Source organism: Schistosoma haematobium, chromosome ZW (genome assembly GCF_000699445.3).
Source record: "Schistosoma haematobium chromosome ZW, whole genome shotgun sequence".
Lineage (NCBI taxonomy): Eukaryota > Metazoa > Platyhelminthes > Trematoda > Strigeidida > Schistosomatidae > Schistosoma > Schistosoma haematobium.
The window spans coordinates 74,970,292-75,042,380 of record NC_067195.1 but is presented as its reverse complement, the minus strand read 5'-3'; the positions used below and the strand labels follow the sequence as shown (position 1 = coordinate 75,042,380).

The 72,089-nt window shown below is 35.1% G+C and overlaps 2 protein-coding genes across 2 annotated transcripts in view; both read right to left on the bottom strand.

The window, feature by feature from the left end:
* PDE6D (Retinal rod rhodopsin-sensitive cGMP 3',5'-cyclic phosphodiesterase subunit delta) overlaps positions 1 to 16,637 on the bottom strand; it is an 18,036-nt gene extending 1,399 nt beyond the window's left edge. The window contains exons 1-9 of the mRNA XM_051212297.1: positions 16,611 to 16,637; positions 16,545 to 16,574; positions 14,560 to 14,703; positions 14,384 to 14,513; positions 14,288 to 14,350; positions 14,214 to 14,239; positions 14,054 to 14,179; positions 5,234 to 5,339; positions 1 to 4,608 (exon numbers count right to left, since the gene is read on the bottom strand). The exon at positions 1 to 4,608 is cut by the window's left edge and continues 1,399 nt beyond it. Of these exons, the coding sequence (XP_051072469.1) occupies positions 4,527 to 4,608; positions 5,234 to 5,339; positions 14,054 to 14,179; positions 14,214 to 14,239; positions 14,288 to 14,350; positions 14,384 to 14,436 (456 nt within the window). The 5' untranslated portion in view covers positions 14,437 to 14,513; positions 14,560 to 14,703; positions 16,545 to 16,574; positions 16,611 to 16,637 and the 3' untranslated portion in view covers positions 1 to 4,526. The remainder of the gene's footprint in view (positions 4,609 to 5,233; positions 5,340 to 14,053; positions 14,180 to 14,213; positions 14,240 to 14,287; positions 14,351 to 14,383; positions 14,514 to 14,559; positions 14,704 to 16,544; positions 16,575 to 16,610) is intronic.
* Positions 16,638 to 31,783: 15,146 nt separating this feature from the next.
* On the bottom strand, positions 31,784 to 62,957 carry KCNK6 (Potassium channel, sub K, member 6). Its single transcript, XM_035734338.2, has 7 exons — positions 62,858 to 62,957; positions 56,015 to 56,340; positions 54,607 to 54,873; positions 45,496 to 45,895; positions 41,348 to 42,011; positions 37,550 to 37,877; positions 31,784 to 34,856 (listed from the first exon to the last, which is right to left on the bottom strand). Exons 2-7 carry the CDS (start codon positions 56,280 to 56,282, stop codon positions 34,645 to 34,647), a joined length of 2,139 nt encoding a protein of 712 aa, XP_035587868.1. The 5' UTR covers positions 56,283 to 56,340; positions 62,858 to 62,957; the 3' UTR covers positions 31,784 to 34,644.
* Between the last annotated feature and the right edge of the window lie 9,132 nt (positions 62,958 to 72,089).

Below are 72,089 nucleotides of genomic sequence, written 5' to 3'. Positions count from 1 at the left end.
AATGAAAAGAGGTGGTTGTATGCCGTCACTCTGTCTGAGGTGTTTGTATATAGGGCCTTTAAAATGTTAATAAACTTCTCAGGCACACCCTTCTTCGATAGACAATCCCAGAGAACAGTCCTGTCCAACGAATGGAAGGCAGCCCTGATGTCAAGAAACACTGCGATTGTTGGCCCTTAATAAGTAGTAGAGAGTGTACAATTCAGTTCTAATGGGTCTTTTTAGTGTGGCTTTTTTGCGTCCAGTGAGGCGCAAGCAGATGCGTGCCCGTATTTGGGCATGCTCGAAGTCCTAGCAGGTACTCCAGAATGAGCGACAATCATCTACCTACCCTCTCCAACGATGACTGATGGCAATATGGTCTATTTGAATCCATCGTTGGTTTGGTGTAGGGGGTCACCATGTTAGACGATGTCTCTCCTTATGCTTGAAATTTGTGTTTGCTAAAAATAAACGATTGTCTTAGCACAGTTGCAACAGACGATCACCATTATCTGTTTGTTGTGCTGGAATACTAAAATACCCACCTAAATGCCTTTCTGTTTGGTTTAAACTACCTATCTGGGCATTAAAGTCACCTGCTACGATTACTATGTCTGAACGTTTAGCTTTCTGAAGAAGTTCAGATAGCTTTCTGTAAAATTCATCTTTCCCTTCATCTGAGCTGCAGTCGTTGGGAGCGTAGGCAGAAACGACGAAAAGGCAACGACGTGTATCTCTATCCTTCCGAAGCTGTTTAGCCGAACAGCACATAAACGACTGTTAACGGGGATCCACTCTAACATTGCTTGTTCCGCCCTCATGCTTAGTGCTATCCCTACTCCTGCCAGTCCACGAGAGCTGGCCATCGGGTCACCAGATACACGGAGGGTGTATCTCGTTGGCTCTCCGTTTTGCTGAGGTGAGGTCAAGTGAATGACCACACTGGGATCCTGTATGCGTGTTTCAGAGACACAGCACACATCAATGGTACGAGATTCTAGGGTTTTAGCCAGGGAAGTCTGTTGACCGATTTGCGTACGTTGAAGGCTCCAATGTGTAGTTTGAAGCGAGGCTTCAGTAGACCTGGAACAGTGTTTTGCGTACTAGAATTGTTGGCCGTGGTGACACTCTATACAGACTGTTTGCTGATTGGTTAATACTTCTCAAAGTCACTAAGGTTCGTTCAAAGGTCGTCCATAAATTAGAGTCTCGCCTCCACACCTACTTCAGTCTTCAGTAGTAAGGATAGAAGGTAAACCCATTCATGTCAGTCCCTACGACTTGTAGCACTGTGAAGATCCAATCCCGCTTTCTATTAACAAAACGTGCTGATATCACATGTTCTAGTAATTCACTACTTGATGTGAGAAACGCCACTCTAGACGTAAACGATTTGACCTCGGTTTTTGAACTTTCTTCACTGTCCTCTCAGACGATCAGCTCTGGATGGAAGGAAAAGATGAGACATATTAATACCAAGAGTATACAATGAGCCAGTATTAAATCACACCATAACCTGTGGTAAGATAACGGAAATAGGTTCAGGCGTCTCAGTCTGTCTTCATAAGATAGGTCGGCCAGGCCTTTCACTATTCTGGCCCCTTGACGTTGAACTCGATCCAGCGTATCCGTCATCTCCAAAGGGTAAGACAGATGACTTTGGCACAGTTGTTAAGTCGTTTACATACCGTAAAAAAGAGCTGAGGATTATACGTTGGGTAACTCCACTTCTTAATGATTCCCATGTTGATGAAGTCCTATTTACCCGTACCTGTTGTCTCCCATCATTGAGAAAGTCGCTTATCCATTCCAGTCGGTTCGTAACAGATCACAAGACTTTTTATTTTAGGACCTGTATGAGGGACCTTGTCAAAGACTTTACCTAGACCCATGAATATTAAATCTGCCGGAATATATGCAATCGAATCTTGAAAAGCCTTTCCTAAAACTACGTTTTCCGACTAGATTATTCTCTTCCAGATATTTAGAACAACCATCCAACTTATGTATTCCATTAGTTTGACTACACTGGCTAGGCTAACGGGCCGATAATTACTAACTAAATCTATTCTGTGCTTTGTAAACCCGACAGGTAATTGTGTCTTTTGTTAGTGGAGGTTTGTAGCTCAGGTGGATGATTTCGATGGAGTTTTGTTCTCTGAGTTGGATGGTTTGGTGGTGTCTTTTGATCTCATGTCAGTATAAACTGCCACAAAGACATACCAGATAGCATTGCCAGAGTTTCGGCAAGGGGTGCGTACGTTGAAGGCTCCAGTGTGTAGTTTGGAGCGAGGTTTCAGTAGACCTGGGACAGTGTTTTGAGCACTAGAATCGTTGGCTATGATGACATCTGAGGAGGAAGCCGAAAGAGGAAGTTTAAAGGTGAAAGTCGATGTAGGAGGAATAATAAGAATTGAAGAGGGAGGTTGATTATGAATACAGTGGTCTTGAGTCCTTTTAGAGGTATGAGGACAGTTATCACTTCCCGGTTACCCACACCGTGGAAGGGCTCTTCTGTAGGTGCCTGGAAAGAAAATTGGATTAGAGGTGGTCTTAGTGACCTGAGAGTGTGACCGCAGTGACCAAGGAACAACTGCTTGAGGTCGGTCACACACGACCTTTTTATGGGTAGTTTTGTGTTAGCTCCTTACTTGTTGAGACATTACCGCCGGAGACGGATATCCGTGGGATAAGGCAAGGTTTGCACTTTTAGGGTCGACCTTTTCTAACCCCACCCCTCCTTGTAGGAAGGCAACATCGCTGTCATGCTGGTTGTCTGAAGGAAACACCTTACTACTGTCACACCTCTGTGCAGTCAGCAGTATGACTTCGCCTTCGGACCTTGGGTTTGTTGCTTTTAGCCTTACGCTCTTCGACCGACCTGTCTGACATAGTAGGACCTTGAGGAACGGTTGTTCCTGCCAGTATAGCTCGGTCGCTTCATCACGATAGGCAAGCCCGACCACCACGTCAAGGTAGCAACAACGGTCGGGGTTGGTGTATGCACTCTCCGTCTTCTCTCTAACCGCGAGATTAAAATTACTCCACACCTTTCTTTCTACGAACTAATTATTTTTCCATATACTATATTCTTATACGCAATCTTTCTTTTATATATTACTACCGATGAAGTGACTACTTCCATAGATTTGGTGTTCATCGTTTTGTGCTAATGAGGTGTTACAACTTGGACCGATGCACGCATGTACCTGGTCCTGCGTTGACTGGCGAATAGCCCGTCCTCCCTAAAAGCTTATTTTCCTAGGGAATGCCTTTTTAGCCGCGATATTTGTATGTTTTTAGTTTTTCAGGTTTGATGGCTTGTTTGTTATAGTGGGCTTAAGATTTCCTCGTGTCTTGGATTTTGGTTTTGTTACCTCTTCAGGTTTTTTCAGTTTTTCTTGTAAATTTCGTTTCGGTTTCTGGCTTAATGAACTTGGAAGGTCCTTCAGTTTTCTTAATTATTAGGTCTTGAGACTAAACAATAATGCAGAATAACGCATATCTACGTGTACAGTCACTGTGTTTGTCGAGTTACATAACGGTTGTGTTGTAAATAACAGCACTACTTCAGATAATTTTGTTAGCAACCAACCGGTCAGTCACCATATTTAATAGAGCCTTGTTTGTATTAGGACGAAAAGATAATACGAGAGATTGCGTGGTAATCTGTAGTTAATTACATGCTGTTATCTTACGGAGTAGTCCACAAGTCATTCACTAGTTACCGTGAAATCGAAATTCGGTTAGATTTCTTTGCCGATTTTCCAAGTAAGTGATGCATGATTGAAAGTTTGATTTATTTTGAATTCCTGTAGGTCCTAGTTACCATCTCAGAATTTTTTAAATGAAAAAAAATGATGAGCATGTGTTTCATAGTAGATAAGAATGTAAGTTAATTTTACCCAAACGGGAGCAAATCACATAATCTTTAAATTTCGAATCGAGAAGGCCAGTGTTGAGTTACTATACTGTTGATGATATGTAAAAAACCCATCAAAGTTTCATGTTTGAAAAAAAAGACGACCACTTCATAAAATAATTTTTAAAGGTAGATAATTCCTTGATAACAATTGTCAGTTTTCTTTTCATATTTTATTGCTTAGAGATTGTCTTATTGTATCATCGTTCTTGCTGCACAAAAACAATATCACGAATTGTTGGTGTTATAAAAAGAGTTGTAAAGCTTTATCCTGGGAAGCAATTATGATAAATAGAAGAGAAGAGGTAATAAACAATGCGTACAAAAGATGAGGAAAGTTATTCAAGGAGCTATGAGAATGAAATAAAATCATACTTTAGTTACATTAACATGGGTAGTTAGAAATATAGAGCACATATAGACACACAATGTTAATGGTGAAATTGAGCTAAAGGCAAAATAAGCTTTGTATATAGTGAAATGTAAATAGACTGAAAAGTATCTTTCAAAAAATGCTCTAAATGGTTATAAGAGTAATATGTGAATGACAAACAATTGTTTTACACCTGGACTTTTGATTTGTTTAAAGGATGTTTTCAATGTAGAAAAAATGCGTCTTCATCTAAACGTAAAATATTCGCACTTTAGATTTGCTTACTAAAAGGTCACCATCATAGAAATGTGTCACAATAACAACATTACCACTAAAAAGAAAACGAAAGGAGATAACTAAATATCGGTTAACGCCAATAAGTCTTAAAACGTATTTACACTAAACTGAGTGTAAATCTTTCATAAGAGAGAGAATTTTACTATGCGGAGCAATACTACAGATATTTACTGTCAGAAATTGTTTATCAGAGCACCAAGACTGAATTGTTTTTGAGATGGTGGGGATTTATAACTCAGAAAGAAGATTTTGGTAGTTATTTTCTCCGACTTCGATGGGAAATCTATTTCTATATTGTTCAGATGGACAATGCAAGCTTCATGATTAAACCACTTAGCTCAGAGAATGCAAATCGACCAAAAACTAACTTATATATATATATATATATATATATATATATATATATATATGCTTTTTAACATAAACTGGTATGAAATAGCTCATTATTTAGTCAGGATTATCTCCATCTACTATATTTGAAAGTAACTTATTTAATCTTAGATTCAAACTTTTCAAAGGTTTATCAGTGTGACTGAACAGAAAATAGATTGTTTGATATTCAGTAGATGTTCACTAGTTAGGTTTTTGAATGTCTATTTTAAGTACCATTAATCATCAGTACACATATTAAGATCAAAGTTTACTAGTTAAAAATTTACCTTAATACTTTAGCCGGAATCATTCGATCAGCTGAGTCGGACTGTATTAACGACTGCCATGTATTTGTAGAACCTGGTATTACGAAACCAAATTCAAAACTCCAGTCTGCCATTCCATTAGGAGTCAATAAATAAAGATTTTAATACAAAATCTTTTTAATTAGGTTAATGGTGCAAAACTCGGGATTATTAATACTTAATAAACAACATTGACATAAATTCCAGCTTGAGATGAACTCGAAAATTTTGTTAACCTCAAAAACATACCAGTTTCATGTATTTTGACTGATAAGTAATAATAAGTTTGATGATAATTATCTTTAAAGCAATTTATCCATTCAGAAGACTGATAACCATGATTATTAAGATATTTATCAGTTTCAATTATCGTTCAAACAATTTGTCAGAAATGGAAGCTTCATATTTATCCATTCAAACATACAGTTTATCTGTATCTTTAATTGCCTCTATCAGCAATCTTTTTAGCTAGACTGTATTATCATTTCGAAGTGTAAAATACTGTAGCAAAAAGATTAAACCAAGAAAATTGATTCTTTTATCATATTCTATTCTTCCCAATACAATCTATTACATTACATTAAGGATGTAGATAAAATTAACCTGCATATTACATAAAACTAAATGATAAGAATTGTTCTCGAACTCATCTTTAAAACAGTATTGTATTTTAAACATTAATAAGCAAGATACACACAAAATAGGTGGATTCTTGTAAGCCATTGCACTTAAGATATTCTAGCATCCTTTTTAATGTTTTTTAGATTCCAGCCAATAAACATATAGTTGGCCATGCGACTTAAATTAAAAGTTAGTGAGTCACTGAAATGTCTCAGATTTTTATCAAAATATTCTAAACATTTTTATCACTGTAGGCAGGGACTTGTTAAATGTAGTAAATTGATCACATTTATCAGTAATTTTACGAATAAATACGAATTTATTAGGATAAATACTTGTTGATAATTAGCACTCTTTACAGTGCCACATATATCAATTATTTTTCTTAACTAATCAAAGTTTACATGGTTATTTGACTTTTAAAGATTAAGAGTAATTGAACAGTTTAAAAGGATTGATAAGGCTATTCAATGAAAGTAAGTTTTAAATTAAATAATTTTTTTTGTTATTTTATACATCCAATATACTTAAGGAACAAATAAATAATATTCACTAGCTATAAAATAATCTGGTTAGATTTAAAGAAAAATAAGTAGCCTGGTTATGATATAAATTAAGCAAATTTTCCATTTAATTACTGTAAAAAGATTTGTTATCATTAAAAGTATATTAATAGAGATAACATAATGATATAGCTAAATTACATAGCCTAGTATTTTTCAGTCATGAGCAGTAACAACACAAAGCGTCATACAAAAATGCATTGGCACAGTTTTCCGAACCACCCTGAGATAACCAAATGGAACTAACAAAATGAATCTCAGGAGTCGAAACAATTTAATGATAGTACTGAAGAGAAAGAATAAGCACTGCGAATATGGTTTGAAAAGACAATAAGAAAAAGTATGCATGAAGGAACACTGGAACACAAGATCTAAAATAAAATCATGAGTACATCGATCCGTGTTAATTTTACCGATTCTAAACCATAACACTCAATGTCTCCGACTACTGATAGCGGTTATGGCGAGGACTCCACTCAAGTAGTCTGTATTTACTGACATTGTCAAGATCAACAGTAAGTGATTCAATGTAAAGAAAATACCGTTTGTTCTTATCTCAAAATCAAGAAAAAATAGTATGTGTTAATTTTAGAGTCTATTGGGATCTAACTGTATAATAAAAACAAAATCCATGACTACACAAGTATACAATTATAATTAGCTGAGATAAAAACAGGTCAAAGATAAGCATACTTACACTCGAACAGATACTTCTGTCCATAAAAAAATGAATACTAAGTTTTTAGACGCAGTAAGTGATAATTGAACATTATCAACTTAAAATCTGACAAAAATTCACACCAATTCAATTTAACATACTTTAAGGCTGCACAGAAAAACAATTTTTATACAAACAAGAAAGACATACGTTAGAAAAAAATTGATTTTCAAAATTTAGATAGTAAAGTCTGAATGTAGCTATGATATTTTTATCAACAGTTAGGAATTCCGACCACAAATCAACAACCAGTGATATATTTAGTATCGACGATTAATGTGCTTTGAATGTTTTTTTTTTCTTTTTTACACTGATCATATGAAAAGGTAGGCAACTTCATTGGCTAAAGCACTGCTTGGTTTGGTCTCATTCAAATGGATACATTTAATTATGATTTTAGCTTATTCAGCAAAGAAATTTTATTGAAGTACTTTAGACTGTTGAATATTATGAAGCATGATAATCAAACCTTTTTAATATCAAACGATTTAACATCAAGTACACAATATTTAAATCTGAAAAGTACATTATTTATGTAATGGAAGTATAAGTTCTGTTCATCAATACACAAAAATAACTAGATTCTACTTAAATTATAATTCTAATGGAAAATGATTTTGATTGTTTTTGTGTCCATGAATTTATATTAATTTGAAATGAAAGATTTAATCATTAAATAGACAACAATAAACAACTTTATAAATAATTATTTAAAATTAAATATTCAATAAATATTTATTGTATAATTTAATTCATATGAAAATAAAGGTGTATACTAATGGTATGTATATTTATTAACAATCAGTTGTAAAAATAATATTCTCTTGTACTTTTTACATTATATAAATTATACATAATTGTATATTTAAACACAATATATTCAACAAATAAAGAAGATCTAATATCGAAATCATAGGCAGACACATAAAGATATTGAAATTATTCTAAATATTATTGTAAAATATCCTAAGTTATCAAATATAAAGGTTTTGTTAATATATGAGAAAATTCAATAGTTGAATATAATTTATATTGGTGATTGGTTTTTTTATAAAACAAAAAAAAACAACCAAAACTCCAGCTAAAGCATTTCAAGAAATAATAATTCTTTTTTCAGATTAAAACTCTTTGACAGGTTGAAATCATGAGTCAATTGAAGCTAGACCACTATGGAAAACCTGGAAGTTAGACATTAACACCGTTGGATGCCGGCTCAATGGTCTAGTGGTTAAGTGCTCTCGCGCGAAACTAGTAGGTCCTGGGCTCGAGTCCCGCGGGATCGTGGATGCGCACTGTTGAGGAGTCCCATACTAGGACGAAACGGCCGTTCAGTGCTTCCAGGTTCCCCATGGTGGTCTAGCTTCAATTGACTCATGATTTCAACCTGTGAAGTTTCTAAAAATCTCCACAAAACCCATTCTGATAAAATTCTTTGGTTAATTTAATCTATTTTTGACTGAATCGTCTAATATTGTGAGGGATATATTTTCTAAGTTTTCTTTTCAAATTAGTTCATTGATGTATATGTGTAACTTCCTACGTTTAGTCAATTATTCAAGTAGATGAATATTTGCAATTATTTATAATTGTGCAAAATGAGCTATTATTCTTTTTAGCAAGTGAACTGTGAAAAATGAATTATCCTGTGATGGATAAAAGACATGTCTGAAGTGATATTGACATTATTGGAGCCGTTTTGGATAGAAATGGCACATAAATCAGCAAAGTTACTAAAGTCAATCTTGTAAAAACTAAAAGATGAAACTTTAGAAGAAAAGAAAGGCCAAACGTCGCATGAAAAAAACGCTGTTTCGGCTGTGGAAAACACTAAGTTGGAAAAAGTGGGAACCCTCTTCATAAAGGTCAAATAACTATCGAACGCTAGTGTCACATACTGGACTGGGAAAATGTTGTCGTTTTGGTTAGAAGAAATATAAAGCAGAACAGAGGATTTATAGAGGCTTGAAATTCGGGTCTGTCAGAGATCACTAAATACACTGAAATTGATCCACTTTATCAACCAAGAAGAAAAATCATCGGCAAATACAGGATCAAAAACCAAGTCAAATGGGGAGATAGTCACAGAATAAAGGTCAACAATAATCAATCAAGATCAGTGTTAACAGGAAAAACTGGGAGTCATATGTAGAGAAAGTTTAGGAGTGCACTTATATCTGAAGCTTTTGCTGATGATGGTGTTTAGCAGAATAATGGAAACTTCACGCTTAAATCATCAAGCTCAGAGAATGCGACTTCACCAAAGTCATGTATTATAGTCGTAAAATAAAACCGTTCTTTTCATTTTCGAACAAACATTAAAAATTACACAACAGTCATCATACATCTCTGTATCGATTTTTTCTTATTTTAAAAATGGTATTTTATGTTTTGAAGAGAATTTCGAAAAACGTTACTCTGTTAATGAAAGTAAATAACCCAACTGATAAGCCAGAACAAATAAAAAGCACTTTTATAAAATTCCGTGATGTCATTTGATTTCTTAATTAGTTAATTCATTATTATTTCGATAGTTGAAATCATGAATCAATTGAAGCTAGACCTCCATGGAAAACCTGGAAGCACTCGATGGCCGTTTCGTCCTATCGCGGGACTACTCAGCAGTGTGCATCCACGACCCCGCCTCGCGAGATTCGAATCCAGGACCTATCAGTCTCGCGCGCGAGTGCCTAACCTCTAGACCACTGAGCATCCAGTGATGTTAATGTCTGACTCCAACCAATCCACGAAATTGAGCGGCACATCCACCATTGTCTTCAATGAGTTAATATTTGATTATTATTTGTTTAATATTTATATTGAGTGAGAAGTGCTTCATTTAAACGATGCAGTTAACTTATCTGGAAACGTGAAAAATAATGGTCTTACAATGTCCTAAATTAGCTGCAGTTGGAAAAATGGACCGTTTGAATTTCAAATTAGTATTTTAGGGGTAAAGAACTTAGAATGAAGCCTGATGATACTGTTTCAGTATATATAAGTTTTCAGGCATGAACTGTAAAGGAATCTCAAAACAGGACGAAAGTAAAGGAAGATGATGCCTTTTTAACAGCACTATATCATTAATTTACTTTCCAATTAAGTTATCTATTGTTATCGGCAGTAAACGCCCTATTTTGATTTTATGAACAAATGAAATTCTAACCCATAGTTTTTATTTATTCATTGAAATTAATCAATATTATGTAGGGCGATTGCGTTTACTTGATGAATACCATGTATTTCAAACCCTATTTCTTTTTTTAAATTTAATTTTTTATCTGTCTATATACTGAGTTATAGTCGCATATTTGCTTACTTGATTGTTTATAATTTAAGTTATTTGCGTGCCTGAATGTCCCTACACTAACAGATAGAAAAGGGAATATTTATTCTACAAGGTGTATAAACAGGCTTTCTATTGAAAGTACATTTTTTTAAGCAGATGTTAACTAATTGTGAGTTTTGCATGAAGGCAAAAAACATGTAGACTATATGGAATGAAGGTAATAGAGGGAATTCATATGATATTAGCAACAAAGAAAATATGGAGAGTTAAGAATGAGTTGAGGGCCATGTATAAGTAGCAACGATTATCTAGTAGCTACAGAGTGAGGAGATTGATTCGTTGTAATAGATAGTTGATCATTATTTATGGGCAATCTTGGTTCGTTACTGATCACTCTGAAATTCGGATTTATTGTAAACAGAACCAGAGACCAAAATATCTTTAAGCATTAGATGTCTGGAAAACGTCGATAAGAAACCATGAATATGCTTTGCGCTCGTTGGTATTTATTGGCGAGTGTATCTGAAGGCTTGGTGATCTGATTATATGCCAAGATTTTGGACCAAAGTTACTCACTGGATTAGTTGCAGGCTATTTCACACTGCAGATATTTTCCTATGATGAGCATCAAGCTTACAGTCGAGGCTTTCCGGCAACTATCTAATACCAAACCAAGTTTTAAGGTCTATGGAGATTGACTTAAAGATATTTTACATCATAGACTGAATTAAGCTAGGGGTGATGCCTGAAGGTCGTGAGGTGACCAATTAGTATGAAACCAATCTGTGTGCACAAACCGATTTTTGTAAGTAATCCAATTTCCTTTACGAGTGCTCTCTTGAGTAAATGACGTTTGTCTGATTTGATTAGCATTAAAAGTTCAAATGTTTGAGGGGGGGAGTATAAGGACCTTTCAAGATGTGAAAATATTCAATGTATCGGTTTGCATACTCCAAAGTGATGTCTGACCAACAAATAAACGAATTATACGGTCTAATTGTTGGATACAAAGACTGTTTCTTATGTTGGGGCTGACGAAAACCAATATTGATCTCGTAGTGGTAAATAAATCTCCAAAATAAATAGTTCTATAAGCCTTCGACAACTGATGTCGACCTCATTAGTCTTAATGGACAAACCTAGTTGATGGCGTTCGGCTACGAATTTGCACCAGATCATGAGTAGGTACACTGTGCTACGCATCTATTACAACCGTTAGCCAACTTAGACTAAAAGCTTCCAGAGATGTCGCTAGCTTTTCAGATATAAATTCGAACATCTTCAATTTCGACTTGACTGGCCTAAAATACTTTTATTATAAAGGTTTTACGTGTAAAGTCATTTTCGAAACCCGAATACATATGGCATCTTTAATCTGCTGAGATCCCACAAGAACGGTTATGGTTAGCTTTTGGACCCCAATATTATTGTGACTTCACATAACTGAAACCTATTCCTATTGACTATTTTATTTTGGTAAATACGAGATGTACCATCATGTTTGATGATATCATGGTCTTTCTTCAAAACATCTAAGGTCTTGCGAAATTCCATCCTTTTTCCCGTTACTTCAGCTCTTTTTTGATTATTAAAGGGTCATTTTATGTTATTTGCTTGATCTGTCAAATCAGAAAGGTCTGTTTTGTATTCGGATCATGTTCCATCGTCAGTATTTTGAAGCCAAGTGACCACAAATTACGGCGGCAACAACATGTGGTAGCTGTAAAGGTTTCTGAAGATCAACGTTTACGTTTTTTTATATGATAGCTTCTTTTCTGCTAAGACACTTTCAGATGATAATTTTGTTCTACTTTAACCATTAGGTGATTAAAAAACAGAACTAGCTATCATTTAGAGTTTTGTTTTATCATAATTAATGTAAGACAGATAGGCAAAAGACTTTGCATCTTCAACCACTACTAAAATCACGGCTGTCCTCCCAGTTTTGGTCTGGGTTTTTTACTCTTACGAAGTTAATGATTTAAGGATATTCAGTATATAGGTATTGAATAAGGGAATATATGTCTTAGCATTTACAAAAAATGTCACTATTACTGCCGACAAGTACTCAGAAAAATACTCATCTTAGATGCTGCATGTCTGCCACAGTGACAAAGCATTTAAATGAAACAGTAATTGAAACTATGTAATTCCAGCTTGACTCAGTTTGAAATACTGCTTAAGTACTTAAAGAAACGTATAACCAAGTCAAAGATTGAGTAGAACTTGCCATTTTTCAGAAAAACTATACGATGTTACTAAAACAGGTCTTTTTGAGAGAATTGTGACATTCATCGACAAAATATACACTTCAAAGTTTATACTAATGAAGGACTTTTTTAGAAGTAACAAGTAAGATATGAGAAATGAAGTGAATTTATTTTATTTTAAGACTTTGTTTTAGCTGATTGATATTAAAATGTAAGCTTATGTAAATTAATTCTAAAAATTGGTGTTTTATATCGAAAGCTATAGAACCGTTAAATCCAAAGGCGTGCATTGACATTATATTCAGTTGAATGAATGATTCAAAAATAACAAGTGACGAAAATATCACCATTAGCACGTCTGATTCAGAGAATGTGCACTAGTAAACATATCTCATGGTAACGGTGACAAGCGCACCACCGGTTGAACAAAAAACCCAGCAATAGTTTTAAGCTGTGTTTTAAAAAACGATGTCACACTACAATATGGCTGTTGTTAATGTGTTCAGTCTATATGGTCACGTTAGAAAACCTTCAAGTACTTGGACAGGAAAATCCTTAGGTATTTATATTCAAATATAAACAATATATCAATCGGAGCGCTGTCTTATAAGCAAATTTATATATACGCTAAAACGTTTTTGACTTTGTATACAGTGTTCGTACGTCCTAAACTTGAGTACTGCATACAAGCGGATAGCCCATGCTTAAAAAAAGACAGTGAGCTTCTGAAAAAGGTTCAGAGAACGGCAACTAAGCTGATTCCCGGAATAGCGAAGCTTCCGTATGACGCTCGACTGACCAAGCTGAACCTTTTCCCGTTGTCATATCGAAGAACTAGAGGCGACTTGATTAGTTTTAAAATTGCTTAGTGAAAAAATTTGCACCTGATGTGCCCCCTTTTTTCTTGTCTCCCAAAACAGGGAATTTACGAGGACACTCCAAATTATTCACAGACTCGGGATAAATTAATTGTCAGTTGACTATCGACTTTCCCATCGCATCATCAGCAAGTGGAACTCATTACTTCAGCACGTGGTTGAGGCTTCAACCGTCGACTCTTTCAAAAGAAAGTTGGATCGACTGAGAGACCACCATTGCCAGGACTAACACAGGCCATCGGGTTTCCTGTCCTTCCCAAACTGAAAATGAAAACTGAAACTGTGAAATTCAACTAGCAGATAATTCTCATTGCGGAAGGGTGGCAAAACCCGAAAGTTTGTCAGTTTAGTCGAATCATTCAAACCTACTACTTTATTAAAAGATGTATTCATTTGAACTAAGAATTATTCATAACTTGAACAATACATATTTTAGTATTTTATGGAAAGAATATCAAATCAGCTATGAAAAGTTTAGTACATCGTTTGAAAAATAGTGAGCCCCATACAGTCATAAAACACTCACTTTCAATTGATTGGTCTCTAAGAAATACCTCTTGTTCAAGCCAGAAATTTTCCAACTGCTCTTTTGAGGAAAAATTGATTTCGCGAGAAACTGATTTGCATTTGAGAATTTTCCTTGGAACGTGCGCTTTTTAAAATATCTGATTTAATGCCACATTTACCTTCGTGTTCTATGTCAGGAACTGAACTATTTTATTGTAAAAACAAATAAAATTTATAATAATTCCAAACTCACAAATCATCGGTGCTTTGCCACAGAATTTTTCCAGAATCTGCATCGCGCAAGTTCATCCAATTTCTAGAATGGTGATTTCGATTTAAAAATACGTACAGTTTGAAACCTTTCAAGATAGATTCACACTTTTCATGACCCATTTTGTACATTGCGAAATCATGAAAGCGAAAGTGTTAACGAGCGTCAGCTTATTTTAACAAATGTTTCTAAAGGTATAGATACAGAGCTAATAAAAGTTAACTTTATGTGAAGACTGATCAAGACATGCCTACAAGATAAATGTACTCGTAAAAGGGCAAAAAATCCAGTATATGGCTCAAATGGTTCAAATTGTTGTGGACGGAATAGAAGAAACTTTCGCTTAACAGGATTCCGTGTCCAGTAGCAGGGGATCACGAATAAATCCAGGCAGAAACCTAGGAATGTTAACAATAAAACAGGAAAAGAAATTAGTAAATCATAGTGCGATGCTATCCTTAGACCTTAAGAATAGATCAAGTTGCCTCTTAAAGGACTCCTGGGAGGTCGCTTGGACTAGCTCGGCCGGCAGCGAATTCCAGCATTTGACAACTCTTAAGGAGTAGGAGTTGTGTCTACAGTCCATTCTGCTATGTTGTGTCTCCAGTTTTTGGGTGTTTCCTCTTAGTTTAGTGTTGGAACTAAGCTTAAGTAGGTGTTTGAGAGGATGTCCAGAAGTGTTAAGGGTACTATAAGCCATCAGAAGGTCACCTCTAAGACGTCTATATGCTAATGGGTAAAGGTTAAGTGAATGGAGGCGCTCTTCATAAGGTTTAAATTTGAGTCCTCGGACTGATTTCGTGGCTCGCCGTTGTATGCACTCCAGGGTGTCCTTATCCTTTTGAAGTGAGGGTGGAAATACTGTTTCCGTACTCTAAATGGGGACGGATAAAACTATTGAAGATCATGTGGAAAGTTCTTCCGTCAAGCTGGCCAAAAATGCGGTTCGATGTTACCAGTGCAAGGTTTGCTCGGAAGGCATTTTTGTCACAGTTATAACTGTAGTCTGCGACATGTCGCAGATGGAGTACTTATCTCTTTGAAGTGTTAAAGGTAAGTATAATCCGAATTACGTTTTATACCTGATGTAAGTTTAACATATCCCAGACGTTTATTCTCAAGGTTTGTGTTTGTTTTATCTCCATTGTAATGTGAAGGAGAATCTAGTGTTATTGAGCGTACCTTTGGTGGTTATCAATGTTCGAATATATCGATGTCTAGTGAAAGGTCAGTAATATAATTCTTGCAACTGCTTTGCCCCTAACCGATTTACAGTGATGTCTGAGGTTGTGCTCACAAACAATTTAATTTTATCACCTGAATAAGTATCAGAACAATTGTTCATAGTGAGATTCAAATGAACATTTTCGTAAGAAAGGATACTGTCTACGTTCATATTACTTTCAGCTGGGTCTGAATTTCAAGAAATTTGGGAGAGTTTGTCAGTGGTGGCGTATTAGTGAAATCAGAGGCTCTCTCATAATCAAACTTGACTTTATGAAGTCAAGGATAAGGATGATGTAAGGAACTTGACGCTAGCGGGTTGTAAGTAGCTTTTCGTTCTTTTCGCTTACACGGCGTTCAATCTGGAAGAATGTTAACATACTTGGAGGTCTGGTTTTGTCTGATCATATTCGATAAATTCGGAAACTCACTTTGAAATTGAACGATATTGCTGAATGCATATCAAGGTGTCCTCGTTTTATTATTTGCATAAACAAGGTGAACTTGCCTCTTGCATCATGTGATTACTGATCATTTGATTCAAAGTTTGGCGAAACCAAATATTGCAAAGACTTCGTTTATTCTTCTTAAAATTTTACACCACTTAGAATTGCAGCAATATTGGTTATCAGGACGATTGATATATGAAGTCTAAGAGCAGCCTAAAATATATATTTCACTACAAGTTGATTGTTTTACATCAGTTTAATTCACACTGAATAAATATACTTTCCGCTTCAAAATGCATCATTCTCATCGAAAACAGAAAGTGAGTATGAACTATTCTAAATTATCGAATATAGTGTTATAGTAAGCCCATTGAACTAATTTATTATTTGTCTACTCGCTGTAATTTAGACACTTAAACCCCTATGAAAAATGATGGGTCTTATTGAACACGCGTCTACATATCAATCTTTGTTCTCTCATTAGTTGTAAGCATAGACAATCAATAATTTATCCACAACCAATTAATACTTGTAAATATATGCGGATTTTTAACACACACACTTACTTGTTTTCCTGTGTGCTTGCTTTCGACACACTTGCAGATTTTTACCAATCATTAACAACAAACTACCTCTACAACCGGTGTTCGCTCTTTTGAATAATCCTGAGTAAATTTATAATACTACCAGGCTATATAGCCTGTGTAAATGCTCAGTTAGTGGTACATCTATAAATTGGAGACACAGCAAAGCAGAACAGACTGTAGACACAACTTCAACTCCTTAAGAGTTGTCAAATGCTGGAATTCGCTGCCGGCCGAGCTAGTCCAAGCGACCTCCCAGGAGTCCTTTAAGAGGCAACTTGATCTATTCTTAAGGTCTAAGGATAGCATCGCACTATGATTTACTAATTTCTTTTCCTGTTTTATTGTTAACATTCCTAGGTTTCTGCCTGGATTTATTCGTGATCCCCTGCTACTGGACACGGAATCCTGTTAAGCGAAAGTTTCTTCTATTCTGTCCACAACCATTTGAATCATTTATTTATTCGACTCAGCTATAAAGGAATTTACGGTGACATGTATGTTCAGTGATTTTTGTAACGACAAAATAAAAACCACATTTTTCTTCAGTTTGTCACACTTTATAATTAACCACATTTATACTCAATATTTATTGTTTTTCTGTATCAATTGTTGAAAAACGAATATAATCGTTTGGATATACATATACGGGTATCCTGCCGCGTTGGTTGGAATATAGACACTGTCTCCTATGCTTTATTAGCTGCAGCCATTGATTGAAGATTATAATAATATTACAGTGTCTTTTTTGGCCTTTCCACACTACTTTGGCCCGGATAATTATTAAATAATACTGTTGGATTCGACCTTCCTCATTACGCCGTTTGTGTCACCACGTGCTGTGGAATCTTCGTTAATGAAGTGAACTCATTTGTGGTTGTTATCTCAGAGAGCAGCTTAAAAGTAACATTCATTTCATAACAACTGTTGTCATCTTGTTTAATATTATATTCATATTGTGACTAATTTGTTATCTTTTGCTTGGCATATTATTGATAACCTTGCGTATTGTTATATTTTAAATAAGCTTTTTTTGCTGGAACCCACCACAAATTAACATCTACAGTGTCTATTTACGGTCCTATACCTGTTGTCAATCTGAACAATGTTTAAATTCTGTGATTATATTATAATTCCTGAAATTAGACGTTAAAATACATTGAGCAGCTAGAGAATGATCATTAGTGTGTTTTATTGGGATGAGAAATTCATACACTAAACAACTCGTTTTCTCAAAGAAACTATACTTTTCGACCGTGGGCTCGAACCAATGGCTTAATAATCGGATGGGGATTTAGCGAATAAAAGTAACCAATAGTCATATTTTTGAATCATTATCTAGAAAAATATAATGATGAAAATATTGGAAACATAAGAAACAAAGCTTTCAAACGAAAAGATAAAAAAATTATTTTTCAGCTTGAGATTGTGGAGATATTTGTATTCCACTGAAATCATGAACTGATCAATGCTAGACCACTGAAAACCTGGAAGTACTAGACGGCCGTTTCTTCCTAGTTTATGACTCATCGGTATTAGGCACCCACGACCCTTCACATAGAATTCGAACTCAGCACCTTAGGCCTCGTGTGCGAACGCTTTTCTTCAAGACCACTGGGCCGGCATTCAATGGTGTTAACACCGTTCGTGATTTCATTGAAATATTTTGTTATAACTTGTGACCTTGTGTCCTAATATACAACGTAACGATACCGTCGATTAGAGAACAGTGAGTTATCCACCAGACCAATGTCTCATAAACCCGTACGAGGAGTCTAGAGTATATGCCGGCTCACGTGAAATTGAGTTTGTTCGCATTTAATTTGGTTAAGCCCTTTTTATTAACTTATTTAACGGACAGAGTCATTAGTACAATAACAACTTATCTATATCATCGTATCCTTATTAATTATTACACTTGTATGAATATGTATATCTGAGAATTGCTAACTGCCTACGCATATATTCATTCTGCTAGCCTTACTATTAGTCGCTTGATTAATTTGATGATTCATTCATTTCACTAGGTATATATATGTACATTTTATTCATGTTCATCGTACTTGTACTCGTGTTCGCTGACTCGCTCACTTGCCTGCTAGTTTTTCGGCACTACTCTTTCATGCTTGCTTAACGCACCTGTAATATTGGATATCACTGTGTGGTCCCATAATAAACATAATCAGCACTTCGTATTCGCCTTCTGATTAATACGCCGTTGGGACTTTATCTAGTGACGGTTATCAAGACGAATTGTATACGAAGCTGAAGGATTATATGGAACACCGACCACCACAAGCACTAATCGGTCCTTCTTCATGCCTAGCCCTGCCTATTGAGTCCAGAACATCAATTTCAGCTTCCGCTATATGAATAATGTATTTCAAACATACTGGGTTTATATACGAACCAAACAGACCACATAACACCATAAAATAGAAAATAACATTTGCACACGATCTAGCCAAAAGTGGCTATGAATGTGGTTGACTTTAATTGATAGACTGGGCATAACTTTAGAACGGTAAATCATATAATAATAGTCTATGGATCGAAATAAAGCTTATAATAAAAGGAACATGAGTATGCATAGTTTAGTTACTTAACATTATACAACAAAACGTATGTGTAATATTACTCTATAAATAGATCCCAACAGTTACCATCCATTATACTTGTCAAGGATATATCATATTTATTTATTTTCTTTTGCTAACAAACGTTTTGTTTCGTTATTTGTAACATTTAAACAAATTTACCATACTCCAATTAACGCAACCGGTAAATTTCACTCTTAATTATAAAACATGGAAGTTCATAACTACCAATTAATTGAAATTTTAGGTGGATTATCAGAATCACATTATTAGAAGATATAGTATTTAGTATGGAAATAGAAAGATTTAATGACAATAATTGTATTGGACAGGTAATCAGCTGAAGTTGTGGAAATAAGACACGCTCATCCGAGTTACATTTCTAACGATCTTCAAACCGGACATTTCATTTTTTTCGTAAGTACTTAAATAGTTCGATAATAATCCTCAACTGATTTCACCATAAATAAACGACTGTTAAATTGCTGCGAATGGATTTTAGGTCGAAATGTTGAGCTATATAGTGGGTACTAGTCGTCTTGTGATATGAAGTAATATGGTTGATTATGTATTATAATCAGACAGAGCGAACAAAAGTTACCTGGTAGGACATTGTTCTATGTTTGTTGAGGAATTTATCTATTACACAAAGTCTTTTTGTTTTCTTGCTTGTTGCACTTTCATTATTTTTTTTTGTTGAATTATAATTTTACAAGCTATTCAAAAATGGCGGTAGTACCTTTGCCACAATGAGGAAATCTTACAGTTTCGATTATGTTCTAACGTTTAAAAGCTTGTTTTGTACTTAACTAACGTGAATTTTAATTACAGTATCGTAAAAGTATTAGTCTTTGGATAGCGTCAGTTTTATATCAGTTTCTCGGACTGTACTTATACTGCGAGTACCAAAAGTTTATCAAGTGGTTTGCATTTAGTAGATCAGCCAGTCCATTTGTGCAGTAGTCTTCTCGTATTCCTTTTTTCAGCATGAGATAAACACAATTTTCTGGTGTTCAGTGTTTATCGTTTTTAAAATACTATTTTTATATAAATCCGGTCTTTTTCGGTTCTTAAAGTAATTTCTTTGTGTTGAACCCTCTATATCCATTTAACAATTTACATTGCCGAGGCAAGACATTATTGTAGTAGACCCACATGCTTCTTTCTGTTCGATAATAGAATGCATTTTGACACTTTGAATACTCTGGGTTTACTATAAAGTACCATCTCTTTTTTATTGTTCTTACTGTATCTAGCTAGGCATAAGCCAATGAAAAACATTTTGATTGCCTGGGTGAATTTTGACTAAAATTGGTCCTTCTCACCAACGTCAATTATTCAGCCGCTGTTTATGATTCGACCCAACAACTTACATAAGAAATGTATCATAGAATAAAGTTTTATCGACAATAGATGCCTTTTCTGGAGTACTTGGACACAAACTCATCGTAGTTACCTCTAAAACAGGGCCGAACGTTAAAAATCAAAGCTTATGATGACAAGAATAGCTATAACGAGACAACTTGGTAGTCATGAAATGGTAAAGTGTCAAAGATTCTTTATTTTTAATCCACTCAAACTACCGGTGGTAATCTTACGAGTAGAAGTGTTGTGAACTCGTCATTGATAATAGTTTTCAGGAAGAAATATGTTCTGATACCAAAATGCATTAGAAGTTAGGTTGTTAAGCACACTGTCAAGGATATCAAGATTACAAGAAAACGTATAACATAATTAAGCACCCAACAGTAAATAATAACCTTGTTCACAAGTTACAACTAAGGAGCAGAGTGGTTAAAAAGCTTCATAATGTTAAAATTAACTTATTACTTCTCAATGAGTGAACATAGCTTTTAATAAAAAATCATTGAGATCAACACGAGTCTAGATATGTTGAACGATAAACGAATCTAGGGATCGGATTCACGTTACACTGAGTCGATCTGATTCATAAACCTTACATTGTGCATCATATAAAAATACTCCAACCAAAAGTTATCTTGTGACAAGTAGTTTCATTTCTATAACGAACATATTCAAGGTGTCCGTAACCTAACTTCAAAATACTTTGGAACGTGTCATTAGTGTAACTTCTCCTTGGTATAATCCCACAATGAATTAAATAAATATCAAATATATAATGATGAAGTCCTAACATTTTATGATACCACTGCTTTTTTCTTTTTGACCTCGCGAAATCCAGCAGAATAATCCTAAACAGTCTTCATATAATCTTCTAAACGCACAGACGTCCGCAGAATGTTTTTCAGTAAACTTCCAAGGGGACATGCTAGGAATGGACTACTGAGAGTGTGATAAAAAAATCATTCCATGAGTACGTTAATAAAAGCAGATATGGACAGACCAATGATGTAGGTACTGAAATATCAGGTTGAGAAATAACTTGAAAGTGAAAATAACTGGAATCAACTATTTTAATTCTACATACAGCTTTTAAAGTAATCAGGATCTTTACTGTCAAAGATTTTTTACAACTCTCTTATTAAAAGTACATAATCGTAAAACCAGTAAACTGCATTCAGATTATCTGGTGTTAAATTTAGTTGTACAACTTTGTTGAATCTAATTAATTACCATAGAGATGATATTCAGTATATTTCAGCTTAGACTTGCACTGTACGTTGTGGTATTCAACTCATGTTTTTATGTGAAAAATAATAACTAAAAAATATGCTGATAATATAGTGGATTAACTTCAAAATAATCCCTTAAAATTCGTGCATTAGTCGCCTTGGTAGTCGTTGCTAAATAAATCCCAACTGTGTATGAATTTCGAAGCTAACACGAAGCGCCGACGTCAGTTTATTTAATAAAACAGATCACCAAGCCACAAGCTCACCAGGAGGATTCCATCAGAAGAGCTAATGCGCGCGAGCAAATACAGAGGCGAGTCCAGATTATATATACGGAAAAGAGTTGTGAAGCGGAGATTGTTGTTGGAAAAGTGGAAAACGAAAACAGGCGAGTGAGCCGACTCAATATTTATGGTCAGACAAAAATAAGCTATCGACAGTTATTCAATGAGGTAAGCAATACACACATACCCTTACATAAAAATAGTCAGGGTTAATAAGCGAATAACTGACAAGGTCAAAATTTAACTCAAGGAGAATGAATAAACTGGTCTGTTCTGAAGCTAGAATAACCCATGTGGACTCGACGTAATACCAGACACCGCATGGATATGCCTCAGTAATACATCACTCAACTTAGATCTTACTATAAATAATGAGGTGTTATCTAAGTTACATACAGTAGTAGACTTTGGTACTCCTACAATTTGTCATTTACAGAATAGGTATTGAAACAGACCTCCAGGTCTTAACGTCTTATGGGTTGCATAACTCGAAACTTTTATAACAGCGAGTCACGTATTTTGATGTACAAAGATCATGAAAACAAACGAGAGAGAGAGTAGTGTCGAATAATATTTTTATATTTCTGAATTAAACGAGATAAATCCATGTATTCCTGCGCAAAAATTTAAACCATAGAATATAACGAGAACTGATGCAAAATATAATTCAAGTTTAATAGTAATTAACTGCCACATTACTATCCATGCACAATATACCACACAAATTCCAAGCAAAATATAGGAGGCAGCTAACAAGATAGAGCTTTGAGATCGGTTAGCCATAGAACAAATGTAAAGTCGGACGATATCAAATATGAACATTGACGAAAGAACCAATATTTCGTAAAACATTTCCAAACTTTCATATGGTAGAGTGGAAAACTTATACACAAATACAGCTATCTGACTTAAAATGAACAAAACTAGTATGAATTTGGATAGTTCGATAGACAACTGAAATAAAGCGGACGATTTACTACCTAATTTACTAGACATTATATTTCAGTTTAAGTTTGGAAAGGACAGAAGGCTGGGTGGCCTGTGTTAGTCCTGGTGGTGATGGTCTCTTAGTTTATCCAAATTTCTTTTGAAAGTGTCGACTGATGAAGCTTCAATCACGTGTTGAGGTAGTCGGTTCCACTTATTGATGGTTCAATCGGGAAGTCGATAGTCGACTGACAAGTAATTTGTTCTGGGCTTTTGAACTTTCTGTGCACTCGCAAGTAGTCTGTTTTGGAAGGCAAGAAAAATAAGAGCATATCAGATGGAAATTTATCGCTGAGTAGTTAAAAAACTGACCAAGTCACCTCCAGTTCTATATGACAAAGAAAAGATTTAGTTCAGCAAGTTGATCATCATACGGGAGCATGGCTATTCCGGGGAGCAGTTTAGTTGCGGTTCTTTAAACCTTCTCCAATAACTTGCTGTCGCTTTCTAGGTAGGGGCTTTCTACTTGTATGCGATTCAAAAGTATAGGACGAACAAATACTGTACACAAGTCAAAGTTTTTGGCATAGACATGGCCAAAAACTTTGCGTTTTGACCATATGGTTTCAAAACCTTGGGCGGCGATCGTAAGTCACTCTGCAGTAATTCTTATGTCTCGGCTAACTGTGATCACCAGGTCATTGTGTCTGGACAACAGTTATCTCAATGTTATTCACCATTTATATATATGTACCTTGGTGACCAATATTCGTAGTAATGCACCTGGAAGCAACGGTCAAATTCTAGACCGTTCAGATAATTCCTCTAGGTCATTTCAAAGTTCTCAGCAATCACTTTTTATCGCTCCTCTTATCTTGACACTGTCAGCATATAACAAGACCGATGACGGTGGGAGACTAGGAAGGTCATTTAACTACATGAAGAACAACGTACCCAGAAATTGTAATCTAATAACTCCTCTAAACACAGTTTATAAGTTAGACAACTTTGAGTTGGCTATTACTCTTAGTTTACGTCCAACTAGGAAACCCTTTTTCCAAATCAATGGACTTTCTAATCCTGATGTAATTAAACTTATATAACAGCAGGTTGTGAAGATTTTTGTCAAAAGCCTTACTGAAGTCAATGTAAGACACATGTATAGGTAAATTCTGATCCTTGAGAGCGCACTTTAGCGAGATATAAATAATCTGTCCTAAAACCATGCTGGCTTTCATGAAGACTAAGATTTTCGTCTAGATACTTAGACAACCCCTTCCGAATAGGTATTTTTTATCATTTACCGACAGCGCTGGTTAGGCTTATAAGTCGATAATTGTCAGCTTGGGTCACACATCCGTTTAGAAAACAGGACATGGTATGGCGTTCCTTCAGTACTGGGAGAAGACTTTTGGTAACCTACGTTGGGTTGCAGATATATTAAAACATATACTTAAGGGATCCGCAGTAATTTTTGCTGTGACTTCCAGTATTTGATGCGGTTGATTAAAGAGGAATAGTATGTCACATCAACTCGGCGCCCAAATACTGTGAAACTTTTCTATCAAATTTAGACAAGAGTTCTTATATTTGATATGATTGTATCTGGTGAAGTATTTTTTGATGGAGTAGCTTACAAGGAGGTGTATGAGGATCTGGAAATGCGACTAAGCGCAAAAATGAGGCTATGACACATAAGTCGTTTTTACTGCAGCAAAAACATGGGATCCAATTATAACTAGTTGGGAAAGTTGATACAGTAAGGTTTTGATTCCATAATATGATTAAGATCTGAAACAGGTTGTACCGCAATATTTCAAACCAGTGAGTGGTGTTAACATGACAACGCGACGTGTTTTAGAATATGAAAAGTATCTGACTTTCGCAACTCTATCTTTCATTCAGAGCATTTGACATTTGTCGGACGTACTTGCAACGCTAGATACCTATTGTTGGCAGTTGAGTTGCACTGTGCTGTAGCGTTTAGACTCACATTTGATTCATGTGGACATAAGTTCCATATTACAAAACCAAATGATATATATATATATATGTATATATATAATAAAAGTGTTTGCTTTAGGGTTTTTTGACACAACAATACACAAGTATTGAGATGAAACAAAATGTCATATAGTGTTCTACGAACAGAGGACGTTTAGGTGTTCTGGAAACATTTTCCGAAACGCGTTATTTTAGTCTGGTTGTCAGATAACACCCAAATTCATTCATGATTGTTGAGTATCGGGTGAGGTATTGCAATTTTGAGTCCTGTACCGAAGGAAAATCAACATTTTTGGGATCTCGTTCTAAATACGTTGCTTTAAGGTGATCGATTCTGATGTTATTGTTAATTACATTCTTATCAGTTTTATAGTACTTAGGTTTACGCTGAAGAACTTTGATGGGTCCATCAAGTGCCACCAAAGTGAGTCGCAACGTACAATGACGTGTGTAGTATATCGTGGGGCAGGTTAAGTGAAACATCAGTTGATTGCGCTCGAGTGTAGAAAGGTTTAACTGAACGCGTTGCGTTTGTAAGCTTGCTTGCGTAAGAGTTTAGATCCATATTCAGTTTCATTTCAGAAAGGACAGGAGGCTTGATGGCATGTGTTAGTCCTGGCAATGGTGGTCTCTCAGTCGATCCAACTTTCTTTTGAAAGAGTCAACGGTTGAAGCCTCAACCACGTGCTGAGGTAATGAGTTCCACCCGCTGTTGATGCGATGGGAAAGTCGATAGTCAACTGACAATCAATTTATCCCGAGTCTGTGAATAATTTGGAGTGTCCTCGTAAATTCCCTGTTTTGGAAGACCAGAAAAATGAGGGCATATCAGGTGCGAATTTGGCTTTAAGTGTTTAGGACGTTCTATGGACTTTTTAACAAGTTTCTCTTCGTAGAACTTTCTAGACTTACGGAGGGTTGAGGCACAGGTATTTCGAGCTTTTCGATACCGAGATTTCGTCTCATCAGTCCCCAGTAACCTAAATCTTTCCCACATTTTTCTTCTCTTACTGAGAGGGATGCGAACCTCCCAAATGAGTAAGCATCAGGCACTAATGTAACAGATCCGAAGCCTACTTAAGTAGCTTCGTGCTTCACCCAGATTGGCTACGGCATCATTCTCTGTCGAAGCCTTACAAGCCGAAAATTTACAATTTTTATGTTTTTTTCGCCAGCGTCTAACCCAAGTTGTAGTTCTTTTTCGGCTTTACGTCTTTTTACGTGGTCTGCCGACGGCAAGTCGTTACGGATAAAAACTCCTGAACCCTTTAATATATGTCTATTCTGTACCCATTCGTCAACGTTGCTAGGAGAAGCAACCGCAGATGCGTCAAACATACTGTTTCCGGAGGGTTGTCGACGATTTGGGAGGTCAGGTTATGTTTCCCGTTAGAAACCGATCTAGCCTTGCTATTGTGCCTTCTGGGCGCTTCCTGCTGGATACCATTTACAAGACGGGGACAGAAGAAGCTACTTTTCTCCTGTTTTTAGTCAAGACAGACCTCTTTGAAGACTGTTTTTCCTCCTTTGATCGATGTGAGCCACCTGTTTTCGAACTCACCTGAGTTCGCTTCACACCAATTTGCGTGTCGACAGAGCGAGTGCTGTTCGATGTGTCCCGACCACGCTTGCCAAAACACCTTTTTGAAGCATTTACCAAGGAGATGGCCCCGGTTAGCAAGCTATTTGCATCCGAACAGCACTGTTGACAAAGCCATACGCAACCGTCTCCACTGAACCATTTGAAAGCCGTAGGCCTTAGATTCGTGCGAACTTCGCGGTGCCAGCCTTTGTACTCATCGCACTGCATTTCGCTTTCAACGGGATGTCGACTGCCCTGACGTTGACAATTACTTTTTTTGCAATGTTCAGTCATCAAACATAGGTCCTTCCTAAAAAAAGAACTGGATACAATAGTACTCAGAGACAAAAATGATCTATGACCAAAAAAGGTGGAAAGCTTTGGATTGTTAGAACCAGAAGTACTAACAGATGCAATAGAAAACAAAGGACTCAAAAGTACCGATGATAAACTGCTTTCGGAAGAGAAACGATAATCTAATGGAATACTTTAAACGAAATAAATTCAATTAGAGTGAAAACAGTAATCTTGATACGTGATAAGCGACTAAAACGATAGAATTTACTCAGCGAGGAAAAATACCGCTGTCCTTTAAATTAGCGAGCTCGTTCAAAAAAGGAAGGATCCACGAACTCTCCTGGGAGAGAGTGTGTCATCCTTCAGACAAGTTGAGCTGCAGTGTATTTAATGTCAACTTTCACAGCATTGTGAGTACCGAGTAAAATGAGTTGAAGAGCGTTGGTCCACTGTGAAACGTTTGCAGCTGGGAGTGGAGCTTCAAGCTGTCGGCAGAAGTGTCCTACCAATTGGTCTGCTTGTGGTTGGTAGGTTGTCATTTGGAATCGCTTGAAAGTGAAAAGAGTGAAATCTTGACCTTTCACAGAGTGTTGGAAGTGTTGTACGGCACAATACATGTCTGTAAGTTCCTTGTCAAAACTGCTATACCGCGATTAGGTGTTTAGCAACCGTTCTGAGAAGAATGCTAAGGGTTTCCATGTGCGATTAACTCACACATGGCTTCCACATTGATTTTCACACAGAGAACGTCATGAGCATCAAGGTGTGTCCGAGAAAATCTAGCAAGACGGTGCCGACTTGACAATTCCGAATGTCTGCAGTAATGCTGTGTTTTTGGAGATGCTCGAAGACAAGGTCCAGATGCTGGAGATGAGATTCTTTGTGTGGATGTCCAATCATGCAGTCATCAGCGTACGCGTGTACGACATTGAGACCTCAGAAGATGAAGTCTATGAATCCCTGAATCTTTTGTACACCATTTGTTAAACCGAATGGCATGTGCGAAGATTCATATAGGCCGAGGGGACTGGTGACAGTCGTTCGGGGAATGTCGTATGAAGCCAAGGGAATCTGGTTGTGTGTTTCAACCGAATCAATGTCATAGAAAATACATATCTTTTAAAGTATTTATCAGGTTGTTGATTTATGGTCAGGGGTAACTATCGAGAGTGGTTCTCGTATTCAGTCGCCGATCATCACAAGTTGAAAGCCAATCATTGCTATTCTTTTAAGGGACCATGTGCAAGAGAGATGTCTGCGGGTTGTTCGACGGGCGAATGATTCCTAGGTCTATCATATTGCTGGGCTCATTTTTGGCCGACCCTAGCCTTTTGAGAGCTGTTCAGCTCGCTATTGAGAATACAGGTGGTCCTGTGGTTATGATATAGTGTGCAGCATTGGTGGTGATACACGGTAATTGTGATTGCGTTTGGTACAGGTCAGAGTACTTGTCGTGTATCCGTTGGTAGTGTGGGTTGATTATGCACTTAACTGATTGGAGATGATATACAACAAAAAATGAAGTTACACAAACAGTTAAATTAGTATTTCCGTCTACTAACCTCCGTTTGCACGTGTCGATTGGCACATTTTGAAGTTGTGGTACGTCTATACAGATGATTGATTTTGAAACATCTGCAACAACGAAAACCCAGTGGATGGGTTTGTATAAGCCCATGTTGAGATACACATATCGTCCATTGTGTGTGGCGATCAGTAAGTTGAAAACTGACTCATGCAGTCATTTGTTAAGATTTGTAAGACAAACTCTAACTTCTGAGTCAGTGTCGACGAGGTTGCGAACATTCATAATCACACCAGTATTATATAAGAGACGGCTATATTCGTCGACCACGGTTGCCACTGTGTACACCTGGGAAGTATCCCGAATCGTTTTTCAAGTTAGTAGGTTTAAGGCACGGGAAATTGAAGTTTTCCGAAATTTAGAGATTCTCCACACTTTTTATAGCACCATCACAAATCAGGATTATCTGCCTCGTGTGATCTAGAGACAGACCAATTTCTTGAACTACTCCCTCGAGGAGTTCGGGATCGTCCACTTTTAGAGTATGACAAAGTTTGTTACGTCATTTCTTGTTGTATAGGGTTTTTCTTTTACTGAAAAAACCTCGGCGTTAGAAGCTCTGGTGATCTTTAATATTTGATCGGCAGATGCAGCCTGCTCGTCTATATCGTTGTTTTAAAACGAGACTGTTTGCATGTATTGGGGATATTTAGATTAGAAGAGCTGTTTAACCAGGTCATCGTCAAAGGTTCGTTGACCAATGACCCCTCCCTTTCGTCGCAACATTTTTGTTGCTATGACACATTGGAGCTTCACGTTATGTAAAAGTTGGTCTAATTTTCCCCGGTCGGTTGGATATCTGCATTTTAGAATAGCCCCTTTTAAAGTGTTGTAGGGTTCCGAAACACTACTGGTAAACATACTAGGTGTGGCGTACCTATTGATATAGTGTGATAGTGCTTTCAATACTGCGAAGAATTGTACATGTGAATCTCTCACGTTATACTCATGGAACTCACATTCTACGTAGCAGAACCAAGCTTCTTTATTGTGAAACTAGAATGATATTGGCTGACATGGGGGAGTTGAAATAGGTTTAATCTTAAGTAACTTAGATGTCTGTTCCGCCATGATGATTTTAAAATATACCAATAAACAAAAATTATAGAAAAATATCAAAATATTAAAATAGATAAAAATATAAATTAAAAGATTATGTATGATGTCCTTAAAACTAATGTAAATGACGATCTGAAACCCATTCACACTAGAAGTTTGGGATGAAAAAGTTCAGCGTGCGAAGATAGTCGATTCGTTGTGAAATATGTGATTCGAGATGACTAGTTGCTATGACGAACATGCAGCCCGGTGTACTAAATGATGATCAGATGTGCGTACTTAACCGAGCGTCTTCAGGTTGCACGAGTCTAGTAAAAATAGTGAAGTCGACACCAATGTTGAAGACTTACAGAACGTTTATCTTCGGGACTAAAATTCAGCTGCACAGGGGAAGTATAATATCTTCATCTAAATATGTATAGCAGTACAATGTAAAAAAAGACAAAGTTTTCATTTTGTTTTTTTGGTAAGATACTTAATATATGAAGCAGTTGAGCACTTGTGCTTCTCGCTCTTTCGGAATTATCCGATTAATAATGAAGATGGAACAGGTGTTCAGTGTTTGACAGCGCTTTTACCAGCAACACCTAATATAATTCGTACCCACCAAGAGAAATCAAAAGACAGAGTCGAGGAGATCGGAAGAGAGTATTTGGCGATTACCAATATATCGGAATTCTCTGATCTAATCTGGCTAGTGATTGCAGTAGATGTTGAGCACGGCGTTCCACTCGTGATCTGGTATGGATGCCTGACCGAGCGCCTTCAGCTAGATGAGTCAACTAAAACATATGGTCAGCATCGAATGTTTAAAACTTACAGAGCTATTTATTTTGGGGATTCATTTACCGCTACAATAATCCAACCTGTGTCTTGTGACCTTTTTATAGTGTTTCGGTCTTGGTATCAATAGAGGTAGCTAGAACTCGGTGAACACAATCGAACTCCATAGGTTGAAATCATGAGTCAATTGAAGCTAGACCACCATGGAAAACCTGGAAGCACCGGACGGCCGTTTCGTCCTAGAATGGGACTCCTCAGCAGTGTGCATCCAAGATCCCGCACCCAGCGGGATTCGAACCCAGGACCTACTGGCTTTGCGCGCGAGCACTTAACCATTAGACCAACGGTGCTAATGTCTAGCTTCAACCAATCCACGAAGCTGCGCTACCGTACACCATTGTCTTCAGTGAGTTGTTATCTCACAACAGAATTGGTTGAACTCCACTGGATGCGCACTTCTGAGGAGTCCCATACTGGGATGAAACGGCTGTCCAGTGCTTCCAGGTTTTCCATGATGGTCTAGCTTCAATTGACTCATGATTTCAACAAGTGAAATTTCTAAAACTCTCCACAAACCCTTCTGATAATAATCATCTGCTCACTAGTGACTGACTTCAAGAGATACTCCTGGAGTTCTAGTGAGAAGCCGTTGCCAGGTCTGTTGTGAGATAACAAATCACTGAAGACAATGGTGTACAGTGGCACTTCATGGATTGGTTGAAGTTAGACGTTAACACCGTTGGATGCCGGCTCAATGGTCTAGTGGTTAAGTGCTCGCGCGCGAAACTAGTAGGTCCTGGGTTCGAGTCCCGCGGGATCGTGGATGCGCACTGTTGAGGAGTCCCATACTAGGACGAAACGGCCGTTCAGTGCTTCCAGGTTTTCCATGGTGGTCTAGCTTCAATTGACTCATGATTTCAACCTGTGAAGTTTCTAAAAATCTCCACAAAACCCATTCTGATAACAATCGAATTCATTGTATTGCAATTCTGTTTCAAGGCTGCAGCAGACATTTCAACGTTTAGTGATTGATCACAATGAACAGTGGACTATTTTGACCTTGCCAAGCAAGTATCATCTGATTTATTGCTTTTCGCTGATGATGAAACTCTGGAGAGAACTCTGGACCAAGATAATAAACCGACACTTCAAGAGAACTGACTGGACATCAAAGGTGGGCAGACAACAACGAAGTTGCTTCCAACACTTCGAAGTGCAATACAGTCCACGCGAGACACGATGCAGACTAACATTACAAGTTAAGCTATTCCCCTTTAGAAGCATTCCAAGCAGAATGAAATCTAGGAGTGTTGGTAACATATGAACTGAGGTCTTACGCTGACTGCGACAAAAAGGCTTTGCGAGCGACCTTTGCATTTACGCCCAGTTTGACGGTGGAACTTTCCACCGAATCTTCAACAGTTTTATGCCACTTCATCCAGAGTACACAAACATAGTGTTTCCGTTCGCACTCTGAAGGATATTGATACATTGGGACGTATCTATGTGCGAGCCACGAAATCAATTTGGGACTCGAATTCAAGTCTCATGAAGAGCGTCTCAAGTCACTGAAGCTTTACCCATCAGAGTCAAGATATGTGAAATTGAGTTACCAGGTTACGTTACTTCTGCTAGCAAATCCATATTTCTTCAACCGATTCTCTACAAACGAATTTTCAGTATCCAGAAGAAAGTGTGGAGTTTATCTCCAGTATATTTGCTTGCTATTCGTTCTGATTTCTGCATTTTAAACCGTAGCGGAATTTAACTTACATATAATGGAGATGTAGTTAATACCTTCTGTTAGTGGGAAGTGCCTATGTCTATTAACATCGTCTGTGTCAGCGAAGGATAGAGTCAAGAGAATTTGAATAGTGTTGCTCCTAGTATTGGATAGAATATACCTAATGATGGACCATAAAAAAGCAGAATACGGTTGTAAACAGTCTGTGATCAAAATAGTTCACTGGCGACTCTAAGCCTAAAACAAGCCCAGTTAATGGATAGTGGAGATTAAAGTCATTTTAATAGACGACCCAACTACAGACGTTCAGAAAATAACTGATGTGTTTCGTAACATTTATTGTTCTGAACTCCTAGTATTTCCTGGTGTAGCTTGAGTATTAGGGACTTATGTCATGAAAAAATCTAGATGATGCTTTCTTATCAGAAGTCACTTTTAGTTTATGGTAAATGACTGGCTTATTTGAGGGATTAGAATCGGCAAACTGAGATTAATTTACGCAATTATTTATTTAGATTTCTAACCAGGTGACCAATTTATACTTGGTCTTCGTCTTTGCTTTTTTCACTAACTCTCTAAAAGAGCTTTTGGTTAGTCACACGCTTTACCATAGTTAAGTTGATTTTACAATGTCTACCCTTTTATCAACATTAGATCCTGGTTAGGAATTTCCTGTGTTGCAGTGTGCTCATAAAGACATATCTGGAGAACAAGCTTAACCATGGGCCTAGTATCCGAAAAATACTTTCGCATGTTAGATAAATGTTTCCCTTAGGTCTTTAGCAAGTCAATCATTTCAGCATCACCCCAGTTTGAAAATCTGTCATCATGGTTTCGACAAGTCCGGAACCTAAATTGGCTATTCTGTGTCTCTTGTAGCACATTCTTTGTCAATGAAGAGTTTTTGAGCTGTGTTCATCAGCTATATGACCTCTAGGCTAGGGAGAAATTTTGTTGGTACATTTGTTTACCAAGTTTTAAGTAAGGAAAATGTGTTTCCTAAGTGCTGTAGGGCCAGCGAAATGTCACTGAGCCCTAGCCAAATTATCCGACAGTTGGGTCACTGAATATCGAACAAATCATCGATCCTCATCAGGGACAACCAGCACGCATCACTTAATCGTGCGCCATGGTCTGGCCCATGCGGCGGTGGTCTTACTTTCGCTTGTATCTACTTAAACTAATATCGTTCTGTAATAATGTCCTTTGTGTTGTACAGTCTTCAAAGCATCTATAATATCTTGATACGTCGATGGGACAATCCACGTAAGGTGCTGATCGTGAGGTGTGACTTCGACATTAGCTAGTTCGTCACACCATTCCCGTCTAACTCTAGCAGGCCCTCAATCATTCGACATAGATCACCTACGTTGGTGATCACTAATGCTATAGCTGACTGCTATCTAAACCAAAGAAAACTTTAAAATGTATTAAATGCTTGATTTCACCCAAAACCAAAATATGCGTAAATCGAGAAATATTTAGTACTGTAAACTGCTGAATGTATATGTAGTGTTTATTGGAAATTGTTCATAACAGATGTTTCGTGGCTGTACCGATTAAATGACTTGTTGGTGATGTAAAAAGATTCTCACCACCTTTTTGGTTACGACCTATCATTATTCTACTTATCTCCAGACGTTGCTAAACATTCCAGACAAATTATATGTTGCATAAGCGGTTGAATGGTAATTTTATTGCACTAACCGGCATGATTATGAATATGGCTATAAAAAGTAATTTGAAATTTCGCGGACAACAAACAAGTATCTTTTATCAAAAACAATATATACGCTGGCCTTACAACCTTTTCATCGTCTAATGACTAGAAAAACAAGATACAAAGACATGAAAATTATATGCGCGAGAAAAATACGGAAATTTTTAAAATTCCTCCATCTGTGAGGAAAAAGTGTAGCAATTGCATTATCTCAAATAATTAGTGTTTGAAAATAAATGTATGTTATTTTTAACTGTACATTTTATTATTTATTACTTGCTTATGTACATATTTTCTGCAGTGTCAGTTTACATTAAAATTTACATTTTGAAGTACTTTATCTCCAATATACTTTACCGTACTAAACATTTAATATTGAATAAAGCAATTATTGTAATTCATGTTCACATTTGAGCTTTCAAATTTCGTTATGATAAATTAGCTTTTTTAGTAGATAACCTTTCAATAATTTTGTGAACATTTATAATAGATGGCCCAACAACATGCAAAATGAATGATTGACTAAAAAAATAGTTAGAGGTTAAGGGCATTATCAAGCCACAGAACAATACTTCAGTTTAGTGATTACGACGAATTTATAAAGAAAATGCCGAATCTATCATTTTTGTAGCAAATAAAAACGAGTGTTAAAATGATGATGGCAGCAATAATGTGATATATTTAGTGTCATATGGGTGGTAAAATTACAGGTGATAATATACATCATTTGATCGGTTTATTGGATTCCATCTAATAGGTATACTGCCGGAGGATTATGAAAAAGTGTGTGGATTAAAAAATAACAGTTGTTTAGTTTAAATTACCTAGAAAGAAGTATGGTGTCGTATACATCATGAAAATGTAAGGTAACTGTATATTATTGTAATCGGAATACAGAATACCTTCTCAACCCATATCTCTATGATTTAATTGATTTCTACAATTTTGTGAAGGTGTAGTATCGTCAAAAAGTAATTCTAAACATGAATTATGTGCCATGTGTTCACTAAATTTTTCGTCGAAGTATCCTCCTGTTACATTTGAAAATTCATAGTCAATAATCTCTTGGAAACTTCTCACTAGAACGGCAATTAATGTGGTTCCCAACACTAAATAAACTAGAAATAAAAGAGTAAGTAAAAATGTTATTTGTAATTAAAATAAAGGTTATTATTTGATATAGTAGGCTATGTTTTTTTCATTGAACTTTGTTATATCAGTTGCTGATTTCAAGTACAGGATTTATTTTATGGTACTTTTCGACTTGAACTAACAGCAACTTAAGAAACAAATATAACCAAAGAAATGAAGTTTTTTATAAAATATTGTAGTTTGTAAATAACAATTGTCACGGATCAACATAAGCAATCAAGAGATCTTTTGTCTAATTGTGGGGTTCAAACAAAGTACGCTCTCATGATCCTACCAAAAACCGAACTCAAAACCTCCCTGTCTCGCGGATATCGCTTAACTACTGTATTAAAATCCAGTAATGTATGTTTCCAACCTAAGTAAATTGGAAAAATGTTGCACCGACCGAAATATTCATTACCAGAGGAATTGGATGATAATTGCACTCCATACCATTTAGTTAATACTATCTAAACATAATACATTGGTTTATGATGAATTGGGTGTTTATTCCGACTATCAAATTATGAGTGAAATGAAAAGTTTTTTAAATAACATATTACTCTAGAATAACTTTTATCAAGAATTAGTATCCACTGAAAGATATTAAAAATATAGAAGCACCGAATTTCTGCTTGTTCTGTTTTGGAATGACCCGAAAGTAATGATCTATCACTCTAAATAGGATGGAACTCAGTGTCTCTAGGTTGCAATCTACTCAATGAATAAGTTAGGATTACTTGATTTACGGATTTTTAAACGACTCAATAATTAATCAAGTCTTCACCATATTGTATATTAATATCTATAATCGAGTTTCAATATGCAAAACTTTCGTGACTTTTTGGTTTGGATATTTGCACATAGAAATATACAATAGGTAGATGTTGAATATAGCTAGTAATATATTAATATAAAACCTCTAAATGTAGAAATCGAAACTTTCCGATAGAAAGATATTTTACCTAAAGTCCAGTTGAACATACATACATATTTTTAGAATGTGTTAATTGCGCACTTTATCTACAAAGCTATGAAAGCGAAAATCAATAATTGATTGATTAAATTCAGCAAATATTTATGGATATTGGTAGGCCCCACAGGTTCATCAAACGTAATTTGAAATCAAAACTTCAATTTGGGAAAGCTCTTACGGTACTGAAATAGATTTTGTTCATGAATATTGAATTCGAACAGCGCCCAGCAGCAAAAATTCTGAAAACCAGCCATCAAGATGCAATGAAATAATTCTTATTTTGCTGAGCTCTGAATTTGTCACTCCAATAGATATTTGGTCGGGGGGTGTAGTATTAAGGATAAACTGTGACCATGAGTGAACATAGTGTTTATTTGTCATTTTATTTGTTCTTAGGTAGTAGGCTATATTGATTGCAAAAGCGTGAACTTTATGACCGCGTGTCCTAGTACTATCTGGAGTGGTTATCAACTAGTTAATGATTGAATTATTGAACACATAGTTAACTTTGGTCACGTAACTCTACTGGAATTGTCTTATAAGAGCGTTTTCAAAATAAAAAAAACTGGATTAACAGGAGTTCGGATCATAAATTTGTTCACCGACTTGAATTTGCTTTAGTATACAAGACAGAAATGGGCAATTCTTAACTTTATGATGTTCCTGACAATCCTAATTTTAAAGATTGTGGTTTCCCCTTGATGTTTGATCCTGTATCCTTTTTAGATTCTTAGAATGGACAGCTGTTTTCCCTTCGTAAGTTGTTTTTATGTTACTTCTCTACGGTTCGATGGACAATGCTGGTGGGAGGCCTATATATCTCCACAAAGGGGTAACAGGTGTAAGTATGTTTCTTCACCTTAAAAACTATTAGCGAACGTTTGCTCGGTATTCAAAAACATTCGATGATTTTTATTAGCTTCGGTAAATAATGCAACACCTCTCTTTGCTATTAGAAGCTGTGTGTAAAGTGACCTATAAATACGATTGTACATCTTTGACAGCTGACATTGTTGAGAATAAAATTTCCTTAGCTGAATAGCTTATGTTTTCGTGATAATGAAGTAGGTTTCTTCCGCTGTCTTAATTTTAGGTTATAAGTGAGATTTAAATTTCTTTAAACTTGGAAGTACTTTTGAGGTTGTCGTTTATATGGCAACAGTGAGCCATTAGAGGGGTAGATTTACGACCAGCTTACGTTTTCACTGAAGCAAAACTATTCAATTGATATGTTTCGTATTGAGATTAAGAATATAATGCAATCAAAAGACAACTTTAAAATAATAGTTGCATTTCAATGGAGACTCCCCAATTAACTTTTGAGAAATATATTAACATCACATATTGTGTATAAATATGGTGGTACAACGAATTAATATGGTGCTAAAGAGAATAAAAAAATACTACATTTAGTTGAAAATTCAGCTCTATAGCAGTCTAATTTGAAAATGTTCTTGGAAAGTACATTAATAAATGTAAACAATATACTAACTTATTTTTTTTACTACTAAGACTATGAAATGTGACACGTTATTTTATGTCGCCATATTAGAAATATGAATTTCCTGAAACTTGAATATACACATTTCTGGTCAATAGAGAAATTTAGTAGCACTTTACACAAGGTCTTTATATTATGTGATCTGTTTCCAAAAAAATATATCAGTCAAGTATCCAAAGAATGATTAAATATATAGGACTCACTTCCAGTCATTACTCTGTAAATATTCTTCACATATAATATCGTTACTAATGATGATGCACTGCTGTCTTTACTTTCACTTGCAACCATATCACCAAAACCAACTGCACTAAGTGATATGATACAAAAGTAAATTGCATCAAAATATGTCCAATTCTGTTCTAAATATGTAAATATAATCCCAGGTATAAGTACTGAGCATGTAATTACTACACAAAATACAATGAAGAAATGTAATAATCGTAAACGAAATATACCATGATGTACATTCACATATCGAAATTGTGAAAGTTTAACTTGTGTAGTTAAAGCCAAATCACTTCTAGATAACTGAGGTAGTAAACAAAACAAAACAAAGTAACTGAAAAAATGAATCAATGCCGAAAATAGTAATAACTAATTTTTCCTATTTGGACTTAACAGTTAAATAATCCCAGTGTAATAAAGTCTACAAGTGAACAAAAAATGCATGTTTATTATGTATTCTTTGAATATTAAAAACACAAAGTTCAGCGAAGGGATATCTTTTCAACGAATTTGTTATCAAGCTATACGATCGTATATATATGAAAAATGCTTTTCTTAATGTACTAGTTCCGTGAGGAAATGCAAACAAGGAATAACGAAGATGATGTAATAGAAAGATTATAATACTAGATCATGTAATACGAATATTAACATTTGACCTAATAAGTTAGTAACGAATTATAACGTCAATGTACTAATATGATAAAAATGTTTTTGTTACAATAATTGTAGGTAATTAAAGGTGATAGAGGTGCGAAATAAACGAAGTGATATCATGAGCAATTATGAATAAAATAATGAGAATATAAAACACAATAAGTAAAGGGAGAAATGCTATAATAATAATAAAGGCCAATTAAGGTCCACATTACTAGACTGTGGTCATGGCTACATTAATATACAATGTAGTAAGAATAACTTATTAACTATGAATCATTTGTATAAGCTAATGCTCCTGAAAAGAAATAAAGATTTGCTCATTAGTAAACCTGACAAAGGAGTCGGTGTACTACTACTTGATCGTCAAGAATATTTGGATAAAGTGAGGTTACTCCTAGACGATAATACTAAATTTTCAAGGCCTAAATGAGAAGTAGACAAAGCACCGCAAATTGAAAGATAGCTAACGAATGTTGTTAAAAACCTTAAGAATAAGGGGATAATAACCCCAGACTTATATGATCACATACATTCGGTGGGTTTGATCATCCTGAGCTTATATGGATTACCGAAAGTACATAAACCTGTTTACCGTTACGAACTATTTTAGATATGTCGAGTTCACCATACCACCGAGTCGCCTAACGGTTGGCTGAAGAAGTGAAACCATTTAGAAGGCAATTATCTAAATATTCTATTCATGATAATTTTCAATTTACTAATCTTGCTAAAGACGTTAATACTTCCGGAAAGCACATGTTCTCGTTTGACGTTAAGATTTTTTTTCACTAGTGTACCTTTAACCGAAACGATATGCCATATAAGTGACTAAATTGATCCTAACAACATAAATCTATGTCTGCCGACTGGTCATTCGAAAGACCTATTGTTACGTTATACCCTTAATATACAGTTTAGTTTCAACAGTGAAATATATAGACAAAGAGATGGGATCGCAACGAGGTCTCCATTGGGTCCAATTTTAGCAGAATACTCTATGGCAAAACTGGAGAACGACCAATTTAGTTCAATGATTAATCGATTTCATCTATACGTAAAATATATGGACGACACATTTGTCATTTGTGACGATAATAATGAATTAGAAGATATATCACACTCCTTCAACACATGCCAGCCTTCCATAGACTTCGCGTTAGAAAATGAGCTAGGTTATTCAATCTCTTTTCTCGATGTGCGTCTGGCGTGAAGCAGTGATGGCTCTCTAAGAAGATCCGTTTATAGAAAACAAACATGGAACTGCCAGCAAACCAACTTCTATAGCCTGGTTCTTTAAAGCAGAAAGAGAAATCGTATTCACTCTTCATATTACCAAACACATTGGATATGCAGTACAGAATGCATTGACGAAGAACTCGCATTTCTCAGAAAAACGCTGACAAAAAATGGCTATTCAGACCTCTTCATAGATAAGAATATGGAAAGAAGTAGTTGTGATGAGGTATCCGGTTGTTCTATTCCAAAGAAAAACCTTCAAGTAGGTTTGGAACATAAAGGTGATCGAACATCTAATGCAATCAAAAATCGTTTAACGACAGAGATAAAAGGAACATTCTATGGGGCAAAACTGCGAATAACGTTCACAAGTACGAACTTATTTTCTGTATCCATAAAAGACAGGCTTCTCCGTCTGGTCGCCTCCATATGCATCTACCAGTTCATCCGCTCTAGTGGAGCAAGGTACATTGGCCGTAGCCAGCGTTCGCTTTCAACTCGGATACGGAAACATGTCCCAGTGTGATTCTACAAGGTTGAGAGGAAAGCATGTAGGGGTTCCATACCTGAACATCTAATCGACTGTATTCATTCTGCTAATCCACAGTTTGATTTTAAGGTTGTATGTATGATTCGTCTAAATCTATCTAGACTTCTTCGTATCCAACTACTAAAAATAGTCGAAGATCTTACCATTCATGAGCTCAAGCCAGAACTATGCGTAAAAAAGAAGTACATCTTATCGCTACCATGGCCTTAATTTTTATTATAGCATTTCTCCCTTTACTTATTGTGTTTTATATTCTCATTATTTTATTCATAATTGCTCATGATATCACTTCGTTTATTTCGCACCTCTATCACCTTTAATTACCTACAATTATTGTAACAAAAACATTTTTATCATATTAGTACATTGACGTTATAATTCGTTACTAACTTATTAGGTCAAATGTTAATATTCGTATTACATGATCTAGTATTATAATCTTTCTATTACATCATCTTCGTTATTCCTTGTTTGCATTTCCTCACGGAACTAGTACATTAAGAAAAGCATTTTTCATATATATACGATCGTATAGCTTGATAACAAATTCGTTGAAAAGATATTCCTTCGCTGAACTTCGTGTTTTTAATTTTTAAATGGGAACTGTCTGTCAGTTCTTTGAATGACATATAGATTTTGAATGAAGTAAAAACTAATTACTGTAATTAAATGTTATCTTTTACTGCGATATCAAGTGTCGCAAATATTACAACTATGAGATTCTTTGATCTGGTGTGTGGTAACAAGTAGCCGTAGCATTTTATTTTTGTCGCATAATTTAGTTGAAAAATAAATTAATATTGAGAGATAAAATCAGAGAAGCTTTTTCTTAAACAAATGTAACATTCCTATTTTTAATAATAAATTAACAGAATAAATTAATGTGTACGTTATATTTCCAATATCAAGAATAAAACTTAACTACCTAATGTTATGGACTTTAAGGAATTCAAAAACTTTTCCCATCATTTACTTATGTACTCTAATTCAAATATTTATTCCGAAATAGCTGTTCCATACTCGTACAATTTTTCGAAATGTACGGAAAGACAGTGTATTGGTAGACACAGATTGTTTAAGTATCAGTATTCTGTACATGACTTCAGTTTACCGTTAGTCGAAACTTGCTGACGCTTTTATCGCTTTCAGTTAGTGTTTTTTCCTAATTACACAGTATGATGTACAAGTGTTCTATGTTTTGTTTTTTAAATTTTCCTAAAACTATACATGGTATGTGAAATGATGTTACCGAAGAAATAACTGAGTAGAAATTTAAAAAAGCGATATTGAGCTCAAAATCTTGACATATATAGAAACATTTACTCACCAAGTAATGTAGAAATGCTATGCAAGAAATATGAGCACGATCAGCTAGTGAAGTTTCTGTAGAAAAGCAATCATTAAGATTACATGTATTTTGTGTTACTTCTCTAAATATTTCACTCAATGAATGTCGAGCTGGTTTATCAACGTTTTTTACATAAGTTTCTTTTTCAATGTGTCCACTGAATTGACTAGGAGATGATTGAGTTGTATCCAGCTGATTTATTCTGTTGTCAGCTGCATCTGGTTGGTTATTTGCTGCAAAACTTAAAGAAACTTTATGTGTTAATTTTTTCGGTACATTAGTGTGACCAAGTACCGTTTTCGGCCTGTTAATTTTTACCGAAGCTAAACTGGGATTCATTGATATGTCATTATTTATATGAAGTTCATGATGTTTCATAATAGATAATATTGGTTTATTTGATTGCTCATGCTTTGAGATTTCATGATCGTTTTCATCATTATTAAAATCTTTTGGATAATTTTCTGTTTTTATTGTCAGAGAACTTTGAGATTGAGTCTTGTTTGTTGATAAAGATGTTGATAAGGAAGTCACTGAGGCAGTTTTATTTGATAATCCGTCATTTTCGACGACATTCTTTGGCTCAGTGATATTGCATACTGTTGGTGGGGGATTTTTCTTCACGATGTTATTCGATAAACGACTGTAAGAAAGTGGCAAGAATATCAAGCAAAGAGAAGTGAGAAAACAAGGTGCTATGATAAAACGCGAATACTTGAGTGGGCCAATTGATAAGAAGTCAAATATTATTCTGGGAAGCATGAAAAATGTAAATTAGATAACCACGATAGTATCAGATGAACCAAAGACTCTTTTCAAAACAATATATGACTAAGACAATGAACAATTGCTGCTTTTCTTTACCTTAGGAACCCACAGTTATTCACTCTATATACTACCCAAAAAATTGTACCGTATCTACTCTATTGCCCGTATCCGCAATATCTTTTCCTGCAGTTCTGCTGAGTAAATTGAGGCCATTCACTGCCGTATCCTTAAATATGCCTCTATTAGATTATTTTAGATAAGATCAACTCAGTTTTCCTAACGTACAAATACATAAGTTTTAAAACCAATAATCAATTGTAATATTTCATTCGTTGAAAGAGTGTTTGTGAATAGACTTTATAAGAAAACCAGTGTTTATTAAAGTTCTTCCAATGCGTCTCGATACACTAGCAAGTGAATCCTCAAAACACAGTCTCGGTGCCCTCGAGGACAGTGTGATAGTAAGACGTTTTATATAAGGTATTGGATAAGACAGTGGTTATCTCACTAAGTTTACTCATTTAGCATTATTCTTAATGTCACCACTATTATGAAGACCTTACAATTGTTTTTTCATTTCTTAGGTACTATCAATTTTACCACTAGGCATAGCTTATTAAAAATACGTTTACACGTTTCCAGAGGTTGATTATTATTAAGTGGTATTTTCAGTTATATGAATTTCTTTATTTTAAAACGAGTACTTATGGTTTTAGCTATCCAGGTTGATTTTCTGATGAAAGTCAACTAGAAAGTGAAACTCTGAGACAAGGCATTCTATACGCAAATAGAAGGGCAAATAATGCGTTCACCAAGTGTCTGCTATCGGCAGTTGACATTTATGATCGACAATCACAAGATATTTCCAGACGTTAACTAGTTCTGGTTTAAAGTGTTAACTGGTATACTATGTCTATTGATTGACATTGCGTATATAGAGTTGTATAAAGCGTATGAGATACCTTGATTCGGCAATTTAATAAATAAACTAAGTGACGACGTTAAATTTACGGATTTCTTTGAAATGTGAATTGAGTAACTGAATATGATAAAAAATATATTCAACAAAAATCATGTTTCGTTTAACTAAAGCTGTATGCAATTAATTAAGTGCAGTGTGAGAGGTTTTCAAGGATGTGGATCATAATTTTAATCGTTAGTAACTACTTGTTGGCTGTGAAACAAATTTAGTCGAGAAAATAATCAGTGTATTAAATATAACAGTTAAAACAATGATATTTACATTTTACGGATTAGTCAGGATTATTATTGATAAATTAATCACTTACAAATACCAGATAGAACAAAATGAATAGATATAAGATTGAAGAAATAATGTGAGATAAATAAATACTAACAATAGATATGATTACAGTGAGAGTAGTTATTCAGAAAAGTCGTCAAATATCAGTGAACAATTTACAGGAAACTATTGTATAATGAACCTACACATAGGTTTGTTTATTTACCTACATAAATACAAATACAATTATTTGTGAATAAATTTCAAAACTACGATCCATAACTATTTTGAGACACATTGAGGGAATGGACTATTGTTTATTCTTCTAATTACCTAGTTCTATCTGATTACTCTGTATATATGATTTATAGATTCATGAGCTAACCTACTAGTTGTTCTATTCACGTACGACTTGTAAATTTAATTACGTTACATTACGGTACCTCTAGAAAGCAAACATAAAAATGATGAATAGCAACTGGAAAGGAATGTCCAGAACAGAGTTGGATGAGGATGATGGTGGGTGATCTATGCTCCTCCACGAGAGGTAGTAGGCATAACACATGATTTAGCAAAAATATAAAGAATTTCGATTCGATATTAATGAAGACATGATTGTCAAAGTAGCCGTTGTTTTGATTAGTTTAAATAAATTTTACTGAGTGTGTATCTTTACTTTTTCATTGTATGGCTAGAATGATGACATTTCCAAAAAAGGAATAATATCTAAGTTTTTATGTTTTATTGGTAAAATATTTATGTAGTTTAGGAAATAAAGTAGAACTTAATCTTTAGTTACAACGTAAAAATCATAGTTACGTAAAGTAAAATTTCATTACATCTCTTTAGTACGATTTCGTTCCGAAAAGAAAGACAGTTTATGATTGGCTATCAAATTAAACTGAATCAATGGCTCAATTAAGTGGAGAGTATATCTAAATTCTAAGATTATATCAACCAACTAAATCTATTATTATGAAGTTTTGTTTATAGAAAACAAATCCACTAACAATGTCTATATAAAGAAGAGGATAATCTGAGTTAAAGTAGTATTGTTGATAGCTGTGGATATTCCTTACTTATTTAGGTACTGTCCAATATATATGTGCATTTTCTTTCGTCTTGGACTTGTACAAAATGCTACAGATCTCGCCTAAGTTGCGCTTAGACAAGTGGAGAATGTATATCCTTTTCACAATCCAAGCACCAATATGAAATGGAGAAAAACAAAACCACGGTTGACTGATAAAAGCAAGTGTAATTTTTTTAAAGAATAGTACTTAGTAGTGCTTTTTGGTGTCGGTTGCTATGTTAAGCTCACACGGCTTATTTTAGCTTTCGTAAAGATCAGTTTATTCATTCGTCTTGAGTCACATTTTGACCTTGTTAATTATTTGCTTATCAACCTTGACTGTTTTTATATGAGCGTATGTGTGTGCACTTCTTATTCTATTCATCACATGTCTGTAACTTATTTCTGTTCGAATATAAATATCGATTCACGTTTGGCTAAATTGAGTTGGCTTACCCACCTTCTCCATTGCGTGTCATTTTGTTGTGCTTCGCTATCCAACCAACGATTATACGAAATAAATGTATTCAAAAATCCATTATCATATTTGAATTACTAAATTCCGTTATTCACCAACGCGATTTAGGTTGATGACTGTATACGAGGATTGGCGATATGTGTATTTCGGTAGCAATCATACATACTATCCAATCTAGAGTCAGATTTAGGGCCGCAACCTATCTTGGATGAGTTGAAACAATCTTGATTTTTATTAACCAGCTCTTAATAATGAATAAAAATGAACTGTTATTTCAAAACATTTTGGAAATCGTTTTCATTATTTACTGGTATAAATTTAAGTAGTTATGGAATTCTTCATGAAAGTTTCATTTTGCATTTGAATTTTGTTTTAAGCATTCACGTATTTAATTAACATTTCTGAACTCAAGCGTATAGATGAATTTTCATCGATCAAGTCAAAAATTCGTATTATTCAGATAGCAGTTGGAAACCGTGTGATTTAATATGCGAGAATATATGTATATTTTAAATAAATTAGTTGATATATAAAAATTTAATTGGTCAGTAAAACGGCAAACTAACCTGTCGGATAACGATCTATGAAGCACACTCGATTCACTTCGTCCGTCTGGAGCATTAACTTGTCGTCGGAAAAGAGATTTAAGCTTGAAAAACAATTTTGAAACTCTATGTTTATTTTCCTTATTTAGGCATGGTTTAATATCTTCCATACTTTTCCTATGTCCGCTTAAAGAATTGAAATTTGAATGTTTCCAATTTTTATTATGCTTGTTATGATATGTATCATGATCGCTTGAATAAGAATAAAAATCGACTAGGGCATTTCGTGACTTGCGAATAATGGGCATGCACAAAGAAGCTAGTACGGAAACCAGGATCACATTCATTGGAATTCCAACAGCAACCAGAAATATACAAAAAGCTTTGCCGTATATGGTAACTGGACTGATTGTTCCATAACCTAGAAAAGTTATTCAAAAATCAAGCATTTATACTGACAGTAATAACATTAAAATGTTCATTTTTAAAAAAATTGCAAAATAAAACATAACTGAACGTTATTTTATTTGACCTAATTATTTTCACATTCTTTTAAGGTATTTCACAGTTGAAATTAGTTTCTTTAAGCAGATGATATGGAAGAAAATTTAAGTAAGCGGATAAACAAAATCGGTAAAGGTGAAATAAAATTTCATGATCACTATACGTTATATCTCAATAATGTGACTGTGTAGAATAATGTGAAGCTTAAGCATTCTTCCTATTTTTTATGATGCCAAATATCATATAAAAGAAACAAGAATAAAAAAAGTCAAAACTAATGGTTTGATGCAAAAAGGTTTTGAGAAGTAAAATTGTCAAATGAGTGAACCAAATTAAGTGATATATGGATATAAACTAATTATTATAAATCGACATCGGATAATGATAATCAAGTACTCAGATATAATATATACTTTACGGTAAAACCGTTTACAAATTATTTTTCCCTACCATAATGTAAACATCTTTTGATTTAAGTAAATAAAAAGATCATATTCCAGAAATAATTACAGAATGAAACCCATTTTACAGACATGGTCCAAAGTTCTCTAAAAGTTGATTATTCGTCAAAAGTGCGATTGACAGTTTAATGAGTTTTAGAATCTTGAACCGATCAATGTTAGACCACTATTGGAAATGTAGAAGCACTGGACGGTCATTTCGCCCTAGCATAGGACTCTTCAGCATTGCGTATCCACGATATAACACTCAAGACTTGAACCTAAAACCTTTGGTCTCGCAGACGAAACAGCCTTCCAGTGCCTCTAGGTTTTCAATGGTGGTCTGACATCTATTAGTTCATGATCTCGATTAAAACCTCAACAATTTTATTTCCCAAAACCCTTTCGTTTGATATATATATATATATATATATATATTTGTTGTTGACAAACGGAAAATTATTTAAATTTAATGTGTGTTGGATATATCATCTACTTCATTTTTCATATTAAATTGGAGCTTCCAGTTATCAACATTTTGAAAAATTCAACCAAATAAACGAACAAACATCTTTGATGTTGTTTCCTTAACCAATATTGATTAATTAAGATATTTCTGAAAGTCGATAAATTCTTAGAACTATTAACTTAGTTTCTGTTTCTTTTACTTAGAGTATTTAACAAATTGAAAACAAAATGTTAGTATAGTTCAATATCTAGGAACTCAACTCTCTCGCAATTTTATCAGTGGCTCTCAAAAAACTGGATTCTCTAATCATATTATCATTCGATGAAACTTTCTTTCGATGAACTATTTTTGCGAAAAACGGATCATTTATCTAAAATCCACAACACGATATCGGAATTATAAGTTTCATTTCTTGGGTTCTGTTAATCAATGAACTGTATATGTATGTATGTATATGTATGATGCATTGTAATGATATATTCACTGCAAATATCTGTAGAACGGTATGTTTTATTATAACAGATTTTGTCTAATAAGTTACAAAAATAGATTTGCAAACACATTTTAATCCCATTTGCGAACTCTGCTTTAAGGCGAAGGTGGAGTAGGAACCCACGGCCAACAACGTTTATGCAGATTACGTGTGCACGGAGATTCATAAATAAGTGGAAGAAAACACAAACAAACTATATTGAGAATACAGCTCCCTGCTAATATCTCTGCTTCAGAAGTGATGTCGTCAACAGTATAATTAACTGAGAAATAAATGACTTGGCGAAGATTGCTTATTTGGCTTCTGCTTTTTCGTTTGCTATTGGATGAACGCACCACCAGAACAGTTAAATACTGACAATTTTCACATTAACATCAACTGCATTTATCAAATACCTTATGCCAGCCAGATCAAATGAACTTGAGCAACAAAGAGGAGGTTACATTTTCGTATTCTTGAGCTTCTTTCATATAAATCCCTAATCAAAGGTTCGAAGTCCTTTAACGATGCAATAACTTACCTGTTTGTTGAAAGCAGTTAAGTTGTCATATTTATGACTTTTAAAATAGTTATCGAGTAGAGTGATGTGAGTTTTTTGGGTTCTAATCAGTTAGTTGCTGTCATGATACTTAAATCTAGCTTCTGGATTCAAAAAAGCGTAATTTATCAATATCATTGTAATTCAAATTTTTGATTACCCTACTTCAAATCGTTGTCTTCTTCCTACCTATCATTTACATCTACTTCAAAAAACTTTATTATAGGATACTTATTCATTTCTTTTAAGGTCAAATAAATCTTATCAAACATTTTAAAAATAACTAGTCTTGTTTAATTTCTTATTGTTAGGTAATTTTTTGTCATAATATTTTTTCAACTTTTTCATAACATTCTTAATAATCCTATCTCATTGATAACGACTGTTTCCGGTTCTGATCATGTATTGTCATATTATGTTTTGGTCAAACCAATGCAATTTTTTAAAACTTGATTACTTTTGTAGGCAGATAATTAGAATTCATAATATATAAAAATAATGCAATGTCATTTTATCTCATATTCTATTTATGTTATATCTAAAACTACGAAGTGAAATGATTGCGCAACACATCAAGTAGTAATTGGCATTTGATTTTGTTTGTTAAAAATATTAAAACATCACACAGTAACATAAAATAAATAAAATACAAAAATATCAAACAATACATTTCAACATTTTTCTACATTTGACCTTAAACAATTATGCTTCATGTTGAATTCATTTACAAATATTAAACTACGATATAAACATTGTCTAATCTATTCAAATTGTTTTTGTTATATTCACATGATGTAAAATTATAAAGTTATTCATTCATTCCAGAAAATGTTGAATCCAGATAATCGACTGGAAATCTACAACATTATTTTAGGAATTTATTTAATACATTTTTATCGTAACAAGTCTTGTCATTATAAAACTTAATTATTGACAAGTATCACTTGTCATATGCTTATCCTCTTTCATCTTTATTATTTAATCAAATGTTATACTTGAGCATACATAATGATGACTTAAAATGATGAACTAAGTATCATTTATTGATGTTTAGATTATTAAAATATAGTAAAAAAGCCTCATAAAAAATTATAGAAAAGTGCTTTTTCGGCGTAACCCATGATTTTGATCGACTTAAGAAATGACTAAATTGACTGTGAAGTATTCTAGTGAATTCATTTGAAAGAATCAAATAACTAAAATAAGCATAGAAAAAAAAACAGCTCTTGATTAATAATAACTTAAGATCGATGAAAATGATAAATCCAGTTTTTGGATTTGGAGCCTGTCAGTTATTTCACCATAGTATATTGCTATGCTAACGAGTAGTTGACTTATTAGTCACTCATTCTTTTTCAAAGCAAGTAAATTCCCTTGTCTAAGCTTATATATAAATACCTATTAAGATAGCTATATTCTTCCTGGTTTTGTCAAAAATATTAGTACAAATATGACATTTTCGAATGATAGATCTAGCACCATATGAAATGATTAACCTCTTAGTTCTATAGGTATATTGGATTAGCAAATCGATTAGAAGTATGCAGAAAGCTGAGAGACTGATATAATTCTGGCTTTTTTAGCTTCGAAAAAAGTGCTGTTTAATAGATATTCCATAAGAGTTCTTGTATACTATATGCGTGACGGCTTCAAATTTCTGTAGTTTAATGTGTTGTAAGGTTTGATGATAACGAGAGATTGGTTTGACAGTTTGACTTATCAATATTAAGTCTAATGTTATTTAGTGATTAATGTTTACACTAAGCAAACAGATCAGTTTGTTTCAAAAATCTTTTTGACCTACAACAAAGCACACTATGACAATCATTAGTTTAATGACAATTTTCACACTCCATTTGACCTCATATAATACTAGTTAAAATAAGTACTATAGTGATTACACATCGAAAATCCTATAAAGGCTGTTACTAAAGAATAAAACTTATTAAAGTAAATATAAATGTTGTAATATTTTTGTAGAAATATTTGAAAAATACAATTAGAAAGAGGGAAATCGTCAATTTAAACCATTTAAACTCTACCCTGTGAGTTGAGGGAAGAACTGTAACGCCGCATGGTGAAGGCCGAGATTTTTCAGAGGTCACGAGGCCGATGCCCCTTCCTATAGACATTTACAGGCGGCACAACACTCCTACACAAACGCATACACAAAGCTTGCCACATGGGTCTCACTGGACCGGATCACACAAAACCAGATCGACCGTATTTGCATAACTAAAAAATTCAAAAGGTCGATAGAAGTGAGAACAGGACAGAAGCTGACATAACTACGTATCACCATCAATTGGTGGTTACCAAGATGAAACTGAGGCTAAAGGAGCACTGAACAACTGGGGAAACATAGTTCAATACAGAGTTTCTTAAGTATACTGTCAAACTCAAACAATTCAAGAGAGCTGTCAACAACAAGTTTCAAACCCTACAAGATCTACTGAAACGAGAAGAAATCACCATGGAAGATAACTGGAAAGGCATCAAAGAAGCGCTAACCGTTATGTTCCGATAAGCATAATGAATGGTAACTTTTTGGATCCACTTATGGACAAATACAATGCATACATTTTTATCATATAATTGTTAAATAACTAAATTATTCATATTCATGTCCCTTTTATTATGAGCTTTATTTTAACTTATGAACTATTATTCTAAGATTTACTATTCTTGAATTATGCCCTGTCTATTAATTACTACCCCCCACACTCACAGCTACATTTGGCCAAATTTTGTACAAAAGTTATTTCCTATTTTATGGTACGATGTGATCTGTTTGGTTTGTATATAAACCCCGTATGTTTGGAATACATGATTCATATTTCAATGACTGAGATTGATGTTCTGGACTTAACTGGCTGGGCTAGGCAGAAAGCAGAACCGATAAGGACTCTAGAGTGTTCGCATGAGTTTTAGGCGTCACTAGTCCGATCGATAATTCACAATTCTTTTATTGGCTGTATCATCACGGTATACATTGATAGGGGCACAAATCCACAAGTAATAGCAATTGGCGACGGGAAGAAAACAAAAGCCAAGGACACAATACCACAGGTTATAGCATTAACTTCAACATGTCAGGAAGTGCTGAGCCACAACAAACATCATCATGAGGAACGGATCTCCATCGAAACCCCGGACAAGATTCAAGAAAGAGAGAACAAGAAGACAGCGAATAACAACAGCCGAATAAGAACAGAGCAAGTAAAGCAAAAGCTGAATTCACTGAAGCAAACAAGCAATTGAGGAGGAGATTTAGAGCCGACAAGCAGAAATACGTAGAAGACCAAACAATGGCTGCGGAAAAAGCTGCAACAAAATGAAAAATCAAATAGCCATTTGGCACGACGAAGAAACGAACAGGAAAATATAATAAACCAGAGACACTGGTCAAAGGCAAAGAAGGCAAGCCAACCACTGAGATTCAAGAATGCAGAAAAAGATGGGTAGGACACCGTGAGAAAATCTTGAATAGGCCAGCTCCATTGAATCCACCGGACACCGGAGCAGCACACACACACACCTTCCTATAGATATCACTCTACCAACGATCGAAGAAATCAGGAGTGAGTAAGCAGCAGGACTTGACAATATACCAGCTGAAGCACTGAAGTCACACACAGAAGTAATCGCAAACATGCTTCACGTTCCATTCAGGAGGATTTGCGAGGAAGAACTAGTGCCTCTGACAGACTGGAAAGAAGAATATCTCACCAAGATACTCAAGAAGGGAGATCTGAGCTAGTGCGAGAAATACACAGTCATCACACTATAGTCAGTACCAGGAAACTTATTCGACAGATTGTTGCTGAACATTGGGAAAGATTCAGTAGACGCCCAACTTCGAGATCAACAGGTCGGATTCCATAAGGATTGGTCGTGCACAAACCAAATCATGACACTACAGGTCATCGCTGAACAATTAATTGGATGGAATTCGTCACTGTTCATCAACTTTCTTGACCAGAGGGAAGCATTCGGCAGTGTGGATAAGAGAAGTTTATGGAACCATCTTCGACACTATGATGTACTTGAGGGAATCCTCAACACCATCCACGTTCCATACGACGGACTACACTGCAAAGTGGTGTATGGAGGACAGCTGACAGATGCATTCCAAGTAAAGACCAGAGTCAGACAAGGTTGCCTACTCTCCCCTTTCTCTTTATTCTATTGATTGACTGGATTATGAAGACCTCCACATATGAGGGAAGCACGGAATACAACGGAGAGTATGGGTGCAACTAGACGATTCGGACTTCGCAAATGACCTAGCTCTTCTCTTCTATGCACACCAACAAATGCTAGTGAAGACACCTAGTGTAGTAGCAGCCGCTGAAGCAGTAGGCCCCAACATATTGAAGGTAGAAACCAAGATCCTCAAATACAGCACGGGGAACACCAACACGATCAAACTTCGTGGAGGAACTTTGGAAGAGGTGGAAACGTTCACACACCTCGACAGCATCATCGACGAACAAGAAGGATCCGATGCAGACTTGAAGGCAAGGATTGGCTAAGCAAAGACAGCATTCCTACAGTTGCAGAACATATGGAACTAAAAACAACTGCCAAACACTATCAAAGTCAGAGTCTTCAATACAAACGTCAAGACAGTTCTACTGTACGTAGCTGAAACTTGGAGAACCACTACAACCATCATCAAAAATGTACAAGTATTTATAAACAATTGTCTACGTTAGATACGCAATGCCCGATGGCTTGATACCATCAGCACCAGCCCACTGTAGGAGAGAACAAGCCAGCTTCCAACTGTGAAGGAAATTAGGAACAGACACTAGAAGTGGATAGGACAAGCATTTCGGAAATCATCAAAATGAATCACGAAGCAAGCACTAACCTGGAATCCTGAAGGAAAACGGAAAAGTGGAAGGTCAAAGAGCACATTGCACTCGGAACTGGAAGTAGACATCGAAAGAATAAATAGCAACTGGAAAGGACTGTCCAAGACAGAGTTGGATAGAGAATGCTGGTAAGCGGCCTATGAGTCTCCACAAGAAGTAACAGGCGTAAGTAAGTGATTAATTTCTAAAAATCATTCATTTATTCCCACGTATGATAAAATTTAAAGCAATTAGTCCCTTTTATAAATTTCTATAGAACAATGAGAAGACGGAGTTGATCTGAAAAATGTGATGTATTTGCGCTATACAAGTGTATGTGTGACCAGATTGTTCGAAATGTATAGCGCAAATACATCACATTTTTCAGATCAACTCCGTCTTCTCATTGTTCTATGATAAAATTGTTAATATTCCCACTTGTTTACATCATTTCTTTCTATTAGACTTTAAGCTGGTAAATAGCTTCTCAGTTTTAATGATTAGGTTTCAATTTTTTCGGGATCAGTTTATTCATTATTAAGAAGATGGAACATTATAAAAATAATGGGTATAGTCCCGTCTTAAATTAGTTTTTAAACATTTAACAATACTACGACTAATATAAAAGTAATCCAAGTGGAAAAATATGCTCTTGTTTAATTAACATGCACAAATAATTTTCTTATATAACATGATTTTAAAAGCATCATAACTATAGAACAATAAGTTCCAGCTATCTGTGGTTTTGGATTCGGGAAACAGAGTAAGCATCTATACTGATAATGCATATAGTAAATCGCTAAACATTGATTTCATTGCTGTGAGTACACATATTAATTATATTAATAAAAATATTGGATATTCAATTCGTCTGTAACCAGTTGTCATATTTCTCTTAAACATTAACGGAGTGATAGGCGTGTGTTTGTCAAAGATATTTTAGCCCTGTTACTGAAACAATGTTTCAAAATAAAACGTTGAAGTATTTTCTTGTTCAATTGTTCATAAATCATTAATGTCTTTCAAGTTAACATAAATTTTTTTATCAACGGTCCATTTACTTCTATTACTTATGATCATGAAAAGTTTTTCTCTTACAGATAATAAATAATTAGACTGGTTAATAGCACTCAAGATAAAAACGATTTAAATAATTGATCTTTTCGAACTGAATATGCAAAAACTTGCAATTGATGAAAATTTCTAATAAACGGATCTTTCATCATCGATATCACTTTTATCAATAAAAGATTTGAAGTTTCTGGCCATGGTCACTTGATCAGCAGTGAAAATACTATACTTTAAAGTCAACAGATTGTTTTTAAGTTTTAGGAAAAAGTAACGATTTCATCTGCGTTAAATAACTAGTAATAAAACATTTTTAATAAAATATGAATAGTGAGATGGGCTTGAATATTCCCGTTGTTGAAATAAAGGACTGTATTTTGACCAGTTTTTGTTAGTATATGCAGATCCTAAGTGGAACGCTTAGATATAATCTTTTTGTCACAACTTTTACAAAATAAATGGATAGTGGCTAGTAATGGAATCCAGGAGTTGCGTTTTAGCGCAAAATGTAATAGACTTGAGTCCTAATGTGAATGTGAACACTGAGATTTACGTTCACCATGTATAGGATGAAACGCGCTCCTTGGATCGCAATGCTGGTCATAATCATCTTGTTTTATGAAATTCTTTCAATAAAAGTTCACATTTTAACTAAGTTATCAATTTTTACTGCCTAAATTATGATTATTTTCCAGTGACATGAATGCAAAAATCTGTTACTTAATATATCCATGTTAATTGTGACACTCTTTTAATCTTACCTATAGTTGTAATAACTGTTATCACAAAAAATACTGATTCATAAAAGTTCCAACTGCTGTTATTTATTTCTTCTTCAGTTAGAATACGTCTAGCGATTGATTCCAGTTGAGCATTTACTTCAGCATTCATTTCCAAATAAAAATTTTCGTGCCAATTTTTAGGAATGCTCAGTAAGTCATATTTGCTAATATTTTTAATTGGTGTCATTGATATACCCATTTTTGTGGCTGATACAATATAACTAACAAACTTCTGAAGTTCTTCACCTTGAAGAAGAATAAGATAAATACACAATCTCAGTGATTTAATTCATCTTAATAAGTAAAATATTTTAATACACACTAGTATTTATCATATGCTATCTAAAAAATAATCAAAATGAAAACTCATGTCTGTCAGACCTTAAGATTGATCATTTTCACCTATTGATTTTTAAAAAAAATGAATGCTCACAATGACATACTTTACAATGGGGGTTCAATGAGAGTTAAAATTACTAGATTTTTCTAAATCTGTATTGAAATGTTTTTCTCTATTTATTTTCGGACGTTGTACATTTTCCCGTAATTTCTGTCCGGATTTTGGAATTACGTGTAAAATTACTCTACAGTTTTATAATAAACCACCGTAAATAAGAGAAATAAGGCTTAAAAATCTAGGCTATCAGCGAAAAAACTGCGTTTACAGGTTTTTTAAGTTATGATTCTTTGATTTGATAACACTATGTATTTGTGTGGAAACGATGTACAAAAAGTGTTGACACGGAGAGACTAAATAACAATATTGGTAGACTACTAATGAATAAATATGAAGTATGTTTTGGAAATATTCATAACAGTATTACTGATAAGGAAATCACAATGACTTATCCGGTTTCATATAGAAAGAAAGTCAAAACTAAAGTAAAACTAGGAACTAGATGTGGGCTAAACTCGCAATACTGCAAGTTAAAAAGTCACTATTGTAAGGAAATGAGCCTATGTTTCCATAAAAATCCATCTCTTGAATTCGATTACCAGTTAGTTGGACTCCTTCATGTAAATTAATTAGGGCATACGCCTGTTATAATTCGTGTTTGAGACTGAAAAAGTAATCTTAAACTTAAGAATTATGTCAGGAGAATAAGGAATTAACTCATGTTCAAAATGACATTTATTGTTCAGGTCGTAAACGAAATGGTCAACCTTTAACCTTTAAATAATCGTTGAATACAGTCACAGGTATTCTGTATAAACAATCGTTACTTATTTTTTATTTTTATTAATAGTATTTTTCCCTTAAAATTTCCTATTCTATAGATTGGTGTATTAATGAGACCTCAGTGATCCATTAACTTTTAAAATACCACCAGTAATGAGATCTGACACAAAGCAAAAAATTACTGAATAACAAATATACATATATTACTTGATACACATGGATTAGTCCTCAAAAAATTGATTTGTGAAGCGTGTAAGCGCAATCTTTCTAGTCTTTCTGTAGGTCGTTCTAGTAGGGTTAAACAAAGTGCACCAAGACAACAAAATGATATATAGGCCATAATGAATAAAAGTAACGGCAGTTTCTTATAGAATTCAGAGTGTTTTGAGGTTGTTTCATTATTATTCGAGGACAGTATTGAGTTATTATCTTGTTTTGGCCGTTCATCTTCATGATGTTCTTGGTTACCAGTCATATTCAGAGTAGAAGTTCTTGGCTGGAATTCGCTTTTTTTCAACAACTAAATGCCTAAACTGAAGAAAATAAATTATTTCGATTATATATCTGATGTTTCTTTTTAAAATAAGTCTACAGAGACCTAAGTTATCACAATTTTAATATATTATGATAGAATAATACCGTATAATGAATATAGGATGAACTTTAAAAAAATATTTACTAATAAGTAACATTCACCTATTATTTTATTTAGACAAAAAGTACCTTTATAAAGCATAAACTACAAGTGACATTAGTTAGGACGATTCGCTAAAACCTTAAAAATATTTGTAATTAGTTGATAGAATTTTATGCCAGTTTTTGAATCAACTACAAAGTCAAGTTACCATTTATACTTATTTAATCAATTCATATCTAACGTTTGTGAGATATCAAATTGTTACTCATTTGGATATAGTCAAATGAAACTATAAACCCATTGAGGTGGTGAAGAAGATTTGTAGCTCAGGTGGGTGGTTTTGATGGAGTTTTGGTCTCTGAGCTGGATGGTTTGATCGTGGAGCTTTCATCGTTCTTCTGAACGACATCATCAGCAAAAACTTCAGTTAGAAGTGAAATGTTCGAATTTCTCCACATATGGTTGGCTGCTTGTCCTAAAGACCTTTCAAAATAGGTGTTGCACACAAACCAACAAAATCACAGCAATCAGTCTTATGTAAGCCACAGGATGAAATGACAAAAGACGAAAAACCGAACATAATCTCCAAAATAAATTGTACCAACTGTGAAAAACACTACATTGGAAAAAAAGCGATGCCTTCTTCATCGTTACCTGTATGAACATCAACAAGCGGGGAAACGCCATGACGTTTCCTCACTTATATCAATGCACGTGGACAACTGCGGACACATATTCGACTGGAAAATGTGAAAATCTTGGATAGAGACAGTTTTAAAAAAACCAGAGAATTTTTAGGAGCTTGATATTCCTGTCAATCAGCGATCAGCAAGCACATTGAAATCGATCCACTTTATCAAAAAATCAGGAAAATTGTGGACAAACATAGAACCAAAAATCAAACAAATGGGAGATGCAACCAAAACAAAGAAATAAACAATGACAGATTTAAGGTCAGAAAAAACCAATCAACATCAAGGTCTACAGGACAAGCTGCCAACCATATGTGGAAAAATTCGGACGCTTCACTTCTACCTGAAGTTTGTACTGGTGATGTCGTTCAGAAGAACGATGAAAGCTCCACGACCAAACCATCCAGCTCAGAGAACAAAACTCCGTCAAAAAATATGAACCTATTTTTTGTTATAGTTAGGACCCTTCAACAAGGTCTACATGAAATGGTGAGGAAACTGATTCTCTCCATGAGTTCAAATACACATCGTCCAGGTTCACAGCCAAGACTGACCTCCTGTAGGACTGAAACATCTACAGTCGACTGATCACTGAGTAATGACAATTATCATATTTACCTAGTCTTTTACGGATTATTGAGTTCGATTGACAAGTGTTAATATCTTGTGACATTAAAATTCATTCTCGATAAAACAAAGTTCATTCAAGTTATAAAATAGTATGATGTGATAAATACTTTTGATTTTTATATTTGTATTTAACATGTATTATTCCTAATGCAACCACATCCGACATAAACAAAGCAACACGTCTGTTTGTTATAAGGTGACTGAATAACTCTCACTTCAGGATCAAAAATACTCACGTACTTTTCAATAAATATGAATCTATAGAAAAGTTTTCAATAAATTTATTTCTAACGATATGTAAGCACTACCATTACTATTAATCAGAACATTGTTTACATAGTTGGCTATCTAAGTAAGCAAATAAGTCAGGGGTTGTGAAAAGTAGAAAATAAATGGCCAGCCTAATATAATCAGTGTCTTTAAGCATATTAAGCTGAAAAGAAAACAACATGCAATGTAATACGAACAAAGATTGCAGATTAAACATAAAATAGACTTGTTGGAAAAGATTTCAGTAACAAACTATTGGTTCTATGATCTCATAATTGTGATGAATGCATGTACGAATTCAGCTGTTTATAATGAATAACCTATTTAAGTACTAAAATTTCTAATAATCTATTACTTATAAACTTGGTCCAGAAACACCAGGTGAAACTTCTTAAATTTTGTTTACTGGTTTATTTAATAAACACTGGAATCCGGACATATACTAATTTAACGGTTACTAAAGTTCGCTGTTCATCAATTATGTTGCGCAACAGTATCCGTACAAAAAATACTAGTGAGTATTTCACTATTGAAATTATCAATAAATTTCGAAAATTTCAATAACTTTATTAAAGTGGATTTTCAAATATTTATCTCTTTATCAGTTACGATTGCTTCATACCTCTTGTTCTCTTGATACTTCTTCAAACGAAGAACAACAAGATTTAGAGAGTAAAATGAAGTAGTTCTGTTGTAAATCTTTTCATCGGTAACAAACAGTCTGAGGTTGTCATATTTGTGTGGTATAGAACCATGTAATCACTCTATTAGTGCTCCAACACAATTCGTAAACGAAATCAAAGATGAACCGCCAACACAGCAAAATAATGGTATTTTTTCTGTGTTTCAGCTCTATTCACTTCAAAGGAAGCAGAACCTACCAAGTATACTATTTCACAACTGTTAAGCAATGAGCAACAACTCTCATAAAACACAAAAGCATGATCAGATACCTATGACAAAATATTTTTTTAGCTGTGAAATTTATGGACAGATTAAAGTTCGCTGGGATCACTCCTATTACGGCCAATCAATGACGCTATTATTCAACGATTACATTACATTCCTAACAATTATCAAACCAAAGATTTAAATATGCTGTCCATACAATATATTTTATTACTGTCAATGTGCTCATCTCAATGCACTCAAAAAACCAAAGATGATAATGTAGTTGGCAAAAAACTGGAATCGTGAGTAGATAAAATCTATAAGATGTAAGATGCATCCAGCTGATGGGTCCCAAACAAGACAAAACGCGCGTCTTTGACCCCCTTGCTAGTTACCATCTATCTCTGCCTTCATCTTAAGTCGGTATCGAGGCAATCCACACAGGATGGGCATATGTTAATATAGACTGATCAATTGCAGTCTTGAAAATCAATGGAAGATTCAAACAAACAAAATGAACTAAAAATAAACGTTTCACATACTTCAACAAGAGACAGAAGTCCAAATAGACGAGACATAAAAAACATGGAACACTTTATCTGAGATTTGTGCATACTTATATGAATAATCTAACCACATAAAGTAGGGGGGTGAAATAGCAAGTAATAGCTGCAAGAAAAACAAGGGATTACGCGACTAAATTCTGTCGTTAAAATTAAACAGCAAAATAGTCACAATATTTATTTTAAATTTATTCAAAGTCACAATCAAAATGTTTATGTCTCACATGATCGAAATGGGCAGACGACAGTACAACTTGACTGAAATATATTGGTAAGTACTACCATAGAACTCGTAAAGAAGACAAAACTTCCAATCCTTTCTGTGTTTGCCCTAGCATGGCAACGTATGACTGAAAATTTTAACGCTCAGTACAAAAGAATAGACCCACAAGAACAACTGCATATGATCATTAATTTTACTAGTGTAGAAATTTGAACTTATGTCTATAGTTTTCAATAACCTAATGTATTTTTTAAATTTTATATCTTTATGATCTTATAAAAGTTTGCCTTTTGAACTATTTAAATCGTTCACCCTATAAAAAAATCAGGTGAAGCTCTAAAGATGTCACAAACAAAGCAGATTTTGTTGTTCAGAATCAAAAAGGTTTTTAAAAAATTGTTTGAAAAGCTATAATTATCACCAGATTTTTTAAATTGCTCTAATGGATAAATACAGCAATAATATTAATAATAATAATGATAAGACGGACCATTCACAAAGCCATTTCACTCAACTATATCCCTTACGGCTCTGAGGGCTACTCGGTGAATGCAGCAAAAACATTATCAGCATCTCTCGTTCTTAAATTTTTTGATAATGGCCGCACAGTTCTAAAACACTTGTTTTATATGACTGATAAGGCACAAAAAAGCTAAAAACTATTTTAAAACATTTTTATTTACACTGATGTAATTTCATGAAAGTCGAAGCGATGTGTTCAATAGATGACTAAGCGATCAATGTTGTAAACCTTCATTGAAACACTTGCTACATTACTCAATAACGTCGCTAAATAACCGAGCAATCAAGGTTGAAGAATACTAGTAGCCAAAGCCTATTTGTATTACTGACTGCATTAAAATACAGTTACGATAATGTGCTTTCTACAGATAATCAACCGCAATACTCAACAATTTTCTTTTTTCGGCATCATCTGCAAAAAAATCTTTCATTTTATCCGCAATCGTCAGGTTCTAGTCACTCAGGAACATTCACCATCACTAAAATTCACATTCTGTACCGTCAAATTTCCTTCGTTTTGTACACATTTTATAGTGTTTTTGCTATCAGTATTTTTCTGCTTACTTTATCGTGATATCCGTGGGCAAGTGCTCAAATTCCGGATTTGCGATGCCTTTAAATCTGACTTCAAACAAGTTTCAATAATTTTATGAAGTTCAGATTTTTTATGTGAGGTCCACGACGCACCCACAGTGTGAAGTTTAAGGTCATGGGTAACACGACTGATAATGACTGGAAACGGTGCTCGTGAGTTTATTCTTTATTTTCTTTTGGTACTTGAACTTAAAACTACAGCATTTTTCGCATACCGGTTTTATTTCTTTTCAAATTATAACGTCATAGATTGCAATATTTGGTGAACTGACTTCCAGTCTGACATGAAACATCAGTTTTCTTAAGACTGAAGGTATGCTTTGATATCTAATTTCACCCAGAACAAAATCATGTCCAAACATCAAAGCACAGTGCACACAATGTAGATTCGCTAAAACCACTGCCCGAACTTCGATTCAATTAATAAGATCCTGTCATTATTAAGGATTAAACAATCAATACGGTAATGATAAACTACTTGTCAACCAGTCGAACTTTAGGTTATTCACAAACACGCTTTCAAAGAGTAGTTCTTAGTTTTGAGTGAAATCTACATTAACTAGTTAAATCAAAGAGACACACTGAATAAAAAGCGAGACACTTAAAACAAAACTTTCGAAAGGTATTATACTATGAAACAAAAACTAATAAACTAAGATTCTTCAATGGTACCAATTTAAACAAAAAAATAGTCCGGTATTTTACTTAAAATTATCTTAAAAAACCTTATTTGTTAAACGATGAGTGAAATATAACTTGGAAGTTCACCTTGTGTGACCGGGTCAGTTTCTATATCAAACTCAAAGGATATCAAAATATACATGGAAGAACTGTAGTAGGACCAACATAATTTTGCTTTTCAAGTAAAAAAAGGACGTGAAGACCTTGATCATAACCTACACGTTACAATTAACCTGAATTTGTTTCTAAAACTTCATTTAGAGAATTATTATTTAAGCTAACATGGTTTTTCCTAAATAATAAATGGCATACAATTTTTCAGTTAACAAAGCTCCTCGTGATTTTAAAACAGACTGCTTTGGACTATGATTTTATTTTTGGTGATGGTCTGGCCTAAATGTTGATTTTACTCGTGCTTAGTATGACTGAACACGTCTATTCTTGAAAGGATGAAACTTAAAAGTTTTTTGTAAGGCTACCGATGGATTGCTCACAAACACTTCTGTAGACTGAAGGACTGTTTGCCTAACACAAGGTAAAGCAAGCATGATTGGCAGGCATCCTTTATATATTCTGCATCTGAATCCTCTCAATATATATATATATATATATATTGAGGATTTGATTATCTATCAAACGTATTTGTTATACTATGGCTATCAGTACTGTTGGACTGATTATATGAGTGATTTTGGTACTTGAGTCGTTAAAAGTGGTTTCATCAATGGATCTGTGGATTATGTTTAAACAAAAAATGTAATTCGCTCGAAATTTTAAATGAGTGGCATGCGTATTTCTTCAAGTGCTTTCTACTCAGAAGATAAACACGCAGTAAACAATCTAAACCCTTTCAAGAACGAATTCATGATAACCATGTGAAACTCGAATATTTATAGACTTTAAATAAAAGGATATACAGCTGTGCTACATCACGCATGCGAACGGATAGTTTGTTCTTTGTCGAATAATCCAGCGACCGATATGGTCACTCCAGGGAGCTTTAAGAGAAACAAACAAGTTTGCGTACACTTCCACATCGAATACGCAGTCAACCTTTACTTTAATCTACTTTTCAACGGAGGAAAACATGAATAACCCAACAAATACTTAAAAGTAATATAGGTGACTTCGGTAACCAAATCACAATAGAACGGGTTTCTCCTCATTCGTGCTGCAGCTGTCTGAGTAATTCAAGTCCAGCTGGATTTTAAAATAACCAGACTCAAGGTACTATAAATCATCAAGTAACCAAAAACCCGACCTCAACTTTTGACAGAGACGCTATGATAAACTCAAAGCTTAATCATAAGTAAAAAATACCAAGGTAACCAGCTTAAAAATATTTACTCTTGTAGATTGAAGATCTAATTTTCCTGGCACCAAGGTCCTTCCTCACATGTCAACACGATAAATGCCAGAGAAATCATAAACGTGCACGAAAGGAGACTTTATGGAGTAATTTAAAACAAAACTGTTCGAAGTTAAAGAGCATATGGTGAAACTCTTCTAAATTGCTTGTAAAATTTAATGAATAGCTTTGCTACTTATAGAAAGCAGTATTTAATTCCGGGCAAAATGTTTGCTACTAGTTAAAAGGGTCTTAAGGTTGGAGTGAAATCAGGCATACAGTCGAGGGATTACTTATCTAATATTGGTCTCCCACGTCAATAGATGAAAAGTGAGATAAATCTATCAGTTGATAATGTTTTGAATTCATAACTGTAAAATCATAAATAGAGTCTGACTAATTAACGGCAAACGTTATAAGTTAAGATGATAGTGAAGATCATTGAGAGCTTTTAGAGTTGAATTCAATTTTACGTGAATAGCACATAAGACGTACATTGAAACTATGTGGAAGTTACTTCGACGGTCATTTTGATGTTATATTAGATTCGTATAGTGAGGACAGAAAGCCTATGGCCTAAGTTACTCCCTTTCTAGTATGCTTCTCTGGGTATCTAGTCTTTTTTTGAATGATTCAATTGAAGGTGCGGACACATCTGCTCAAGGCAACAGGTCCCAAGAATTGATGACTCCGTGTGGAAACCACGTATGCCACTGATATTTTTTCGTTCTAAGCCTTTCTACTCACCTGCTATGTCCTCTGAGAAGTTCCGATCTATTGAGAAGAAAAAGAGAGAATATGTTAGGTCAAAAATCATTCCTTAGTATTCTACATACCAGAATCAGGTCACCTCTTAATATGCTGTAGTGGTAAGTAAATCCCCAAAATATATAGCCCTGTAAGTCTTCGACATTGGATGCAAATCATGTTGGTTTTAATGGATTCACCTAACTGGGGGCGCTCGGTCAGGCATCCTCACCAGATCACGAGTGGGAACGCCGCGCTCAACATCCCTTGCAATCGCTAGCCAGATTAGATCAGTCGATCCTCGATATGTTGACAGCCTATCAAATATATCTTCCAACCTCCTCGCTTCTGTCTTTTGATTTCACTTGGTGGGTACGATTCGTGGTAGGTGTTACTGGTTAAAGCATTGTCAAACTCCAAATACCTGTGAAATCCTCGCTGCGATAGGACAGAGTAATGAGGTCTAGCTTTTAAAACCCTAGAGTTCCGCAATTGCACGGGTAGCTACCCCCTGTATTTTTTTCAGTATATCCGAGTCACCTTTTAAACAGGAGCTTGCAGCCTAAGGTTGTGTATACTGTGGTGAACATGGTAGTATTTAACTTGGCGAATGTCCGTCTTATAGCCCATAGGGTATGTAGACACACTTTGCCGTGTTGATGGGCATCGGCCACTCCTTGGACCAGTTAATCGCAATATTTAAATCCGCCTGAAGCGCGTATGCATTTGCATCTTATTTAATGTCAGATTTTTACATCGTCAGCGTGTAGCAACATTGGGGACTCTACTATACTTGGGAGATCATTTACATACAGTATAAAATATAAAGAACCTATGACAAAACCTTGAGGCATTCTATTAAATACTGGTCTCCAGGTGGCGCACTTCGAATTTATTATTTATTTCTGTCTACGACCTACTAGGAAATCTCTAAGACATTTTAGTGGAGGTCCGGCAATACCAAGATTTTCTAGCTTCCATAGCAGTCTATGTGTTGGCACCTTGCCAAATGCTTTGCTAAAGTCTGTATAGACAACATCCACTGACTTCCCGTTGTCTAGAACCCTTGTCCATTTCTCCCTTGCTATAAGGAGGTTTTTGTACAAGATAAACTTTTCCTGAAAACATGTTCCTTGTTTAATAATTTGTTGGTTTCTACAAATGTCATTATGGTCTTTTTGACTATTTTTTTCCAGTAATTTAACTACGACACTGGTGAGACTGACAGGTCTGTAGTTCGGTGGATGATAATAATATTTGAAGGAAGTAACGAAGTACATGATTTTGGTAACTAGAGTCGCCTAATTTTTTTATTTCTGTTAGTGTACTCAAGCGTCAAAATTATAAAACGATCGGTACGAGAATATGGATACACTTTAATGCAGATTGTCCTCGAGAACGTGGAACTTGTTCAGATCATGAGGAGTTGATTGGATGTGATCATGGAGTATCATATATATTATATTCCTCCTCACCCTAACAAATCATCGACTCATTTCATCAATAAACTTAACGTAAGATAGTGGTAACTCCACCTGTAGCACTTCTATGGTGACTGACGGTCTGAAGCCCGGGTGAATAGGGAAGGTTTGGCATGGCATCAGCACCCCCATCCCATGGAAAACAACTTTTCTAAAAATTGTGCTAACCAGGATAAATAAATAAAACCAGTTAACTATTCCCTTCTTAGTTGAAAGAAGAATTAATAATAGTATATTTCTGTATGAGCAGGTACACGCCATTCTTACAGGCATGATCTATAAATTACAACACTTGTTGGTTCACAAAATGCTTCCCAACTTATTGAGTTTACAGTTGTTATAACGTATACTCGTAGGGCGCTTGCTGCAAGCCGTGACCTTGAGGAGATGCGCACGTCAAGACTCTTCCAGACGTCAGAAGTTTCATAAATGTGCCCTCACAGCAAAGTTCTGAAGAAAAAAAGAGAAACAGAAGAGCAGCAAGGCACTTGGATATGAACGCACAACGTTGCTTAACATTGTGTAGTAGAACGGACAGAGGTATAATGAATTAGAATAAATTCATATTATCTCTTGTTAGAGTGAAATGAAGTCAGAGGCTCCATATAAGAGAATGTAGTAATAAAGAAAAATGAGTTGTGATGTTTAACAAGTTGGAGTAAGCTCACGTGAAGGAAAGGAAGTCAAGGTTGGTACAAGGAAGGAGGTTTATTAGAAGGGAGTGTGCATATAGAGGGTGAAGTGTTAAGAATACTAATGACTATATCTTTTATTGCCTAATTTTTTCTTTCTTTTCATTTTTTGTCCATCCGATGCTAGTCAACATAGTGTACAGAACAGTAAAAAGGTAATAAAGAATAAACGGTAAGAAATTCGCACTAACTTGGTGCTGATGTTATTTTGTGTTGTCCTAACCAGTTGATGGTTAACAGGTCCCATAGATGCAAGACCACTGGTATTAGGCAGTCGATCGTGCGGTCCTCTTGACTTTTCAAGGTGGTAGTGAGTGTGTTGAACTGTGGTCTACTATGATATTAGTACTGCTCTAATAATAGACCTAATCCTAAAATTGTAGATTTGTCATGATATAACTGCCTAATCCATAAGATCTTACGTGGAAGTCACATCATCGACTACACCAACTCACTGTATCGTATCAATTACCAATACATGATGTAGAACAAGGTTAGGCTAGAGAAAGAACAATATATTTAATATGAATAGAAGATATAAGGTAACATTCAGATGGACCACGCCTGCATGGCCGAGCCATGCCATACGACCAACTCTAATCCATTCCATTCATTGTTCGCGCCTTTTCCATCGTTAGGTATTTATCCGCGTTAAATATTGAATATCTATTTTCTGAGTAGTCTCGTATTCAGCTTTGTGGATTGTGCGGTTATTCTTCAATGCCACTACACTACTCTCCCACCAGAATCAACGTGATGTTGGTTCGATACCGAATTGGATGGGATCGTCGTGCGTCGAAGGTTACCAAGACTAGGAAGAATCCCCCGAGTAATGATAAGCTGAAATATAAATCAAAAGGAAGGCGGCAGCATCTGGTCGGGAAATACATGTAATAATTTTTAACTCTGCCTTCATGCTTAACACGCTTAAAATGACAATTTGGGTGATTATTTGAGCTATAAAAAATGGGATTACAGTAATAATAATAAAAAAATGAGTGTTAATAGCCGTTGGTTAATAACTTGACGTATAGGTAGTAAGTATTTTGTGTTTAGAAGTACTAAAGTAATGAACGTTGTAGAAATATTAATATTGGTATTAGTTTTGGTTTAAATTATGAAATCAAATGACGATTATGCCGGTAAGTTGTCCATATGAGTTGAATTCCAATTGCATCTGTATTAGTAGGCTAACTGAAGGAACGAAAGTATACCGTGGAGAAGAATTCCAACTAGTGTTCCAGTTAGTTTGATACGGTTTATTTAGTTACGGGGATATTTTCTCAACCTCATTTTTACTTGACCGTGATAGAATTTAGTAATACTACTAATACACACGAATGGTTATCAAAATAAAATTTAAATACATGAATGATAATTATATGGATTTAGACAGATAGCTAAGAACAAATCGTTAAACATGAGTGTATTCGTAAGAGACGTGCTCTAGACTCAATGTTCTGATCTGCGGCAGACTATTTATTTATATTTATACTTGCTGGCTGATTGGGCATACAAGTTAGTTGCAAGTATGCAGTTTATCATAAGGCGGAATACGATTTAATTGAGATATAGTGGTTATAAGTTATTAAAATCAGTTAGACCTGCGTCATATTACGAAGTGATGTGGTGCTGCAAGATGTATTTAGCTAAATAAGTTTTTACAAGATGATTAATAGTGAGTGATGCTCATGTGATTATCAGGGAGAACATAAGTTGTAACCGAGGGGAGTACACTCCCAACTCATGTCTATGATAATAGCTTGAACCTTAGTCAGTGTTGGGGTAAATTCGACATTGATGTTTTCAGTTTGTAGGAGATTTGCTCGACTGCTTATACTGATTATTTGCATGCATGGTTGTGTCGCTAAACCATCAATTAGACTGACAAGGTTTTGAGATATTTACTGAATGAGCAACTGATAGAGAAACATACTGTAATCATCTGTAGTGAATGAAGATAAAAGAAAAACAACACTAGTGATAATTATAAGTCAATTTGCTGACCGATTATGTCAATAGTTTCATTAATATTATCAATCATATTACGTGATTGTCAAGTCGTGACAATGCTTTATGACGATATCCTGAAACTATTAAATTTAACTAGTTATAGTGTTGATTGAGGATTAGTCAGTGGAAAATAGGTATTTTTGCTTTAGGTGATTCGAAATTATCAGAAATTTATAACGTTGAAGAATCCGAGACGCCTAATTTAATTACAAATTTTAATTCAGAAAGATTCGTTTAGTGTTAATTCTAGTAGGCTACGGAGTTTTGATTTTAAACGTTTGTTTAGCCAACAACTACCTGAGGATTTAGTTATTTTACTAGTGCAGTTGATAATACCTAAATTTTCAATCTTATTATCTAAACTGTTCACATTTTAGGCTAATCCATAAACCCAAATACGATTAGCAACAACGACTATGATGGGTTTATTGATAAATGTTAAAGGTGATCCAGATGATTTCTAAATTTAGAAGACATGGAGATATAGTGTAACGTATGTATGGGCCAGGTTAACATGCAGGTTGTTGACGTATAGGTCGATTTAAAAATAATGAACATGACCAGAAAATAATCTTAAAGTTTAGACTGCTTGTGAAACTTCAGGCAGGAATATGATGCGTTATAAACATTCCATAAGAAGTTACTGCATTTAGCCTAGGGACACTTACAAATATATGGCAAAAGCAACTGGAAAACATATACATGTTAAGTACAAAAAAATCATTAAGTAAAATAGTTGAACTCGCCTGGATTATTTTTGAAATATAGATTATTCAGTGGACGACAATATATAATGACATTCGTGAGGAGTAGTAATGATCCAAAACTATCCAGAATAAAACATGCAGTATGGCAATTAATTCCGGGGTGCTTGATGCTGTTGACGTTTTTGCCACTCGCTCGGATCAGAACAATTGAATGAATCCAGATACTTGTGTGGTCGCCATTGAACGAGTTATCTAAAATGACCTTATGATTGCAGAAAACCTATAGCTGAAACTCACCGTATGTTTTTGGAGAATTGTCATCCTTGTTGTTTGGCAATGGAACTCGAAAATATGAAATTAGGCAGGCAGTGGTCGGAAGAAAAGATATTAAAGGATAGTGCATAGTTTAAAACAGGATGAGGTGATAAGAAAAGGAACACTGAATATTAGATCCAGGTAACTATTTAGTCCTTGCTGCATTGTTAGTCAATGTATATTTGCGTTATTTACAGGTCATATTTGCTAGAGCTTGATGCTTAAACAAGTCTATGTCGCTGAAGCATGTAAATGCTATTAAAGCTTGTTAACGAACCATCAAAGCTAATTAGTTAATATAGACGACCAGTTTTTATTATCGATTGAGCTAGTATGTCATGAGAACTAATCAATATAACATTACGATAATACATGTGAGCATTAATCAGGACTGTTAGAATATTGGGTTAACATCAATGCAAAATAGTCAAGAAATTTAGAATGGAAATAAGATTAACAATAATAGGATGCGTTTCTCTAGTCGGGCTTACCAATGTTGAACTATGGTCTACTATGATATTAGTACTGCTCTAATAATAGACCTAATCCTAAAATTGTAGATTTGTCATGATATAACTGCCTAATCCATAAGATCTTACGTGGAAGTCACATCATCGACTACACCAACTCACTGTATCGTATCAATTACCAATACATGATGTAGAACAAGGTTAGGCTAGAGAAAGAACAATATATTTAATATGAATAGAAGATATAAGGTAACATTCAGATGGACCACGCCTGCATGGCCGAGCCATGCCATACGACCAACTCTAATCCATTCCATTCATTGTTCGCGCCTTTTCCATCGTTAGGTATTTATCCGCGTTAAATATTGAATATCTATTTTCTGAGTAGTCTCGTATTCAGCTTTGTGGATTGTGCGGTTATTCTTCAATGCCACTACAAGTGTCTCTTAGCGACCGAGTTTAGTTGAACAGCATCGATAGGTCCAGTGAGTAACCTGTTTACTTCATGTGAAGAAATAGGTGGAAAAGTAACTACATACTTACTTACTTACCTACTTACTTACTTACTTACTTACTTACTTACTTACTTACTTACTTACTTACTTACGCCTGTTACTCCTAACGGAACATAGGCCGCCAACCAGTATTCTCCAACCCACTCTGTCCTGGGCCTTCTTTTCTAGTTCCATCCAATTCCTGTTCATTTTTCTCATGTCTATCTCCATTCCCCGGCGTAATGTGTTCTTTGGTATTTCTCTTTTCCTTCGGCCTTGAGGATTCCATGTGAGGGCTTGTCTTGTGACGCAGTTGGGTGCTTTCCTCAATGTGTGTGTCTTATCCACTTCCAGCGCTTCTTCGTGATTTCCTCCTCCACTGGGATCTAGTTTGTTCTCGCCCATAGTAGTTTGTTGCTGATAGTGTCCGGCCAACGGATCCGAAGTATTTTACGTGGACAACTGTTAATGAACACCCGTATTTTCTGGATGATGGCCTTCGTAGTTCTCCAGGTTTCTGCCCCATATAGTAGAACTGTCTTGACATTTGTATTGAAAATCCTGATTTTGGTGTTGGTTGACAGTTGCTTTGAGTTCCAGATGTTCTTCAGTTGTAAATATGCTGCTCTTGCTTTGCCAATCCGCGCCTCCACATCCGCATCAGATCCACTCTGTTCATCAATGATGCTGCCCAAGTATGTAAAGGTGTCTACATCTGCCAAATCTTCTCTGTCAATTGTGATTGCATTGGTGCATGCTGTGTTGTACCGGAGAATCGTTCTTTTCTCTTTGTGTATATTAAGACCAACTGCTGCTGAGGCGTCATAACTCTTCTAAATGAAGACTTTCTGACTCCCAGGGAAAATTTTAAATGGTTTGAATATTTTTTCTGGTTAACGTTTTTTTAGCGAGTTAGTTTTCTATAGGATGGGGTCGCTAACTCTATGCCCAACCCTCCTCCTTTATACGGGATTGGGACTGGCAGTATCCCCTGGAGGGGCTCTAGGCGGAGTTGAAAAGGTAAATAATACAACTGCAAAGTAGGAAAAATAAAGTAAACGGAACTTGAAGTCCATTTTGGTCTAGACATGTAGAGAGCCTATGATGTCTGAGTGGGGCGCAGATGTGTTCGTGCGTGCTAGATCAGTGCAAGTGAGAGCTTGATCAAGCAGTTTTACAAACGTACGTAATTCATCTGCCACGAGCGTTTCGGAGGAAAGACTGTTCCGTATAATTGCATAGTTGATGCGGCCTCATGGTGAAAGCCGAGTTTCTTTAGAAGTCACGAGGCCGATGCCCCGTTTGGCAATGTTAATAACATATTTCTGTAAGGGCAGGTACATGCCATTTTTACAGGCATGATCTACAAATTACAACAGTATGCTTCCCGAGTAAGGTCGTTAAATAGATATAATCAACAAAATCGAATAACAGTACGTTCGTGCAGATTTTTTGGAGTGTCAATGATTAGGTTTATGCTCTAGCATTATACTGAGTACAGTCTTCAAAATATTTTCAAAAGTGGCATTGCGTACACGTTACACACCAGATCCAATCTCGGCATAATTGTGTTAGAATTTCGGTCGCGCTATGTATTTATGCAATAACAATTTTTAAGTTTATAGTTGTTATAAAGTAGACTTGTAGAGCGCTTGGTGTGAACTATGACTGAGAAAACGCGCACTTAAAGTTCGCTCCTGACGTCAGAAGTTCCGTAGCTGTGGCCTCAGAGCACGATTCCAAAAAATGGAGAAACAAAGGAGCAACAAGGCACTTAGATATGAATGCTAAACAATGCTTAACATCTTGTAGTGGAACAGACAAAGGTATGATAAATTACTAGGTTAGATTCATACTAGCCTTAGTTGCCGGGGGAATTGTGATCAGAGGCTTCAGATGAGAGAATACAGTGATAAAGAACAAATAGTTGTGATAGTTACCAAGGCGGAGAAAGTTCAAATGAAGGAAGCGAAGCCAAAGTTGGAATATGAAAGGCCGTTTATCAGAATGGAAGGTGAATATGGAGAGTAAAGTGATAAGGAAACTAATAACTATATCTCTTATTGTCTGACTCGTTTTAGTTTTTCTATCCAGAGGAAAAATTAATATAGCTACATGGGATGTTTGAACAATGTGAGAGACCGGCAAGACCAACTAAATAGCCGCAAAAAATGAGGAGATACAAATCGGTGGTGCTCGGAATAAGTGAAACATATTGGACGCAAGTTGGACAGAAAAGGATAGATTCGTGAGAGAAGCTGATGTACTCTGGTCAAGAAGAAGAAATATCTCCATACACATAGAGTTGCTCT

Excerpts from the sequence above, each read along its gene's own strand:
- KCNK6 (XM_035734338.2), bottom strand. The coding sequence starts at position 56,282 with ATGACTGGTAACCAAGAACATCATGAAGATGAACGGCCAAAACAAGAT. Across the intron at positions 54,874-56,014 it reads GACTAATCCATGTGTATCAA|GTGAAGAACTTCAGAAGTTT; the intron begins GTAATATATGTA and ends TTCTTCTTCAAG. Across the intron at positions 37,878-41,347 it reads TAGCATTTCTACATTACTTG|TTATCTAGAAGTGATTTGGC; the intron begins GTGAGTAAATGT and ends TTACTACCTCAG.